General features: G+C 37.4%; 4 protein-coding genes and 1 non-coding gene across 6 annotated transcripts in view; 3 read left to right on the plus strand and 2 right to left on the minus strand.

The window, feature by feature from the left end:
- Positions 1-16,042: 16,042 nt before the first annotated feature.
- On the minus strand, positions 16,043-16,149 carry LOC117276862 (small nucleolar RNA R71). Its single transcript, XR_004507120.1, has one exon. It is a non-coding gene; the product is annotated as a small nucleolar RNA R71 (small nucleolar RNA).
- A 2,320-nt stretch (positions 16,150-18,469) lies between these two features.
- Positions 18,470-22,291, plus strand: LOC138908244 (uncharacterized). The gene is made up of 4 exons (XM_070198897.1): positions 18,470-19,027; positions 19,111-19,190; positions 19,880-20,147; positions 21,986-22,291. The coding sequence occupies exons 1-4, from the start codon at positions 18,470-18,472 to the stop codon at positions 22,289-22,291; spliced, it is 1,212 nt and encodes a 403-aa protein (XP_070054998.1).
- A 28,499-nt stretch (positions 22,292-50,790) lies between these two features.
- Positions 50,791-53,741, plus strand: LOC104090010 (uncharacterized). The gene is made up of 5 exons (XM_070197335.1): positions 50,791-51,040; positions 52,269-52,367; positions 52,497-52,605; positions 52,702-52,782; positions 53,247-53,741. Exons 1-5 carry the CDS (start codon positions 50,865-50,867, stop codon positions 53,361-53,363), a joined length of 582 nt encoding a protein of 193 aa, XP_070053436.1. The 5' UTR covers positions 50,791-50,864; the 3' UTR covers positions 53,364-53,741.
- Positions 53,742-55,522: 1,781 nt separating this feature from the next.
- Positions 55,523-61,803, plus strand: LOC104090012 (uncharacterized). The gene is made up of 2 exons (XM_009595042.4): positions 55,523-56,523; positions 61,504-61,803. Exon 1 carries the CDS (start codon positions 55,691-55,693, stop codon positions 56,504-56,506), a length of 816 nt encoding a protein of 271 aa, XP_009593337.1. The 5' UTR covers positions 55,523-55,690; the 3' UTR covers positions 56,507-56,523; positions 61,504-61,803.
- A 299-nt stretch (positions 61,804-62,102) lies between these two features.
- LOC104090014 (sialyltransferase-like protein 2) overlaps positions 62,103-72,089 on the minus strand; it is a 13,933-nt gene continuing 3,946 nt past the window's right edge. Inside the window, exons 3-12 of one of the 2 annotated variants that reach the window (XM_009595044.4) lie at positions 66,649-66,738; positions 66,294-66,371; positions 66,012-66,112; positions 64,917-65,109; positions 64,747-64,837; positions 64,608-64,672; positions 63,669-63,823; positions 63,471-63,552; positions 62,940-63,049; positions 62,103-62,803 (exon numbers count right to left, since the gene is read on the minus strand). In XM_009595044.4, coding sequence (XP_009593339.1) covers positions 62,590-62,803; positions 62,940-63,049; positions 63,471-63,552; positions 63,669-63,823; positions 64,608-64,672; positions 64,747-64,837; positions 64,917-65,109; positions 66,012-66,112; positions 66,294-66,371; positions 66,649-66,738 — 1,179 coding nt within the window. In that variant the 3' untranslated portion in view covers positions 62,103-62,589. Of the gene's footprint in view, positions 62,804-62,939; positions 63,050-63,470; positions 63,553-63,668; positions 63,824-64,607; positions 64,673-64,746; positions 64,838-64,916; positions 65,110-66,011; positions 66,129-66,293; positions 66,372-66,648; positions 66,739-72,089 lie in introns of both variants that reach the window. The other variant, XM_009595045.4, reaches the window with a different exon arrangement.

The raw sequence follows: 72,089 nt of genomic DNA on the forward strand, positions 1-72,089 counted from the left end.
TGCCAAGAGCATAAGACTGCCACAATCTACGGGCTCTACCCTCTAGCTGAAAAGTAGCGAAATCAACCCCATGGGACTCCAATATACTCATGTTGTACAGTCTATCCTTGCAACGATCAATGAAATCATGTGGATCCTCATGTCGCTCACCCCTGAAGACAGGAGGATGTAGCCTAGTCCATCTGTCCAATAGTTTCTGAGGATCCGCGGTTCCAGCTGGCCTGGGCTCAGGTGTAGCTGTTGCTACTGGCTGGACTCCACCCATGGGTAGTGCACCCTGGGTCTGATATGCAGCAGATGCTTGTCCATGAGCCTGCGCGGTAAGTGTCTGTGCTCCCCCGCCTGCCTGAAATATGGCTGGGTCTGCCAAAAATAAACCGGCCTGAGTCATATTATCCATGAATCGCAGCATACGACCCAAGACATCCTGAAATCCCGGTGCAGATGTGAAGTCCACCGGAGCTGGCTCTGCCACAGGCACCTCACCCTGCTCCTCAATAATGGGATTCTCTGCTGGATCCACTGGCGACATAACCGGAATAGTCCGGGGACGTCCTCGCCCTCTACCACAGCCTGGAGCCCTCCCTCGACCTCTGCCTCGGCCTCTAGCAACTGGGGGAGTAGCTCTTCCCTGGTATGGATTCTCATTAGAGCGTGTTCTCACCATCTGTGAGAGAATAAGAGAAGGATATTTAGTACTACATCAATTGCACGATGAAATATGAAGAAAGGTAGTTTCCTAACACCATATAGCCTCTCGAAGATAAGTACAGATGTCTTCGTACCGATCCGCAAGACTCTATTAGGTCTGCTCATAACTTGTGAGACCTACGTGAACCTAGTGTTCTGATACCATGTTGTCACGACCCAATTTCACCTGTAGGTCGTGATGGCGCCCAACACTATAGCTAGGCAAGCCAACTAATAAATTAAGCATACATTGATAAAATTTAAAACCAAGAAAATATAAACCCAAACTCTACCAATGTGTGTGCCAAGACTTGGTGTCACAAGTGAATGAGCATCTAGTAGATTATACAAAACTCCAAATACTGTCTGAAATAAAATATACAGAATGTAAGTATAAGAAAAGACGCTGATAGTTGCAGAACGGCTCAGGAAGGCAGCTCACCACTATGCCTCGTGATGACGTGGGTATGTGATGATAGGTCCTCCACTAGTACCTGTCTCAGATCCTGAACAAAAAGTGCAGCAAGTGTAGTATGAGTACGTAAACAACGTGTACTCAGTAAGTATCAAGCCTAATCTCGAAGTGGCACAGACGAGATGGCTGACTTTGACACTCACTATGGGTCAATAATAATAACTGAAATATAACTAGGATATTTACATCAACATGATTTACAGAATTTATAATAATTTGTTTAATCAGCAGAGATAATCAAATTCCTTCGAATGTAACAATTCTCAATATATTAATTAAATTCCTTCAATTCAGAAAAAATCCAATTTATCAATTTAAATCGCATTTACAGGGGTAACAATTAATTCCATAAACAAGCAAGAATAATAATTCATTAAATTCCAAGGATTTTTCCAATTTATTAATTAGCTTCTCAATCTGAAATAATTTATTAAAGTATCGTGTAATTATTATTATTAAGCACGATTTCTGCCGAGGACGTACAGCCCGATCCAGAGTATCGTGTACACTGACGAGGGACGTGCGGCGCGATCCATAGATGCATCTATCCTGCCGAGGCGTTCGGCCCGCTCCACAAGAAAGGAGGACATTTTTTTATGTGCCTCCGGAAGGACAGTATGTTTATTATAAGATAAATTTGGGAGGAGAACAATTTCTTTTGACAATTAATTTATTTAAACAGACAATCAAGCCTATGAGATTTTCATCCTTTAATATCTTTATCTAACAATTCACAATATATATATATATATATATATATATATATATATATATATATATATATATATATATATATATATATATATATATAAATCAAAGAATACAATTTACACAAGTAAGGCATGCTTTGAGTCTTAAACTACCCGAACTTTAGCATTAATAGTAGCTACGCACGGACTCTCATCACCACGTGCGTACGTAGCCCACCCCACAATTAGCAACAATTATTTAATTTTAATCACCTATGAGGTAATTTCCCCCTCACAAGATTAGACAAGAAACTTACCTCGTCTTGCTCCAATTTAATCCACTATAAGGTCTTTTCCATGATTATCCAACTCCGTCTGGCTCGAATCTAGCCAAAATAATTCGATACAATCACTAAATATTATAGGAATCAATTCTATAAGAAAATACTACATTTTTAAGAAAAGATCCCGAAATTAATTAAAAATTCGCTCACGCGGCCCACATCTCGGAATCCGGCAAAAGTTACGAAATCCGATAACCCATTCAATTACGAGTCCAACCATACCAGTTTCACTCAAATTCGACTTATATGTATCATGAGGTGTGTTGTGAACATCAGATTCGAATTTTGGCTATTGTTATCGGAGGATGTTATTATGGTCATGTGAATAATGTGGTGCATGGTCTAAATTCAACAAAGGTATGCAATCATGTATGGGTGCATCGTGTAGTGATTGATACTGTGTCCATAGGTTGGAAACAGGCATGGTGGAGAATTCTGGATGTTAGAATTTGGCTCTAAGGCTTATTTGCTTGAATAAAGGGGAGAATCTTCAGATTGGCTCGAATTAATGTGCTCAACTGGGTGTGGTACTTATTTACCTGAATAAAGGGGAGAATCTTCAGATTGGCTCGAATTAATGTGCTCAACTGGGTGTGGTAGGAAGAGTAGGTGCACGAGGTATTAAACAGTGATTTTGGACAACTCCGGAACAGTCCTTAGCACGTTCGAGGACGAACATATAATTAAGTAGGAGAGAATGTAATGACCCAATCGGTCATTTGACTTTTAGAACCCCGTTCCCTAAAATAAAATTTCCCGTATGTGCTTTTAATGATTTATAACTTGCGAGGATGGTTGGTTCGGGATTTGAAAGTGCTTGGGTTGAAATCGGAACACTTGGTTCCTTAAGTTGGCTTTAAAAGGCCAAGTTTGACTTCGGTCAACATTTTGAGAAAACAACCCCGGAATAGAATTTTAACGATTCCAACAGCTCCGTATGGTGATTGTGGACATAAGAGCGTGCTCGGAATTCTTTTTTGGAAGTCCGTAGTTAAATTAGGCTTGAAATGACTAAAATAGGAATTTAAGTTTAGAAGTTTGACCGGGGAGTTGAATTTTTGATATCAGAGTCGGAATCCAGTTCCAAAACTTTTCATAGCTCCATTATGTCATTTATGAATTGTGTGCAAAATTTGAGATCAATCGGACTTGATTTGATAGGTTTGGACATCGAATGTGGAAGTTGGAAATTCTAAGTTTCATTAAGCTTGAATTGGAACATGATTCGTGATTTTAGCGTTGTTTTATGTGATTTGATATTTCAAATAAGTTTGTATGATATTTTAGGGCTTGTTGGAATATTTGGTTGAGGTTCCGAGTGCCTCGGGTGAGTTTCGGATGGTTAACGGATCAAAAGTGGACTTAAAAAGCTACTGCAATTTTTCCTCTTCTGTTGGACATTCTAGGCTGTGATCGAGCCCAGAAATCGATCCCAAGTATCAAACCCAGGGTTGACGAGGCTCAGGCTCGAGCTTGTGTATCGAAGGTCCAGCTCGAGGGCCATGATCGAAGGCAAGGCTCGAGGGCCAGGATCAAGACTCAAGATCGAGGGTCACGATCGAAGGCACATGCTCGATGCCATGATCGAGGCCATAACCGAGTCCCAGGGTCGAGGCCATGATCGAGGCCATGACCGAGTCCCAAGATCGATGTCATGATCGAGGCCAGGACCGAAGCCCAGGCTCGGGGGCCACGATCGAGGCCCAATTCCGAAGGCTGCCTGGGCAGTTTATAAAAGAAGGCATTCGTCCCATTTGCCATTTTTGACGAACTTGAGCTTGAGCAGAGGCGACTTTTGATAGATTTTAAAGGGAAAAATATTGGGGTAAGTGATTCTAACTCGGATTTGGTCTACATATACAAGTATATCATTATTTTCACCATAAATTAGTATTTTGAGATTGAAATTTGGGAAATTTTAGAAATCTCATAGAAACGAATTTTTGAGATTTCAGTATCGATTCGGAGTCGGATTTGAGTGAAACTGGTATGGTTGGACTAGTAATTGAATGAGTTGTCGGATTTTGTAACTTTCGCCGGATTTCGAGACGTGGGTCCCACGGACAAATTTTTAATTAATTTCGGGATTTTATTGAAAATGTAGTATTTTCTTATAGAATTGATTCCTATAAATTCCAGTGATTGTATTAAATTATTTTTGGTTAGATTCGAGCCAAACGAAGTTGGATAATCGATGAAAAGGCTTACTAATGGATTAAATTAGAGCAAGACGAGGTAAGTCTCTTGTCTAATCTCGTGAGGAGGAAATTACCCCATAGGTGATTAAATTAAATAATTGTTGCTAATTGTGGGGGCTACGTACGCACGAGGTGACGAGAGTCCGTGCGTAGCTACTATTAATGCTAAAGTCCGAGTAGTTTAGGACTCAAAAGCATGAATTACTTGTGTAAATAGTAATCTTTACTTAATTAAATTATTTGATATATTTATATATATGTTGTGAATCGTTAGATAAAAATATTAAAGGATGAAAATCTCATATGCTTGAATTTTCTGTTTAAATTAATTAATTGTTAAAAGAAATTATTCATTCTCCCGAATTTAACTTGTAATTAATATACTCTATTTTCGGAGATACATAAGAAAATGTCATCCTTTCTTGTGGAGCTGGCTGAACGCCTTGGCAGGATAAATGCATCTATGGATCGTGTCGCACGTCTCTCGGCAGTGTACACGAAATTATGGATCGGGTCGTACGACCTCGGCAGAAATCGTGCTTAATAATAATAATAATTACACGATACTTGGACAGTTTGTTGCAGCTTGTAAACCTATTTGATAAATTGAAAATTTATTAAGATTGAATTGCAGCTTGTAAAGCTATTTGATAAATTGAAAATTTATTGAGATTGAATTGCAACTTGTAAAGCTATTTGATAAATTGGAATTTTTATTGAAATTGAAGGATTAAATTCATAGATTGGAAATTATTGTATTTTAAGGATTTTTATTTTTTCTGCTAGTTGAATAAAATTATTGTTAACTCTGTGAATCATGTTGAGTTGAATAATTATAATTTATTCCATTTATTATTGTTGACCCTTAGTGGGTGTCAAAGTCGGTCATCTCGTCTCTACCACTTCGAGATTAGGCTTGATACTTATTGGGTACACGTTGTTTATGTACGCATACTACACTTGCTGCATATTTTATTGTGCAGGTATATATATTTCTAGCGGCCTTGTGGGCGCAGAGGTGTGGTTAAAACTTGTGGGGACATAGGTGAGCTGCATTCTGTATTATGATCCACAACCAACAGAGTCTCTTTCAAAGTTATTATATTTTTCCTGTCTAATTTGTATTCCGGACATATGTTGTATTTTATTTTAACTTCCTAGTAAATGCTCATGCACTTGTTACACCGGGTTTTGAGAATGGTTGTGAATTATTTAGAAATTTAGTTGCTAAAAGTATTTATCATTTACTCTATGAATTTTATCTTTATTATTTCATTGGAGAAATTTTGATTTCAAAAATACTAAAATGGGTAATTAAACTAAGTATGTATTGTTGGCTTGCCTAACAACGGTGCCCGGCGCAATCACGACCTTTAATGGATTTTGGGTCGTGACAAAACTAATAGATATATTCATGTGAAACAAGTTTGGAAGATGTACAGGTTTCAAAAACCAGATAGGAATTGATTACTCACACTAATTGACCAAAACAAAGAACAGTTGTATAAAACCTTCGCTAATAATGGTGAATTTGGTGCATTGTTAGATTGTCCAAGCAATAAACAATATAGCTTACCCAAAAGGACAAGTAGTGTAAGTCCCTCGAGCCATTAGCACATTTAAGTGCTATGGTGATGCCTGCTTGGAGGCATTTAGAATTTATATTGGGCAATATAGTAAGCTGCCATGTAAAAGTTTTCTATTATCTCATCTTTAATAGAATTTTTCTAGATCTCAGCGATGATAAAATTAACTGTGTGGCTCTGCAGAATACAGAAGGAGAGCAAAAAGTTGCTTTGGTGTCCAGGATGGTAACAACTGTCAAGAACAGTAGAAGACTGAGTAGTGTCTCTAATGTAAGTTTGATGGTGAAGAAATCGGCAAGCAACAACAATTTGGTATTAGCTCTATACTGGTGGATGATGAATTTGGTGTGATGGTTCATGACATGTCTTTTTAAGATATTAGCATTTTAGCTTTTGAAGTTTTAAATCTAAGAAACAGAGTCATCAATCATGCCAAATAATCTTTTATGTACTTTATATCGCTAAGTGCATTATTTATATTCTGTATTTCTATCCAGTTTTTCATTTGGCACCAAGTTTTGTTCTATTTTTATATTACTACATAGTTTATAGTTGAGATTATGCCTCTGAAATATACATGTAACATCTTAAAGCCCGTTTGGACATAAGAAATTTTTTCCTTTTTTCAAATTTTTTTTTGAAAACAATGTTTGGTTATCAAAATCTTACAATTTTTCCAATTTTACTTGAAAATGCATTTTCAAATTTGAAAATCTGGCGAGAACCAGTTTTTCAATTGAAAATAGGAAGGTTACTAGTGTTTAGTTGCAAAATATGTTGAAAAAAAGACATTCAAATATGTTGCAAAAATTATAACCAAACACAACTACATTTTCAATTCAAATTTTAGTGAAATATCAAATTTGAAAAAATAAATTGGGATTCATGTCCAAACGCCTACTTAGAATGTGAACGAGATAAGAATATTTCACCTTGATAGTCTTTCTTCGCGGGCCACACCAATCTAGTTTATAGAAAAGCTCAAGGTTTCGACCTGTGCGCTTATTGCCATAAATTTCTATTTGAGCTTATTTTTGACTTTTAACAGCATATATGTAACGTGTCCTCCAACGTGGAAATGAAACATAAGTAGTTTTCACTTTCTCTTTCTACACGCTTTTCGACCTTTTATTTCTTTATTTTTGCTTCTCTCTTCTCTCTGTGAGTGTGTCATTCTTCTTCCGCTTCTTTTTTGGTCAAATTTATCTTGTGACGTGAAAGTTCCCGCATTACTAAGCAATAGGGAAATTGGCAAATTACTGAGAAAATGATTTTCTGTTTGTTCTGATAGAATTTGAGATCTATTCACACGAACTCAAATTATTATGCATGCAATCAATGAATTATGAAATTGAGGAAGATCGTAGAGAGAAAGAATAGGAATTCTCATTAATATGTTAACTGATTCTAGGAATACCAGTACTAACTAATATAAGCACTTCCGGTATTAGTTAGTGGAGGAGCAGCGTAAAATTACTAAATTACCCCTCACTTAATACACTAAACTATACGTCTCACTGAATACTCCCCTTAAGCTGGTGGGTGAAAGACATCGAACACACCAAGCTTGCATAAGAGAAGTTGATGTTGAGCAGTGGTTGACGAAATATCTAATCCTCATTTTCCGTGTCTGGTGTGGCCTTAGATTTCACTGTCCCTTTCCGCTTCACGCAATATCACGCTCCGAAGCAAGCGGGCTTCGCCGGTAGTAAACTCTTAAATTAGTCGACTCCTGGTTCACACCTAGATCTGCCCGGATAATAGCAAAAGAAAGATCTTAAGGCTCATGAAATATACCATTCCTGATACTCTTCCTCCGTCACCTCTATCTCCAAATCAACTGTTTGATATGTTGAATTTAATATCATTACCAATGATTACAATTCAATCAATATATACTAAAATAAAAAAATAGAATAAATTTCACGTCGACGAGTAAAAAGGGACTACCTAGGATTGAAGAAAACCAGCATCCAGTAAAGCAGAAGAAAGCAACTCGAGTATGAACATTGTATCGCTATGCCCCTCGCTTAGCCCCGGTCTTTGGTTTAGGATGGATCCGGAATGCATTAGCACTGCTTCCTAAGAGCAGTGTTTCTACCAATTTCACAATAGCGGCCTGTCTTGAACACTACTCTCAGCATGTCGTAACAACGAAAGAAAACTCCACATACCGGAAAAGAAATTGACCCACTTGGTCGTTCAGAATAGTGGAATGGAAGGCAGTAAAAGAATTAAATACTCCTTTCTTTTCCAATCGCTGACCACACTAGGTGCTACCGTGGTAGCAAGAGTGTCCAGGCGGTGACAATTGAGAGGTTGTCATTGAGCATTCCTAGTCACATGGAAAAAGAGGTCAAATGACACTCAAACAGCCGGTACGCTTTCCGGCTCAAACGGGCGAGGGCTTATAATTTGCTTGCAATGCCGGTTGTTCACTTTTAGTTAGAAGTAGAAGTAGAGGGCGCCATTTGCCCCACACTTCAGGAAAAGTAGGTCAAAGACAGAAAGATAATACCAGTGACACCTCTAATTTTGCCGAGAGAGTAACCTCATTTTTCACCTTGAATTGATCAAAATATACAGACTTTCTTACTTTTCGTGGAGGATTAGATCCAATGCTGCTAGTCGGTTTAATCATAGAACGTCCAAAAAGCCTGGTTAAATGCACCTTTCGGAGACTTTGATAAAGAATCTCTTCCTTCGGCGAACGGCTGGACGCTTTCTTTGCTTCTTTTAGGGTATTTGGAAATAGATTTAGAAGTTAAAAAAGTTTCGTAGCTTGTGTCGCCTACATAGGGTAGAAAAGACTGATCCCGTACCGTGCTACTGCCTTGACCTAGGATTCTTTTCCTCACATCGGATCATGAACTGAAAAAGGTTATGTTAAAAGAGATGGCTATGAAACTAGTGCAAACAATATGTTGAAATAGTAGATTGTTTACGGTATAGACGCTTATGACCTCCCCCTCTATGCCTTGCGGTAATGATTCCTATGGCATTACGACCTTTACCACAATGATGCATTTCCTTCAATTGGGTGGTTTTTCGTTTTTTATTGGAACTCTACTAAAACTAAAAAAGAAATCAAGTTTGCTTATCTCTCGTTTGTTTTGGGTACAAAATGTCACATGTTCAAATCCTATCATCCCTATCTATTACTGCTCAAAGGAGCAGTAACAAGGGATCAATTGAGATAGCTTCAAATTGGACATAATCTTTGATTTTTATCATGCTATTCTAGTATATGCATACAAAAGCCTTCAAAGTATCTTTTTGATAGGTGCCTCTATTTGTATGGGGAATTCGCTGCTGATATATCTCGCCCAGTGTCCCTCTCCTTCCCCCGCAACCTTCCGACCTGCAGGACCTCTTTTTTGGGGGAAGGATAGTGGGTAGGGATTATCTCTTCGATTAGCTTCTAGCTCGGTAACAAGAGAGAGATTGACCATGATTTCTAACGCTTTTCAAAAACCATTTGACACTCTAGTATCTTCACCCTTGCACCCCCTATGCTACTCTCCTTTGAAGGTGAAACCCGTTTGAAGGCAAGTCATGGTATCCGGGATCGGACATCGAAAGGAAAAATTACCAAACGTCTAGCATTCCCTCACGCTTGGCGCCAATGAGGTTTTTATTTGAGAGAAAAAATAGATCAGATCCGGACGCGGCTATTGCTCCACGGCGATACGGACTCGGCCTGATCTTAGGCCCTGACTCACCCTCCGTGGACGAACCTTGCCTAGTGGTATTTTTATGGGGATTCTATTTATCGATGTAGGATCTCTATTCAAGATCACTGTAGTTCCTTTTTGGGTGGCCCATTGCTAGAACTTCCAACGCTAAGGTGGTTGGTGTGGTAAGGCAAGCAACTCCTCTTTCCAAAGAAGAGTGCTCCCCCGAGCTACTTTATTAATGATGGGAATAACAAAGCAGAAATTTGAAAATGAGCACGAAATGTCAATATATGAATTGTTTCCTCTCTCTTTCTTAGAATTCAACATTTATGATATGCTATGCATCTTGTTTGCCCACTCTTCATTCAGGGTGATTCGAACCTGACACTTGAAAAAGCAACTTTCAAGGTCTTGTCGCTTCGGTGAATTACTTGAGCCCTGATACATTTTCGGTGCCATGGTATCTCGTACACATTCTGACGATTGGTCGAGCGAATAAGTCAACTTCAAAGTGGATTTGTTGTGCGAAGAGTGCATTATGACTCGTGGCCGCCGTTCTTTTTTTAGACATATAGGCTATTACAAATGCATCAAAAAAGACTTTTCGAAACGCGGAATCCTAGAATGGAATCATTGCAGAAGAAAGGTATAACGCTTGGGAACCGGTACAGAGAATGCAGATGAGTGTTTGCTGTCAGCTTTTTTGGTTCGGTAATGGAATCAATAGTTATTGTATCTGTGGTGCGCCCTATCACCCTAAATCTAAGTGATGGAAGCCTCACTGTCTTTGTATGCTTTCGCCTCTCGTTATCATTAAAACTGTGGTTAGAACTTCCAGATTTGGGAGTGTTAACGCCGAGTGTCGCGCGGGCCTTATGTTAACTGGATCTCCTACCTTCACTGTTAATAAGTGGCGGCAAGACTCGAATCATGGACCTCTGCATGCTCTACTATGGTGAATTGTGTGAACTGTCTCATCTAAAAAACTTAGATATCAGAGAGGGAATACTTTGATTTAGTTAATTATGTATTAACAGCTAGTACATCATTGTTGAGTTAGAATACCCACTGATGAGCACATTGAACTATCCATGTGACTGAGAGTAGATAGAAATAATGCTTGTAAGGAGTCCTATTAAAACCAAGAAATATATGCCTACCTTCCATCCACACCAAAATAAATAGAGTTTTACGAAAAAATCAAGAAAAAACGCTCCCCGAAGTACACAAAATACCAGCTGGTACAAAGCAGGCCAATAAGCTTGACATGACAGAAGTTCGAGTCGAACCAGACTAGCAGATAGTGGGCGAATTTAGGAGATGAAATCCTGATTACATTACTGCAGGCTAAATTTTTATTTGAAAGAGCAATCCAGAGAAAAGAATTGTTTAGATAATACCTTTTATCCAAATCTCATCTACTGAAAAAGGGAGCCCCCTTAATCACCTGAAGAGAATTTTAGGCAGAATTGGCATAATTATTACCGTGAGGATTGAGCTTCCAAAAGATACTTTCATTAGCTCCTAGCACAGCATATCTGAATTCACTATAGGGTTAAGAGTGACTTGCTTACACTGCTGAATAACCTTCACTTTAGCGAGCTTGAATGCCCATTCAATTTCTTATCGATTCCCAACCAACTTTGAGAATAAATGACTCCTCCCGAGATAAAAGAAAAGATTGGAAATTTGTCTTTTCAGAGTTATCGCCCCAATAAAAAAATGCGTTCGACCTTGGCTTGGGGGTTGGATCCTAGGCCCAACTAATAATAAACTACAACACCAGGTAATCCCTTGGTTAATAAGTCTGCAAGCTGTTGAGAGGGGGGAACATGGTGAGGAAGAATAAGCCCAGACTTAATTTTTTCTAGCACAAAATGACAAGCAAGATCAATGTGCTTGATGCGCTCATGGAAAATGGGATTGCTAGCAATTTGGATAGCTGCCTTGTTGTCGCAGAACATGGACACAAGCTGAGAGATAGTGAGTCCTAACTCCTGTAACAGACCAACTACCCAAGTAACTTTAGCTACTTTTGCTGTCATGTTCCTGTATTCAGCCTCTGCAGAGCTTCTACTTACAGTGTGCTGCTTTTTAGACTTCCACGAAATGAGAGCTTCCCCTAGTTTGACAACATATCGTGTGACTGACCTCCTTATGTTAGGGCAGGAGGCCCAGTCTGAGTCACACTATGCAGACAAATTGGTGATAGGACCAGCAGGCAGTAACACCCCTAAACTAGGAGAGCCTTTGAGGTATTTTACTACTCTGAAGGTTGCCTCCAAGTGTGATTGTTTAGGCCTCTGCATGAATTAGCTTAAACTCTGAACTGCAAAGCTAATGTCTGGCCTAGTGATGGTGAGGTACATTAGGCTGTGACATCTTTAAGCTCTAAATCATCAATCTTTCCTACACGAACATCATAATCAACAGTGGTCAATTTTTGATTGAGTTCCAAAGGTGTCTTAGCAGGTTTATATCCACTCAAGCCAACTTGAGAAATAAGCTCCAGAGCATACTTTCTCTAGTTAAGCAATATCCCATTTTTTATCTCAGAACTTCAATTCCAAGAAAATATCTCAACTCACCAAGGTCTTTAACTTTAAATTGATTGTGCATGGTCATTTTGGCATCTTCTATCAGTGTCGGATGACTTCCAGTAATCAGCAAATCATCCACATAGATGAGGATGACAACTAAACCATCTCCTTGTCTTTGGTAAATAAAGAGTGATCAAAGGCACTTTGATTATATCCATTCTCTGTCAAAGCTTTAGTAAGCTTGATATTCTATTGTCTGGAGGATTGTTTGAGCCCATATAAAGACTTTAGAAGCTTACAGACTTTGTTCTCCCCCTGTTTGGTAAAGCTTTAGGGCAATTTCATGTAAATTTCTTCATATAAATCACCATGTAAAAAGGCATTATTGACGTCCATTTGATACAAAAGACAACCTTTGGAAGTGGCTATATTGATAACAAGTCTCACTATGACCATTTTGGCCACAAGTGAGAAAGTATCAAGATAATCAACCCCTTCCTTTTGATTGTATCCTTTGGCAACTAAACGAGCCTTGAATCTTTCTACTTCTCCAATTACTTTGTATTTGACTTTGTAGACCCATTTAGATCCAATGACTTGCTTTCCTATAGGTAAATCAATCAGTTTCCAAGTTCCATTGTCTTCAAGTGTTTGTATCTCCTTATGCGTGGCTTCAACCCTTTTGTTATCTTGAACTGCCTCCTTGAAAGAGCTAGGTTCAATGCAAGCTGAAAAAGTCTTCAAATAGGACTGGTATCTTGTCGTTAGAATTCCATAGTATAACCCTTTGGACAAAAGACATAAGCACTGACCAACAGTACTCTTTGTTATCACATAATCTTTTAACCAAATGCAAGGTTTGGAGATTCTTCCTCCTTTTTTGATATCATGGGCTATCTCCTGAACTTGTAGTCGTTGAGTGGAAGGTTCTGGTGGTTGTGGTGACATCTGTAGTGACATTGTTGTGTCACTCAAATTATCTTGTGGAGTGTCTGCTGCTGGTGTCAATGTTTCTGTTGAAACTGCATCAGTTGATGTAGTATTTTGATTCTCATGAGCTTCTGGAAAAGTTTCAAGATGTGTCATTTGTTGCTGAGTATCATCATCATCATCTAGCTGAGATGTCGATTCACCTTGAATATTAAGCTGAGCTAGTTGTGATGGAATTGGTTACACAAACTCTGACTGTTTGGGAAATAATTCAGTAGAATCCAATTCAACATTACTGAATGGGAACACATCCTCCCTAAAGCTAACGTCCCTGCTAACCAGAAAGATCTTTCTTTCCAGATCATAAAGTCTGTAGTCCTTCTGAGTTGTTGAGTACCCCACCAATACACTCATGTTTGCTCTTGGACTAAACTTATCTCCTTTTGGGAGGTTACTAGCATAACATAGATAACCAAATACCCTAAGGTGATCTATGTCATGTGGTTTATTGTATAGGAGTTCATGAGGTGACTTCCCTTTCAATAAAGAAGTGTGTCATTTGTTAAGTAAATACACAGCAGTCTTAACACATACTCCCCAAAACCTGTTAAGAATTGAACTTTGAAATTTCAATGCTCTAGCTACTTCCAGAATATGTCTACACTTCCTCTCTACTACCCCATTCTATTGAGGTGTGTAGGGATATCTACTCTAGTGAACAATTCCTAATGAAGAAAACAGTTCATTGCAAATAGAATTAAAGAACTCAGTACCATTATCAAACTGATGGTAGGCTATAATTGCGTATTTTGGCAATTAATTATACTCTAATTCGCTGCACTTTACTAGTGTTTGAGCTTTAAATGGTATAATTTTGCACTGAGTGTGTATTTTATGCTTTGTAGGAGCAATTTCGAGTTACGATGAGGTTGTGGAGTTAATTTGAGCTATTATGGAGATTTGAAGTCTGAGTAAAAGCCCATGGATTAAGTATGGATCGTAATCAAGGATTAACGGACAATAATGCACTTAGTGAAGAGAAGAGAAGAATGGAGCAGGAAGCCACCCAGGTGCGCGCCGCGCACTGGGCGCGCAAGTGGAGCAAAACACTGCCTAAAGTGCGCGACCATATGCGCGATCACCTGCCCAGGTGCGCGGCCGCGCACGTCCTGTCCGAAAAATTTCCCAAGCCTATTTTTCTAATTTCGGAGGTGACTCCTCTTGACCGATATGAAGCCCAGCTCGTCTAAAAAGAGGGCAGTTGGGATTTTTAGGCATTTTTGACCTAGAGAAGATTGGAGAGACACCAAGGGAGAAGACTCAAGAATTTATCAAGATTTTAATCTATAATCGGTGCAATACGAGAGTTTGTATCAAATCTTTAGAATTGATATTTTCTTTGTTCTTAAACTTAAATAAGATATCCTACTCCATTATTATGGAGTAATTTCTATATGGGTATTGATAGATATAGTGTTTCAATAGATTAGGGATTTGATTCTTGATACTTGCTAGAATTAATTGATGGAGCTTGATTTGTATTGTGGAGTTATTTAGTATTTTGCTTAATTGAAAGAGAAGTTTGATATTAAATTTCTGCACATCTTATGTTGTAGTTTAAATTCACGATTCAAATAGGTAATCGAAGGATCCTCTCGAATTGTTGATTGAACGAGAAAATAGGAAATATTCGTGAGAAATTACCCTTTAGATCATAAACATCACTTTTATTCTTGCCATTTTTTACCATGTTTCAATTGGGTTAATTACTGAAACTAGTGCTTAATCGAAAGAGGAATATTAGCTTCAAATGTAATCTGATAATCGGTTGAATTCGTAAGAAACGATCGTATTATAGAGTGAATTAACTCAAGAATTGGATCCCGAGTCAGTTATCGTGCACCTATCTAGTCAATTACCCCTATTTTCCTCATAAATATTTCTTCGCGCTCACTTGCTCTTTTTAGTGATTAATTATTATTCGCTTGAACTTCAATAGCTAATCGTAGTAATAGATATCCAACCAAGTGTTAATTTTCCTGGATAGTAATCAACTGGAGATTATTCAAACATTGTTTAATGCCAATCCCTATGGAGACAATAATTAATCTATAATATCTTTGACTAGCGAGCACAATTTAAGTGTGCCGCTCGTCAAATTTTGGCGTCATTGTGGGGGATTAGAAATCGATAGTGTTAAAAATAATTTCTCACTTGCGCGCATGGTACAAATTTTGATTTCTCTGGTGTATGAATCGATCCTCTTCAAGGAAAGTGATACCATACGAACTAGAGTTGGAAAAACACGTGCGACGTCTGAGAGAGGAAAGAGAATTAATAGAAAATATTTTGGGACAAACTTCAACTCCAGTTATCATGGAAAATAAGGACAATGAAGGAGTAGACTTAGCTGCAAGGGAGGCAGCACAATAAGAAGCTACACGGAGGATTGCTGACGAAACAGTCGAACTAAATAGGGGCCGAAGGTTCAATCTTAACTTACCTTTGGTCGAAGACTAGTTTGAGAATGCAGTACCCCGGTCGGGAAGATCATTGGGTGACTATGTTAGGCCTGTATATAATCAAGGAATGCCAAGTGTCAGACCTCCACCCATAGTAGAAAACAACTTCGAATTGAAGTAAGGTTTAATTCAAACTATCCAAAATAATTGCACTTTTAGAAGGAAGACGAACGAAGATCCTAATACTCACTTGATGGACTTCGACGATATCATGAACACCTTCCAATACAATGGAGTATCAAATGATGTTGTCTACTTAATTGCATTTCCTTTTTCACTGAAGGACGACACGAAGCAATGGCTTCGCATCTTACCCGCAGGTTCTATAAGGACATGTGAAGATATGACCAAGAAGTTTCTTGACAAAGACTTTTCGGCTGCAAAAACAGGAAAGATCAGAAGGGAAATTCATAATTTCTGCCAGAAGGAGACAGAAACGGTTTTTGGAGCTTGGGAACGATTCAAGGAGATAGTCAAGAAGTGTCGGCACAATGGAATTGATTTGTGGATGCAACTCGAGGATTTTTGGGATGGATTGACATCGTCCTCGCGACAAACTCTGAATACTGCATGTGGAGGTCTAATAATGAAGAAAACGCCAGAGGAGGTTGTCTTAATCCTTGATGAATTATATGATGATGCTAACCAGTGGCCGGCTGAGACTAATGACAGAATAAAATCAGTTGGGGTTCACCAGGTGGACTCTAACACATCTATGCAAGCCCAGCTAAACACCATGGCTAATATGATAAGAACTTGACATTAGTTAAGGTATAAAGTGAGCCGCAAATAGCATGTGACTTCTGTGGATTGGGACACCCTATACGCAAGTGTCGAACATCAGATGAGGAAGTCAACGTAGTGGGAAACTTTAATAGAGGAAACTACCAAGGTGGAAACCACTATAATGCTATGGGTCAAAGACATCAGGGTTTTTCGTGGAGTTCACCTAGCGGAAGCCTGAATTCATGGCAGCAAGACAATCCTTCACCTCAGGGTCAAGAACCGCCAGGTTTCCAAAATCATCAGAGGCAGCAATACCAGACACAATAGCCAAATCAGTCTAGTATGGAAGATCTCATGAAGGCATTCATCAACAAATCAGAAGAAAATTTTGAGACTCAAGGAACTGCCATCCAGAATTTAGAAAGACAATCGGGACAAATTGGAAATATGTTATCTGGGAGGACTCCTGGAACTTTTCCCTCTGACACTGAAAAGAACCCAAAAGAAACAATCAAAGTTGTATCTCTAAGAAGTGGCAAAATATTGGCTGATCCAACGGTAAAAGCTAGACCCGAGATAATGAGTAAGAAGGCGGAGACATCAGTAGAAAAAGAAAGTGAAGATCAGAAAGGCTAGAGTAGTGGGTTACGAAGGGAGATTGAAGAAAGTAGACATATGCCAGCTCTGCCATTTCCCCAAAAGATGAAGCGGGAAAAACATGACAAATATTTTGGGCGATTCTTGGAAATGCTCAAGCAACTCTATGTGAACATTCCTTTCATGGAGGTACTCACTCAGATGCCTGCTTATGCAAAGTTCTTGAAGGAAATCTTATCTAGCAAGAGAAAACTGAAAGAGACAACCATAGTCAAGTTGAATGCCCACTGCAATGCCATATTACAAAATACAATTCCCCAAAAGTGTGGGGACCCAGGAAGCTTTACCATACCATGCTCGTTGGGAGTGGAAAATTCGATAAGTCCCTCTGCGATTCTGGTGCGTCAATAAATCTAGTGCCTCTATCTGTATTTAGAAAACTAGAAGGTACAGAGGAGCGAAAGCTGGTGGAACTACTGAAGAAGCACAAGAAGGCCATTTGCTGGAGTATATATGATATTCAAGGAATCATTCCAGCAATTTGCATGCACAAAATCTTGTTGGAAGAAAATAGCAAACCAGTCTTCCGCCCCAACGCAAGCTGAACAAAAATTTGGAGAAGGTAGTGCACAAAGAGATCATCAAATTGTTAGATGCGGGAGTGATTTTCCCCATCTCTGACAGCCAGTAGATTAGTCCAGTACAAGTTGTACCTAAGAAGGGCGGCATGACGGTGGTGAGAAATGAAGATAATGAATTGATTCCCATAAGAACAGTCACAGGGTGGAGAATGTGCATTGATTATAGAAGGCTGAATGATGCAACAAGGAAGGACCACTTTCCACTCCCCTTTATTGATCAAATGCTAAAGAAAGTGGCTAGACATGGTTGCTACTGCTTCTTGGATGGGTACTCAGGCTATAATCAGATACCCATTGCCCCAAAAGATGTTGAGAAGACTACATTCACATGCCCGTCAGGTATTTTTGCTTACAGGAGAATGTCATTTGGGTTGTGTAATGCACCTGCCACTTTTCAAAGTTGCATGATGTCTATATTCCCCGACTTAAATGGGAAGTGTCTTGAAGCATTCATGGATGATTTTACCCTTTTTGGTGATGACTTTGAAGACTGCTTGAAGAACTTAGAGCTCGTGCTTGAATGTTGTGAAACCACGCCCTTAGTCCTTAACTGGGAAAAGTGTCACTTCATGGTAAAAAGGGGAATTGTCTTGGGCCACAAAGTAACTGCGCAGGGAATTAAAGTTGATAGAGCCAAGGTGGACGTAATTGTTAGACTCCCTCCACCAACTTCTGTGAAGGGGATAAGGAGTTTTTTGGGACATGCGGGATTCTATAGGAGGTTCATCAAAAACTTCTCCAGCATTACCAAATCGTTAGCTGCATTTCTAACAAAGTATGCCAAGTTTGTTTTCAATGTGGAATGCTTATGAACATTCGAATTGATAAAGGAAAAGCTGGTAAGTGCCCCTATTATGGTGACACCTGATTGGAGCCAGCCATTTAAGATAATGTATGATGCTAGTGATGTAACTGTGGGGGCAATTCTGGGGCAAGGAAAAGATACGATGTTTAGGCCGATTTACTATGCCAGCAGAACGTTGAATGAAGCTCAAGTCAACTATTCCACTACTGAGAAAGAGTTCTTTGTTGTAATCTTTGCTTTTGACAAGTTCCGATCATACATAGTGGGGAGCAAAGTGATCGTTCACATGGATCACTTAGCCTTGAAATATTTGTTGAATAAGAAGGAATCCAAGTCGCGTCTGATGCGGTGGGTGTTGTTGCTCCAAGAGTTAGACTTAGTGATCAAAGACGGGAAAGGCACAGAAAATCAAGCCGCCAATCATCTATCTCGACTTGAGAAACCTCCAGTTGAAACAGTCGACGTAAGGGAAGAGTTCCCTGATGAGCAGATTTTCTCCATTGATGCAGTCTCCGAAAGGCCACCTTGGTATGCTGATATAGCCAATTCTTTAGCCAGCGGATGGTTACCTCGTGACTCTCTCATGATCAAAGAAGGAAGCTTCAAGGTGAGGTAAAAGTTATTTTTGGAATGATCCTCTCTTATTTAAACTGTGTGCAAATGGGGTGATTCGAAGGTGTGTACCTGAAGGAGAAATGGGAAGCATTCTTTCTCATTGCCACGATGGAGCAGCCGGAGGATGCTAGGGTAGAAATTGCACTGCAGCAAAGGTCATTGAAACCGATTTCTACTAGCCTATGTTGTACAAAGACGCTAAGGCGTATGTAGCTGCATGTGACAAATGTCAAAGGATAGGTAACATCAGCAAGAGGGATGAGATGCCACTACACTCCATTCTTGTATGTGAAATTTTTGATGTTTGGGGCACTGACTTCATGGGTCCGTTTCCATTGTCTTTTTCATATGAGTATATTCTAGTAGATGTTGATTACGTCTCTAAATGGGTCGAAGTAATTCCTACTAGGACCAATGGTGCTCGGGTAGTGTGTGAGTTCCTACGAAAAAGCATATTTACCCGATATGGGACACCTCGAGTAATTGTCAGTAACAATGGGTCACACTTTATGAACAGATAATTTTCTGCACTACTTTCCAAGTATGGGGTTACACACAAAATAGGAAGCCCATACCATGCCCAAACTAGTGGGCAATTTGAAGTGGCTAACCATGAAATAAAATAATTTTTTGAAAAGGCGATTAGTGCTTCTCGTAAGGATTGGTCTGTAAAAGTGGAAGAAGCTTTATTGGCATATAGAATCGCATTCAAAATAACCATAGGGACCTCACCATTCAAATTAGTCTATGGAAAATCGTGTCATCTACCTGTTGAAATAGAACATAAAGCTTACTAGGCTATTAAGATGCTTAATCTCGATCTTAGTCTTGCAAACAAACACAGGTTGGCGCAGATGAACGGATTAGAGGAGTTTAGACTGGACGCGTATGAAAATGCGCGTATCTTTAAAGAAAATACCAAGAGATGGCATGATCGTCTGACTAAGCCAAGGGAATTTCAGGAAGGATACAAAGTCTTACTATACAATAGTAGACTTAGATTATTCCCCGAAAAATTCAAATCAAGATGGACAGGTCTGTATGTGGTGAAACATGTCTCACCGTACGACGCCGTTGAAATTCAGGATGAAAAGGGGAATGAAGGCTTTAAGGTGAACGCGCACAGGTTAAAATAGTACGTTGTTGGAGGATTTGACAAGCAATCCTCTAGCATCATGATCAATTGAGCCTAAATGATGTAGTCAAGCTGACAACTATTACTTAGAATTACTTCTAAATCTTCTATTGGTTAGATTTTTCACTTTTATTTATAGTGTAGAATAGTTAGAAATTAGTGTATATTATGATGTGGTAGGTGCAGGAAGGTACATGTCGCGGAAGGTAGGAATTAAGGTGTCTGAAAGTCCTCTTTTAAGTGTATCTCTGTGCGACCGCGCACATGGGGCGCACCTCGCGCATTTGGTCATGCAGCAGGCAACATTATACGAAGCAGGACGTGCGTGGACGCGCATCTGATGGGGTTACCGCACACTTGGTCGCATAATTTCATCAGTGTACTGCCTCAAGTGTGCGGCTATCCACCAACCGCGCACCTACCGCGCATCAGGTAAGTTATTTTTTCCCTTTTCATTTTAATCTCGGACAACCCCTGCTAAAAACCCCCAATCCTAAAAATCCCTCTTTCTCTCCCCTACACAATTCAACCTTAAATCGATCCCCCCTTCTCTCATCCCCTCTTTGCAAGACAACAACAACACACTACCCCCATCCCCTCTTTGCAAGACAACAACAACACACCACCCCCATCCTCTTCTCCCTTCACCCAACCTCACGTGTTTTCTCTCCCAAATCCCTTCAGGTAAGTGATATGCTTTCTCTCTCTCTCTCTTCCCCTAGTTATGGTTTTTTATTTTGCTTGTGTTGTAGCAGATTTTTGTTTTATTTTTTTGTTGTTTTTTTCCTCTCCTTTTATGCTCCTTATCTTGTGGTGTGGAAGGTCGAGTTTCACCATGGAGACTGACCATATAGTGGTTGGGCGTGACATTGGTGTATCCTTAGTCTAATTAGGGATGAATTTGAGTTGTGGGGGTTAGGATGAACTGTGCATGTTATGTGTTTGTGAAATTGCCTTAATGAGATTGTGTGTAATGTTGTGACCAAGTGTAAGGGTGAAGTCTGAGTAGCCTCTCTTGGTTCTCCATGTGATTAATTAGCTAATAGTTTGTGGTATGTTGCATGTACTATGGCGCCACCCAAGAAACAAAAAAACATAAGTGCCTCCACAAGTGGTCATGCAGGCACATCCCGTCATGACCTTCGGCATTAGCTCGCCCGTATGATCAGAATAACTTTGTCTCTTGGGAAGCCCAGGAACGATTCCAACACAAGGCTAGCAAGAAGCCCATACCAGAGAGGGGAATTAATATTGGGTCCCTCCAGAATGACTGTCCCCGCGTATATCATGAATTGGTCAGGCGCGGCTTGGGGATATTCTTTGAAGAACCTGACGAGGCGGACATAATGGTTGTTCGGGAATTTTATGCAAACTGCCCGGAACATGATGCATATGTCTGCACAGTCAGTAAGAAGAGAGTAGACTTCTCCAAAGAGGCTATCTGAAGGGCCTATCATTTGTCAGAATTCATGGAAGATCCGGATACAGTTGACTACTACGCCACGCACAGTAGAGAGCCATACATGTGGTGCTTGTTCTTCGCAACCATTTGTGTACTAGGAAAGGAGGTAGTGTGGATAAAGGAGGGGCAAAAATTTCACTCGGTTTCGCTGACCTTTGAAGGGAAGTGATGGCTCTACATTATCAATAACCGCATGTTGCCTTCAGGAAACACCACTGAGGTGAATGGTCCGCGGGCGACTCTCATTTGGTGCTTTGTCAATGGCCACGATTTTGATGTGGCTCATATCCTTCATGCAGAGATGTTAATTTGCTATCTTGTGTAGAGTTATGGGTTCTTCTTCCCGTCATTAGTCACTTGGTTATGTTGTGGCACGAAAGCCAGAAAATAGGGACTCATATGGAAAAGTGAAGCGTGAACATAAATTTCGGGCTGATAAAGTTATAATAGGGAAGGACCATGTTGAGCCTGCTGAGGCGGTTAGTGAGGACTCTGATGCACCTGACGTGGGCAATGAGGTTCAAGGTGAAGATGCCGCTGCTTCTCCACTGCATGAGCAGGGTGTTGGGCAACTTCAAGTGGCGGATGGGACACAAGAATGGGCGCTAGAGAAGGAGATGGCAGAAATGCGTACCTCAGTCACTGACTTGGGAGCTTGAATAGATGCCCTTTCTACACAGAATGCCAAATTTGAGAAGAAGATCATGGCTTGGCTGCATGCACTTGACCGGTCTTGTCATCTGGACCCCGAAACCGTCTCCGACACGGACTAACTTCATCAGGGGAGTTTTCTTAACCTTTGCATTTTTTGTGTGTCATGGGGACATACCACCATTTAAAGTGTGGGGTGGAGAATATTTGTATGTTGTATATATATGAGCTTTGTTTTTAGTAGTCGTAATTGTTGTTGTTCGTTGTAGTGGTTAGAGATAGAAAATTTTTAATTTTTTTTATTTTTCCCAACGATGGATATCATTCGATGGGTTTCATGAGGGATTAAAGTCGAACGAAAAAAATATTTTCTCTTGTTAGGTAGTGTATTAATCCCTCCTTGATTTGTCTTTGTGTCGCGGTTCTTTTCCAAGAGTTTGTTTTAGGAGTAAGTGCCCTTAACTCTGAATTGAATGAAAGGCAACATATCTGAACTCTATTATTCCTTGAGAATAGTTAGTGCTCTAGTTGTGACGCTTAGGCTCTATTTTTGACTCTCATAGAAGTACCTTAATTTGTATGTTCTTGACTTTGCTTAACTACCTTCCCTATGATGTCTTGATGATTCCGATCCTGAGTGAGTATGTGCCATGTGTGGGTGAGGTTTCGTATTATTCATTGCATTACATGTGATGTCTAGAACTTGCCTTGTGTGTTTGCAAAGAGAAATGGTAGATAAATTCAGTCTTGTGTCCTTGAAATTGTTGTGAACTTTGTAAAAGTTGAAGTGTGGGGTGGTTGGTTTGGCTTTTGAGTGGAACTAATGAAATAAGGAGACAGGTGCGCTAGTTTGAAAAGGTAAAAGGCATTTGAATTGTAAAAAAAAGAAATCTTTGATAGTGGTGACCCTCGATGTAATTGTTCTTAAGGAAATAGGGAGCTAATATAATTTGATGTGAAGGTGGAGTATGGTTTGACATAAGTGTGGAGTTGAATGGTTGAGTATATGTATTGAAAGTGTTTAGGGAGGTGTAGTCACTCTTATATCCACATGTATCCTACCCGTCCCGCAGCCTACATTACAACCAATTAAAGTCTCACTTCATCCTTGACTGAATGAACTCAATTAGTAAAGTAGTACTTTACGTGCAAGCCTATAGTACGTATTTTGTGGCATATGAATGTTATTTTTGATAGTGAGTGAATTCTTTCTATCTTGAGTTCTTAATTGTTCTAAATGTCTTTTATATATGTAATTACTCTCTATGTTTGTGTGAGGGCACTGGATTCACGAAGGAGAGGTAATGCTTGACTTCTATGTTAGAGTAAGTGAGCGGGTTATAGAAAATGCTTGGTGCTTTTGAGTCCAATCTTGAGGTTAATATGTTACAATATTGTGCTTAGTCTGTTTTGAAGAGTCTGGTGTGATGAGACTTGAGAGTTATTGAAAAAGGTCGTGTTTTAAGTGCAGTGTAGTTTGATTGCTCGAGGGAGAGTAATGGTTTAAGTGTGGGATGTTGATGGTAGGCTATAATTGCATATTTTGGCCATTAATTACACTCTAATTCGCTGCACTTTACTAGTGTTTGAGATTTAAATGGTCTTATGTTTCACTGAGTGTGTATTTGATGCTTTGTAGGAGTGATTCCGAGTTATGATGGGCTTGTGGAGCTAATTCGAGCTACTATGGAGCTTTGAAGTATGAGTAAAAGCCCATGGATTAAGTTGGGATCGTAATCAAGGATTAACGGACAATAATGCACTTAGCGAAGAGAAGAGAAGAATGGAGCAGGAAGCCACCCAGGTGCGCGACAGCGCACTGGGCGTGCAAGTGGAGCAGAACATTGCCCAAAGTGCGCGGCCATATGCGCGATCACCTGCCCAGGTGCGCGGCTACGCACGTCCTGTCCGGAAAACATTCCAAGCCTATTTTTGTAATTTCGGAGGCAACTCCTCTTGACCTATATGAAGCCCAGCTCGTCTAAAAAGAGGGCAGCTGGGATTTTTAGGCATTTTTTGACCTAGAGAAGATTGGAGAGCCACCAAGGGAGAAGACTCAAGAATTCATCAAGATTTCAATATACAATTTGTGCAATACAAGAGTTTGTATCAAATCTTTAGAATTGATATTTTCTTTATTCATAAACTTAATTGAGATATCATACTCCATTGTTATGGAGTAATTTCCATTTGGATGTTGATAGATATGGTATTTCAATAGCTTGATTAGGGATTTGATTCTTGATACTTGCTAGAATTAATTGATGGAGCTTGACTGCACATCTTATGCTCTAGTTTAAATTCATGATTCAAATAGGTAATCGAAGGAGCCTCTTGAATTGTTGATTGAACGAGAAAATAGGGAATATTCGTGAGAAATTACCCTTTAGATCATAAACATCATTTTTATTCTTGCAATTATTTACCATGTTTCAATTGGGTTAATTACTAAAACTAGTGTTTAATCGAAAGAGGAATATTAGCTTCAAGTGTAATCTGATAATCGGTTGAATTCGTAAGAATCGGTCATATTATAGAGTGAATTAACTGAAGAATTAGATCCCGAGTCAGTTATAGTGTACCTATCTAGTCAATTACCCTCATTTTCCTCATAAATATTTCTTCGTGCTCACTTGCTCTTTTTAGTGATTAATTGTTATTCCCTTAAACTTCAATACTTAATCGTAGTAATAGATATCCAACCAAGTGTTAATTTTCCTGGATAGTAATCAACTGGAGATTATTCGAATATTGTTTAATTCTAATCCTTATGGAGACGATAATTAATCTATACTATCTTTGACTAGCGAGCACAATTTAAGTGTGTGTTTTGCGCTCGTCACAGACCTCAATGTTTTAACATTCACACCAAATTGATTTTTAACCATTGAAAAGAAATTCTTCAATACAACTATTACTTCACTCTTTGATTGCAACAAGCATACCCCAATTGAACCTACTGTAATCATCCACCACTGTATCAAAGTAGTGTTTCCTGAAATGCGAACAACATTATGACTACTAGATGGAAACTTCAGCCTGCTCTGCTTAGCCAAGGGGAATCCATCATAACTATGTTGTACTCTACTGTCCATTGAGTTTTTCAACCGGTGGATATGCTGCATTGCTTTTATTGAAAGGTGTCCTAGTCTCATGTTCCAAAGAGTTGAGTTATTTGAACTACTGCTGACATTGTTGCACGTGTTGATCTCCTATGTAGAAGGTACAGTCCACGTGATTCCTTATCAATTCCCATCACCTTCCCATTGTAAAGACCCTGCAACACACAGAAGTCAGGGAAGAACATTGCACAGCAGCTCAGTTCCTTGGTCAATTTTGAAACAGACAATAAGTTGAACATAAAGACAGGAACATGTAAAACATCCTTCAAAACTTGATTGTCCAGTATAGAGACACTTCCTGTATGGACTATTTTGCATTTATTCCCTGTTGGTACTTGCACTCCACTATTATTCTGTAAGCTACAATCCTTAATGTCATGCATGATCTCCTTATGAAAAGTAATGTGATGTGAAACACCTGAGTCTAATATCCACTCACAATCAAAGGCATTTGATAACAATGAAGTTATACCTACCATAAGCGAGTGACACTCACATGTGCCTTGTTTTTTTAGAAGACTTAGCAACTGCTTGTATTGATCTTCTGTGAAGAAATTCCCCTGTGTGAGCTGAATGTCTGATGAATTCCCTGACTCAATAGCAACAACATTAGCATAGGATTTGACACCTTGTATCTGCACTTTCTTCTTACTTTTGAAATCCGGGGTACCCTATGATCTTATAACAGTTTTCCTTTAGATGACCTTTGTAGCCTCAAAATTCACAAATCAGCCCTGGTTTCTTTGCCTTGAATTCCTGAGTGAATGTCTAATTTTTTCCAACTAGCATGGTCAAAGGCTCACTATTAGATTCCTTTGTTCCAAGAGTTCATTGGCTTTCTTCTTGTATGACCAAGGCATATGCTTGATTAACTGTCAACACTGGTGTCTTGAGTAACACATGTATCCTCAGATGGCCATAGCTTTCATTTAGGCCAATCACACCCAGGCCCTGCCACTGTAAGAGTCTCAGATTTTTGAACTGTTCAATGAAAGGTTTTGTTTCCTCACAATCACACCCAGGCACTGCCACTAACAAGTCCATTTCATCCCAAAGACCCTTCATCTGGGAGTAGTAAGCAGTGACTAAATCTGTACCTTGATTCAACGATCTTATCATCTTCCACAGTCGATATGTTTGAGTCAAATTTGATTTGTCAAATCGTTCCTTAAAATCATTCCAAACTTTTGCCGCATTTGAGGCATAAATGATGCTAGGTTGCAATTCCACCACCATTGTTTTTCCTTTCTATGACAACAATATAGCATTGCATTTTTCCCATTGATTTGCTAATTCACCGTTGAATGAACCTTTTACACAAGTTCCCTCTATGAATCCTAATTTATTTTTCACCAACAGTGCCGTTCGCATAGCTCGACTCCAAAGACCATAATTTTCTGGACCTGTGACTTTTATGTCGATCAATGCCACACCATGTGTGTCCGATTCTCTCAAGTATAAAGGATGATTGTGGTTAATTTGAGTAATTTCTGCTTCTCCCATGGCCGCCCATTCTCAACAATGGCTTCCTATTGAAATGATAGAATTTTGGTCCTAAATCCCGATCGATCGCTCTGATACCATGACAGAATGTGAGATCTATTCACACAAACTCAGATTATTATGCATGCAATCAATGAATTATGAAATTGAGGAAGATCGTAGAGAGAGAAAGTAGAGAGAAGGAAGAGGAATTCTCATTACTATGTTACCTGATTCTAGGAATACAAAGTACTAACTAATATAAGCACTTTCGGTATTAGTTAGTGGAGGAACAACATAAAATTACTAACTACCCCTCACTTTTAACACTAAACTATATGCCTCACTCAATATGTTCCTTATGCAATTTACTCATGAGTAAAGACGGTTTGATGAGGCTGTAATATGGCCAAATTTTCATGACATTTGCCATGACATAATATCCATTATAACAAATTTGTGGTTCATGACATTTGCCATCAATGGATCATGACATTTGCCATGACATAATATCCATTATTAGGCCAAGGATTTCTTGCTATAAATAGAGGGGTTTCTCCTCATTTGCATACACACCAATTCAAGAGCTTTTCACTCTTGTCTTTCTTTCTCCCCATTTATTTCATTATAGAGTATTTTGTAAGAGAGTGAGTGTTGGAAAACACTTGTGTGAACCCTTTCTTTGGAGTGATCTTGTGAGGTTATTCTCTTGGGGTATTTGGGATTAATTAGAGTATTTACTCTAATTTTGTACTCTTGTTGGTATAGTGAAATTGCTTCTCTCCGCTTGTGGACGTAGGTCACCTTGACCGAACCACGTTAAATTTGTGTCTTCTTTATATTCTTTAATTGCCGTTATTATCAACTTTCATTGTCTTTGTTATTATCATTATACCGTTGTTTGGCTAAATTCCGCACTACCTGGGTTCCCGATCCTAACAAATTAGTATCAGAGCTAGATCTAACCGGGTTAGTTTAAATAGCCAAAATGACTCTAACAAAGTCTTATGTTGAGAAATTTGACCGAAGTGCAAACTTTAGAATGTGGTAATTAAAGATGGAAGCTATCCTAATTCAGGATGGCTTAGATTTGGCAATGCAAGGAAAGGAGAAGATGCCGGATAAAATAACAGATGAGGAGTTTGCCGTCATAGACAAAAATGGAAAAGCAGGTATTATTTTAAATCTTTCAAATGAGGTTTTGCGTGAAGTTGCAGAAGAAAGCTCAGCCAAAGGCATATGGGAAAAACTTAAAACCTTATATATGAAAAGAACAGTAGAAAATAGGCTTTACCTAAAGTAAAAACTCTACACTTTTCGTATGGCTGAAGGTACCTCTATACTTACTCATCTTGATACTTTTGATTCTCTTCTTATGGATTTAAGTAACATAGATGTTAAAATCAAAGATGAGGATCAAGCTGTGTTATTGCTTGTTTCCTTACCCCAGTCGCTTAAACATATAAGAGATACTATGCTTTATGGAAAGGATAATATCTCTTATAAAGATATCAAATCTATTTTGAAATCAAAAGAACAAATAGATAGAGATATTACTAGAAAAACTAGTGGGAACCAAGGGGAAGGCTTATTCATAAGAGGTAGATCTAATAAGAAAGATTCAAGTAGTGAGAAACCTAAATCAAGGTCAAAATCCAGATACAAAAATGTTATGTGCAAATATTGTCATAAGAAAGGTCACATTATTTCTGAATGCTTTAAATTGAAAAACAAATAAAAGCATATAGAAAAGAAAAATGAGCACAAAAATACTGACACTGCCGAAGCAAGTGTAGCTGCTGATGAGACTGAGGGAACTATTTTTTTAGAAACTAATAATAGTTTCAAATCTAACAATGAGTGGATTTTAGATTCGGGTTGTTCTTATCATATGTGTCTCAGTCGAGATTTATTTACCACATATGAATCTATTGGAGGTGGAGTTGTCTTGATGGGCAACAATACTACCTGCAAAGTTATTGGAAAAGTACAGTCCGAATCAAAATGCACGATGGTGTGGTGAGAACTCTCACCGATGTTAGATATGTTCCTGACTTGAAGAAAAATCTCATCTCTTTGGGCACTCTAGAATCTCTTGGGTGTAAGTACACAGGTGAAGGTGGAGTTCTGAAAATTTCTCATGGTGCTCTTGTGATCATGAAAGCACGCAGATCTGGTACGTTTTATACTCTTTTGGGATCTACTATTATAGGTGCTGCTGCAGTTTCAATATCAGATAAATCAGATTCTGACATCACTAAATTGTGGCATATGCGATTGGGGCATATGAGTGAAAAAGGTTTTTCCATCCTCAGCAAAAGAGGTCTCTTATGTGGCCAAAGTACCGGAAATATGGAGTTCTGCGAACATTGTGTGTTCGGGAAACAGAAAAGAGTCAGCTTCAAATCTCCAGCAATTCATAGAACAAAAGGTACTTTGAATTACATTCATTCAGATCTTTGGGGTCCTTCACGTACCCCATCAAAATGTGGTGCCAGGTATATGTTAACTTTCATTAATGATTATTCAAGGAAAGTTTGGGTTTATTTCCTGAAAAATAAAAGTGATGTTTTCTTAAATTTCAAACAATGGAAAATTTTGATTGAGAAGCAAACAGGAAAACAGGTTAAGCGGCTTAGAACAGATAATGGCTTGGAATTTTGTAATGATGAATTCAACGAATTTTGCAAGAATGAAGGAATTGCTCGATATCGTACTGTGAGAATGACACCTCAGCAAAATAGTGTGGCAGAAAGGATGAATAGAACTCTTTTGGAAAGGGCTCGTTGCATGATTTCAAATGCTGGGTTGACAAATGCCTTTTGGGCAGAAGCTATCTCTACAGCTTGTTATATTGTCAACCGAGCTCCTTCTGCACCTTTGAACTTTAAGACTCCAGAGGAAGTGTGGTCAGGTACTCCTGCTAATTATTCTGATTTAAAGATATTTGGTTGTCCTGCATACATGCATGTAAATGATGGAAAATTAGAGCCAAGGGCTAAAAAGTGCATTTTCCTTGGGTATGCATCTGGGGTGAAAGGATACCGACTATGGTATCCTGATCCCATGGCACCAAAATTTATAATTAGCAGAGATGTAACCTTTGATGAATCCTCTATGTTACATTCTAGAAAAGAGTCTTCTAGTTCTTGTGATACAGATAAAGGAAAGTGTACACAGAATCCGATGGAGATTGAGGTTGGCATTCCTTCTGAGCCAAGCTCATCAACTTTGGAGCAAAATACAATTGAAACTCCTGAAGTTGAGACAGAAGCTGAAATTCCTGAAGTTGAGACTCCTGAAGTTGAACCAGAAGAAGAGGAGTATTCTATAGCCAAACATAGACCAAGAAGAGAAGGTAAACAACCATTAAGGTTTGGAGATTATGTTGCATTTGCTTTTTCAGTTGCGCAGAAAACCGAAGAAATTGGAGAACCATCAAAATATTCAGAAGCAGTTTCTGGTGCTGACTCAGCCAAGTGGTTGATTGCAATGAATGAAAAAATTGAGTCTCTCCACAAGAATGGTACTTGGTCTCTTGCGAAGCTGCCATCAGGAAAAAGAATTGTTGGTTGCAAATGGGTCTTCAAGAAAAAGGATGGCAATCCAGGGGTTGAAGATGCGAGGTATAAGGCACGATTAGTTGCAAAGGGCTATAGTCAGGTACAAGGAGTTGATTTTAATGATATTTTCTCACCTGTTGTTAAACATAGCTCTATTCGTGTCTTGCTTGCCTTCGTTGCCATGTATGATTTGGAATTAGAACAACTTGATGTTAAGACAGCTTTCTTACATGGCGAACTTGAGGAACAAATATACATGTATCAACCCGAAGGATTTGAAATTGAAGGAAAAGAAGATCATGTTTGCTTGTTGAAGAAATCCTTGTACGAATTAAAGTAGTCTCCAAGGCAATGGTATAAAAGGTTTGATTCCTTTATGTTGGGTCATGGTTATTCGAGGAGCATGTATGATAGTTCTGTTTACTTCCGGAAGTTAAATGATGGTTCATTTGTGTACCTATTATTATATGTTGATGACATGTTCATTGCTGCTAAGGATTTAACAGAAATTCACAATTTGAAAAGTCAGTTGAAAAGTGAATTTGAGATGAAAGATTTGGGAGCAGCTAAGAAAATCCTTGGCATGGAGATCAAAAGAGATCGAAAAGCCAACAAGCTATTTCTGACCCAGAAGAAGTACTTGGAGAAAGTTTTGGAGAGGTTTGGCATGAAAGATGCTAAACCAGTTAGTACCCTTCTTGCTGGTCATTTTAAGTTATCAGCTGCTCAGTTCCCGCAGTCAGAGGAAGAAGAGAGGTACATGGCACAGGTTCCTTATTCCAGTGCAGTCGGCAGTATTATGTATGTAATAGTTTGTACACGTCCAGACATTTCACAAGCAGTGAGCGTGGTAAGCCGGTATATGGCTTGCCCTGGTAAAGCACATTGGCATGCTGTGAAATGGATTCTCAGATACTTGCGAGGTACTTCAAACACATGTTTGGAGTTTGGGAGAAATACTAACACTTTGGTTGGTTTTGTAGACTCAGATTATGCAGGTGATCTTGACAAAAGAAGATCACTAACAGGCTATGTATTTTGCATCGGTGGTTGCGCTATTAGTTGGAAAGCTACATTACAACATATAGTAGCTTTATCTACTACCGAAGCAGAATATATGACAGTGACCGAGGCGATCAAAGAAGCTTTATGGTTGAAGGGTCTATTTGCGGAACTCAGTTTACACCAAGGTGATATTACCATTTTCTGTGATAGTCAAAGTGCCATTCACTTGACTAAAGATCAAATGTATCATGAGAGGACGAAGCACATTGATATAAAGTATCATTTCATCCGAGAAACCATTGCTGAAAGAAAAGTTTCTGTTCAGAAGATCAACACTAGAGACAACCCTGCTGACATGTTCACAAAACCTCTTCCAGTATCCAAGTTCAAGCTTTGCCTGAACTTGATTGGCATTTATGAAGAATGATTTTTCCCATTGGGGTTTTTGCGGAGAAGGTGGAGCAAATTTACTATAAGCCAAAATTAGGCCAAGGTGGAGATTTGTAATATGGCCAAATTTTCATGACATTTGTCATGACATAATATCCATTATAACAAATTTGTGGATCATGACATTTGCCATGACATAATATCCATTATTAGGCCAAGGATTTCTTACTATAAATAGAGGAGTTTCTCCTCATTTGCATACACACCAAATCAAGAGTTTTTCACTCTTGTCTTTCTTTCTTCCCATTTATTTTATTATAGAGTATTTTGTAAGAGAGTGAGTGTTGGAAAATACTTGTGTGAACCCTTTCTTTGGAGTGATCTTGTGAGGTTATTCTCTTGGGGTATTTGGGATTAATTAGAGTATTTACTCTAATTTTATACTCTCTTTTGTATTCTTGTTGGTATAGTGAAATTGCTTCTCTCCGCTTGTGGACGTAGGTCACCTTGACCGAACCACGTTAAATTTGTGTCTTCTTTATCTTCTTTAATTGCTGTTATTATCAACTTCTATTGTCTTTGTTATTATCATTATACCGTTGTTTGGCTAAATTCCGCACTACCCGGGTTCCCGATCCTAACAGGCCCAGGATTTTCATGGTCCTCTTCGACATCGAGGGTCGCCATGAGAAATTTAAGGGTAAGGGAAAAAAGGTAGGCAAAAGAGAATTTGAGTATCTCTCTTGGACAACCATGCGTTCTCAGAATTTATCGGCAGGATACATTAGAAAGCCCAAAAACATAGCAGAGATAGAATAATTTGCTGATCTAGCTTCGCGATCCAACTTCACTACTTCAAGCAGAAAACCTGCTTTTGCATGTAAGGTTATACTTTCAGTCACACGTGTAATTGTTTTGTAAAATTATCTTTAATATGGAAAAATCTGAAGGGTCAACTATGGGTGGATTCTTCTGTGTATTAAGAAAGAGGATTAAAAGCATTTGATAGCATCAATTAAGATGCTGGCAAACTGACAAAAGAAAATTAATGCAAAATTTTCAATATGTCAAACATGTAAGTCCTTTGTTAGTGATATTCTTGAGGATAGAATGATTTCTCTCCAACCTTATGGACATGGCTTATCCCAGGATATCATTTTCCAGATGGATCTAGGTACTTTGATTTGTCTTTGTGTTGTCTTATTATTCTTCTTCTTTATTAAATTCTCACTCACTTATCCTTTTTTTTGTTGGGTTATAGGTCATTAAGCAACGAATCTATGAGTAGATAATTCGCTCCGCTATTGATCTACTTGCGTGATTGTTTCAAGTAGAAGTTTTAAAGATCTCAAGGGCTCCTTTCACTAATGCGTTAACAAATTGAGCCTTCATAAGTGGTTCGTCACTTTCTATTGTGGGCTTACATGCCAAACTATCTGTGTACTTCTTTCTTCACAATAATGTGAACCTTAATTGAATCATCAAATCCACACAACAAAGAAAAAAGATGTGGAGGAATTGCAGAACTTGTTAAAATTTATAATTAAAGGTCTTATTGTCAAAATCTTTCTCTTGTGTTTCTCTCTATTCGCACGTGTGACTTCTGGTGGTATTCAAGTAGAACAAGAACAGCAATGCACGGCATTGAGTTTCTAAGAGTACACATGATAGAAGACCTTTTGATTTGACGGTTCCCCTTATTTGCAAAGACAGAAATAGGCTAGGGAAAAAAAAAGATAAAGATGAAAGTTCTATTCAATTAGGTGGCTCCTCTGTAATTTTGTTAATGAAAAAAGATGACTAATTGGAGCTTCTCTCTTTCTTTATGAAAGAATTGTGAGGTTGATGAATAAGATGGAGTTTTCTTATGCCCACCGAGTTGGAGAGTTGGATAAGATATTAATGAACTAGAGAAGCAACATTGACATTAATAATTTTTTGATGCATTCAGCTTTGATGGAAGATAGTGGAGATTTCAAAGGGAAGGTACAAGAAATAACCTCAAGATTCAAAAATGGAGCGACTGATATCAAGAAAGCAAGTATTTTATAATCTTTACTCTGTATTTGTGGTGTGGTGTGTTCGATAGAAAGTAGGAAAAATACTTTTACACTTAGGGAGAGCTTAGATCTAGAGTTACTTGGAGGTAAGCTCCTCTGCTGTAGGACAAGCTAACTGTGAACAGTTAAGCGGTAAAAAATTCTAGATTAGTATTGCATGCTGGAAGTCAGGCCAAATGATCGATTAGTAATATGCCTGAGATTGCCAGAAGAACTTCTCCCTCTTGAAAACTGACTAATCAAGCAAAGGGGTAACTTTTTTTTTATGAGGGTAGGGAGTTTGGGTTGGTGTGAAGTGTACCGCACTTTGGGTACAAGATCGGAAATTTCATTCTCTTTTTTACCATCTAAAATCGAAGAAAAGAAAGAAGGTCGAGATAAACAAATAAAGAGCAAACTTTCTTTAAGCTTCCTATTTGATGTATTCCCATGTAACGGCTATTAATGAATAAAAAGTGCTAGTCTGCTTTGTTAAATATTCCTTATGCATACGTAATTAATAATCCCGGAGGGAATTCAGATCTTGAGTGAACCACAAAGCAAGTGTCAGTAGCGGAATGTTCTGTCAATCGGGGAAGGTTTTTTGGTGACAAGACCTGGAGATATCAGAAGTGAGAATACTGACATAAGTAAAGAAAAATCCTATGAAAAACACGATCTCCTGCCAGTGGAAGGTTTTTTGCGTTCAATCAATCTACGCAGAGTGAATCGGTCCCTAAGGAACCCGCGGATGCGCGGTAGCGTTCGTGGTGGTGCTTCAGGATTCCAATGTACTGCATTCAAGATCAGAAACCTTAGACCAATTTTATGTCTCTATTTTAATATATTGAATCAAGATCAGGGTTTTTTTTCCTTTGCATTGTAATAATAATTTGCTTAACTTTGTCTTACTTTGCAGGTTGCATGTATTTCCTTTGATAATGTCAGCGCTCTAGATCAAATATATTGTCTATGCGGAAAGGTTAAAAAAAAAAAACGCTTAAATGCTTGCTCAACTAAAATATAATTTATCTTAGGATTCTCTTTGTTGACAAAACTAATCTAATACTTATAAATTTTTAACTGAAGCTGCATTGACTACATTTCTATACTATGGGCAAAACTCACACTGGACAGTTAAGTATGATGTTTCTAAAAAGAACTTTATCAGTGTCAACAATATGTCAGGTGGTTTGAAATTTTATGTGAATATAAATGTAAGTTCCGCTTACGTATTGTAGAGTTAAAGCTAGAATTGTTTTTCAAATAATACAAAATAAACATAAAATTTAATCAATGAGGAACATACACTTCTCCAAGTTTCAGCAGTTGTCCTAATAATTTAGGGATTGATTCTTGTAATTGGTTGTGTCTCCTCCAAGTGCCTTTTCCATGGCAGGAGGAAACAGATTTGTTAGAGTTTTAATTTAAATTAAAAAATAATACAATAAGATTGGTAGGAAGAAGAAAAACAAATGGCAACTTACAGAGTTCGTAGGTTCTTGTAAGGTCAAATTAGATATTTGACCTGTATAGTCGCTGGTTCCAAGCCACCTTTAAATGAGTAACTTTGAATTAATGTATGTAACGATCCGATTTGTCGTTTTAAGAATTAACGCCCCAATCAATGACTTAAGGTCTCGAGCAATTTCGTAATATGTATTATGACCCACGGGTGTGGTCGAGTTTGATTTTCGGAAGATTCGAAAATAAATTGAAAGAACAATTCTTATTTACAAGTTTAAATGGAAAGAGTTGACCGGAGAGTTGACTTTTGAGCAAACGACCCCGGAATAGAATTTTGATAATATCAATAGCTTCGTATAGTGATTTCGGACTTAGGCGTATGTCCGAATTTGGATTTGGAAGTCCGTAGGATAATTCGACGCATTTTGGCGAAAGTTGGAAAAATAGACGATTTTCGAAAAGTTCGATCGAAGGTTGAATTTTTGATAACGAGGTCGGAATCCGATTCTGGAAATTAAAATAGGTCTGTTATGTCATTTATGACTTGTGTGCAAAATTTGAAGTCAATCGGACTTGATTCGATAGGATTCGGTATCGAATGTAGAAGTTGGAAATTTCATAATAGACTAAAGTTTCAAGTGAGTTCGCACAAGACCTAATTTCAAATGAGCATAACTCTCATGATACGAAGTGTTATATGGTGTATTACCTATCAAATGAAATATCTTTGAGTCTAGTTTCTAATGCTTCAAACCGTTCATCATTTGGACACTCCTACAAGAAGTTATGACCAAATTACCAAAGGCTGGAAAATGCGATTCTACGACCAATTCTGCGATCGCAAAATAGTTATGCGATCGCGAAACTGCTTCTGCGACCGCAAAACTGATCGCAGAATGGACTAGAACAGCCCAGTTCTGGGCACCAATTTTGTGATCAATTGTGCGGCCCGCATACCCATTCTACGGTCCATTATGCGACCGCAGACCTGCTTTCTGAGGGTTAATTTTCTATTTTCATAACCCGACTCCATTTTGATAAATAGGCTTTGGGGCTTATTTTGGAGTATTTTTCTGAGGGTTTTAGAGAGAGGTAAGAGTATTTTAGAGAGAGAAGGAGGGAACCTAACATTCTAATCATCCAATCTTTAAGAATCAAGGAAGCTAATCACAAGATCTTCATCTAAGAGGTAAGATTCAACCCCTTGTCTTCAATTTCGAGTTTGGGGTAAAAGATTGGTGATTGGGAGTATGATTCTTGGATGTGAGAGTATTATGTATATATGCTTGTACCAATAAGGTTTATAGGAAGATTGTTGAGATCAAATAAGTAAAGATTGGGTTGTGGAATGAAGGAAATCTTGTAGAAGAACCTTGTAATCAAATTTGCACAACTAGTGTTTGATAAAATGCTCAAATGAGCTAAAACCATGAAAATCTTCCTAATTATGGTTCACTTTGTTATGTTTCTAAATAGATTGAAGTTGCTAGAATTTTCGGAACCTCGTAGTAATGTAAGGAAGGCTCAAGAAAGATTAGAGCCGTCCGGAGGTCAATTCACGTGAGAAAGCTATTTTGGAATATCGGCCTAACTTCAAAAGGGTAAGTATCTTGCCTAACCTCGAGTGGGGAATTTTTCCTTAGGCATTGAGTCTTATGTGCAATTTGTGTAATTAAAAACCATGTACGCGAGGTGACGAGTACGTACTTGGTTTATATGTGCAAATTTCATTGATTAAAAATCCTTAGACGCCCTTATATATTAAATTGAAAATTATTGGCACTTATTAAATTCTCTATTTGTCATGCCTAGATCCTTGTTTGTTGAAATTATTTTTACATGATGATTTGGTGTGATTGCCACCTTAATTTTTTTTATGTAAAATATTATTTTGTTGAGTTGTTCACTTCCGAATATTTTGTTAAGATTTTGTGCACATTATGGTCGAGCCATGGGCTCCTTATTGTGGAAAATAAGGTATTGTTGATTTTTATGGCAAGTTGTGATATAGCACTTGATATGCAATCTGTGATAATTTGTAATATTTGAGCACTTGATATGCAAATTGTGATAAGTTATAATATTTGAGCACTTGATGTGCAATCTGTGATAAGTTGTAATAATTGAGAATTTGATGTGCAATCTGTGCTATGTTGTAATATTTGAGCACTTGAGGTGCAGTTTATGAGATGTGATATTGGCACGTTATATTGTGTGAGTTATGTTCGGGTGTTAGCACGAGGTTTCTACCATGCTATTATTATTAATAATTTATGCACATGCGGCGTAACAAGGCGGGTTTTATATATATATATATATATATATATATATATATATGTGTGTGTGTGGGGGGGGGGAATCAAAGAGGGGGTTTGCGCATGTGGAGAGACAAGGTAGGAATATTATTATGCGCATGTGGCGAGACAAGGCGAGCATTTACTTTATTATTGCACACGTGGCGAGACAAGATAGGCTATGTCGGGGATTGATTTGTGATGACTTGTGATGGCCTGGGGGCATTATTGTTGCTGATATTTATGATTTGGGACTACGAGGCGGTACCTCGGGAGTGTCCTTTGTTGATATTTTTCTATGGTTGCATTTGCCTTTGGTTATTTTGTTTTTCCGCGATATGTAAATTCTTGTATTCTTCTGTGATGTAATATTTGATTTATTATGTGTTTGTATCCCTTGTTGTGTTGGCTTTGGCTCTTGTATGAGACTCTGAGGATTTGTGGTTTTAGACTTTATTAGTTTTCAAGGTTAAGTTGTTTTGAATAAAAGAAATTGTTGTGTGCTTTAGTTCTTATAAGTTTTACATCTAAATCAGCAACTATCAGGTGCTTCATTTTAATTGAAATGTTATTTTCTTCACCCAAATGATTTCTAAAATAAATTCATTTCTTTGTTAATTTTCTTACTTGATTTAAAAATTTTAAACTTACTTTATCGAAAATAAAATTGATCGTGTGGATCTTATATGCATTGATAATGATATTTGACACGTGAATTGTCCATGCAGTTGTGATATGAAATGAGGCCACGAGGTGCCGGAAAAATATGATGATTTAATTATGGGCACTAGGTGCCATGGAAATATAAAAAATGGGTTGAGACTCGTGTTTACGAAAAATATGAAAATGGGATGAGACCCGTATTTTTATGACTATGAAACGAGATGTCACATGGTGACTTTTTAATCGAAAGAATTATATTCAAAATATTTATTTGGAAGGATTCTTATTTAGAAAGTATTATATGAAAGAATTGTATTTGAAAGATATTTATTTGAGAAAATTATATTTGAAAGAGAGTTATTTGGAAGAATTATATGTGAAAGACATTTATTTGAAGGACTTAATTTAATTGGGTGTAATTGTATTTATTCATGGTGTTCTTGTTGTCTTGCTGTGCATATCACTGGTGGTTTTATGTTGCCCGTATTGTTATCTGTTTCCTATTATTTTATATATTATATTGCACAGGCTATTAGACTAGTGAGTGTCTTGACTGCACCTCGTCTCTACTCCATTGAGCTTAGTCTTGATATTTACTGGGTACCGACCGTGGTGTACTCATACTACACTTCTCCACATTTTTTGTGCAGAGCCAGGTATTGGAGATATCGGACTTGGGCAGAGTTTAAGCAGGATCATAAGAATTCAAGGTAGTGTTGCTTGGTCGTCGCAGTCCCTTGGAGTTTTTTCATTTCATTGTGCTGTTAATTTTTAATCAAACAGTATTGTATATTCGATCCTCGTGTTCATCCCATGTATATAGTTAGAGTTCGTGACTCAGTACTACCAGTCTCGGACAGAGGCGGACCTACATGGTCACTAGAGGGGTCACCGAAACCCGTTAGCTTCGGCAAAAACTATGTATGTATATTTGTATATACATCAAGGACCCCCTAAATAATTTTGATGTGCCCCTCAAACACAGAAGTTGGATTGCTGTGTTGGTTTGACATGCAGCATTTGTTCCTCCCTTTCAAGACGTCCGGGGTTCAAGACCCAGATCCAACAGTAATGCCTGCTCATTTTCATTTTATTTTTTTCCTCTTTGAATTCAGGGTAGTTTAGTATTCTGTATTTAGTGCTCGATTTGGTTTTCTCTTTTTTATCTTTTCTGAGTTCAAAAATATTTTAGCACTAGTATATATATTGAACTTAGTTTAGCTTTTCCCCCTTCAAATCTCTCTCTTAAAAGCCTCAGCTTCTCTCCACGATTAGTTCTTTAGTGCTTCTATATAAAATAGTCGAAAAAAATTTGAGAAATGTCTTTCTAGACGTTGAAAAGGGTAATAGAGAGAGACGTAAAAAGATTAAAGGAAATTGGGAGGGAAATAAAATATTTCATTAGCAAGAAGCCAATTATATTCTTTTTCCTATAACTAAGTTTATAAGCATCATCATTTTCTTGACTTGTATTAAAATAAGTAATTCAACAAAAATTTCCCCCAAAGAGAGTGATAGAAAAACTCCAAAATACTTCTGCCTTCAAAAATCACTTCGGCAAAGTAGCATACCTCCGTCGATTTAGCGATGACGATTGAGACTCTGCTTGAACTGCTTAATGAATATTTAATCTTGATTTTATTTGAGTACAATTTTTTATATTTTAAAAGATCTTTTTATCACCGACTCATAATCATTAAATTTTCAATGAGTTAGCACGATAAATTTTGTCGCTACTAGATATATATGTTAAAGATAGCGTGGTGCCCCCGCTGTGCTCAAATCCTAGGTACGCCTCTAGTCTCGGGAGGTTGTTATATTCATATATGTTCCGCTATTAGTTTTGATTACTTATTTAATTCAAAAAAAAAATGGCTTCGAAATGTAATGGAAATCGGCTTACCTAGTCTTAGAGAGTATGTGTCATCACGACGCATGTGGTGGGATTTTGGGTCGTGACACTGTAATCATTGATAGATAACAAAACCGAGCAATTTAATACGATACAAGATTGCTCGCCTACAGGTAACTGAGTGCAGTTAACTTAGGTATGTTTGGTGGGAACGATTTAATTTAGAAATGGTTGTTTAAATTCCTTCATCTAGAAACATAACCAAGTGCACAACAGTGTATCAGAAAAATGGTTAAATAAATGATATTATTCCTGTATCAAATAGGAAAAATTAACTTACAGGGAGATATTTATATGTTCCGACGTAAGTGCCTATAACTGCACTCCACGACTTGTAACTTCAACGTGAAATCCCAGGAACTCAAGTTAGGAAGTATTTTTGGAAGATGCCAGAGTTTCTAATAGACAAGATTTCAATGAAGGTATGCTTCGATTGAAAGTGATCAAACAACCTTCTGCAAAGTCAGATACTTATTTGGCCTATTTGATATTTTACAGTAACTAAAAATGTACTTTGGGAACTATTAAACCCCTTTCTTTCTTCTACCTTGAAAACTTAATATTCTACTCTTTTTGTTCTTTACTCATTACTTGGGGGCTGTCTTACTACCACCTCCGGTGTCTACTGCTGTTCTTTGCTTCTTTGGCATGATTATACTATTACACTCTTCGATCTCTGTTGATTAAAGTACTCTCTTCGGTAAAGGAGCTCCCTTTGTTAATTGCAACTATATGTGCGAAGATAGACAATATTGGAAAAGGCATGTGATTCACAGATGAAATTTACAATAAAATTTTAAGTGCACTGTTCCATTTTAAATTTTTAGGTTTTCTAATCTAAGACATCTAACATTCTTATCTTATTATGAAATTTGAGCTAAGTTTGCATTTAGTCTATTGATAAGATAATCGATAATTGATCGTTGCTTCATGACTGAACAGGTGCTTTTTATCAAAGATGGCTAAAATGAAGACTACACGCATGAAAGATGCATTACCTTTTGCCAATACGTAAATAGTATAGAGTGTAAATGTTACTCCCATATTGAGTGGATTTTGGTTCGAAACTGTACGTCAATTAGCATGTGATATTGGGTCGGTGCTGGCCCGTCACGAGCTAGTTATAAAGAGAAATGCACGGTTACGTATAGAATTCTATATCTATCTATCTATATTATTATAAAAGTAGGAATGTTTTATACTAATCTATTTATTCTATATTATTATAAAAGCACGAATATTTTATACTAAATATTGAATGATAAAAATATCCTTAAAATGTTGATCGACTTTTATACCTTTATATTTTGTCAAAAAGATAGTTCCATATTGGATAAAATAATAATATCTAATACGAATTTGCCTAATATTTGGTAATCTGACACCAACTAATGATAGAACTTTTTAAAATTATAATTGAATGAAAAGTTATAATACTATACTAATTGTAACTGGACAATTACACGGAACAATAGTAGAATCCCATATTCTTTGAGTTTCAAACCCATAACAATATCCCACGCATGAAACACATATGGCTTCTATATAAATAATTTCATTGTATTCACGCTATTGCAACACAAAACATCTATACGCGGATCTTTTAGAGGTAATTTTCGTCTCTTTCAGTATCATATTTTATAGATTAGATTTTGGCTCTCTAACATAACCAAAAGAAAGCTACTGACAATTACGAAGTTTAATGTTTAATTTTGTGCATGTTGGCTGATAATTCATCCACATCTTTATGGGTTGTTAAGAAAGATTTTTGTTTGTTTGTTGGAAAGGATATTGATGTAAAGATTAAATTAAGCTACACTCGGAATAGTGGGAATACGGTCTCTATATCTCATCCAAAGGAACTATATTATAATAGGAGGACTACACTTAAAGAGGAAGATGAGAATATATTAATTAACAGAGAAGGTGTAATGTGCGGCATCAACCGATGAGAATGGATGAGGAAGTTAGAAGGAATACTGAATGGTATGTTTTTAAACAACAAACTAATCCATTTTTATCGTACTTTAAATAATTTTGTTGTCTTAGATGAGAGTCATATAATTGATATTTCTTCTTTACATAAATATTTAAATGTATGCTTAACTCCACCTTCAGCTACATCTCCTACACAAAAATTCAGGTAAAATAATTATACCAACAATCTATTTGATTATTCTTTTATTAAATAACCAAATATTAAAATTTTGATTTAGACAATATCAATCAAACCATGTTTTATTGATTATTTCATAACGTTCTCAATAGACGACAAGTACAGACATACCTACAAAGAATTCACATAGTATTATGTTTGGAATCCTTAACCGATAATATGAAATAGAAAAAAGATTTGTATTTTGCCGAATCGCTACATATCACATTTTTTCCTACATCATTTGCATGAAAAATAATTCTTTCCTTTTGTAATATTTTTCAAAAATTTAATTTGGAATTCTTTCATAAATTATTGACTTAAGAATCTCGTGCGATGCACGAACGTAGAAACTAGTACTATATTAAAAGCACGAAGGCCCTTAGCAAAATATCGTTCGCCTTTTTTTACCCTTTAAAAATATATTTTACATTGAATAAAATTATAAACTCAAAAAACTGTCCTACTATTTAGGAGTGAAATCAAATAAGTTTTGTCCAAATATAATTTTTGATATCTTTTCCTAATAAGAAAACAAAATATCAAGACAATAAAAAAGAATACAAAAAAGTAGGAGAAAAGTTTCCTTTTCCAACCAGGGAAGTCCACGATTTGTGAATTTTTTTTATTCTTTGTCCTTTAATCGTACAACACCAATTTTGCCTTTTTATTTTCCTTTCTTATGAATTATTTGCTGTTTTTAAATTTTAAATCATATATATTTCTTTAGCATCTTTGTTGTTGAATCCGTTATTTTTTATTCTTATTAAAATACTAAGGCAAGTATTGATATGAACTAATATCTACCATTAGATTTTGAAATAGTAATTATTTTTAGAATAATAATAATCAGTGTTTTAAAAGGCGAGGTCATGAGGCGAGGCATTTTACGTAATACAGGGTGAGGCGAAAGCCTCGAGATATAGGGCGTAAGCCCCACGGATCTTTACTTTTTGAAATTTATGTATTAATAATATAGCACTATAACAGAAAAATATAAAAGATATATTGAAATTTCAAGAAAACTAAAAAAATTTAAAGAAACTCATACAAAATAAAATATCTAGCATGTTTTACAAGTATAAATAATACAATACTGTTAAATTTACTATGAAATATAAATTAACTACAACGTCTTAACTTTCAAGCAATTAAAAATTATAATTTCTTAAAAAATATTATCAAACCGCATATTTTACCTCTTTAAAAACGCAATAAATTTTATCAACACTGTAATTTAAAATATTACTCCTTCATGAGTAAATATAAAGTTATTTTTAAATAGTAAAATAATAAATGTATGATAATTTTAACAGACATAGAACTAAAACATGAAGATCTATCAAGTAAAGATGTAAAATTTGGTTATCTATTTGTAGAAGAAATATTCAAATGATATTCACCCTCTCGATGTTCTCAATTAGTAAATATGCAATATTATGGTTCGTTATTTAAGTTATTCACAATTTTCATATTCCTATAGATAAAAACAACTTTAATAATTTATTTGTTAAAGAATATTGAGAGTCAATAGTGCTAATTAGTGAATTCAACGCATGATTTGCATAAGAACTATTAAGTGAGTCCCGAGCTTTGAGCATTAGGCGTGTTTAGGGTGCACAGTCGGGCGCTTGGGACGTAAGCCTCACAGAACTAGGCCCCACACATGAGTCTCAAGGCGTTTTGATAGTGCCCCGCCCCGGGACGAGCCCCGAGGCGAGCCCCATAAAAGCCTTTTAAAACACTGATAATAATAGTAATATATTTATGATAAAAATTTAATTACCGTAATGGAATTTATAACTTTAACTAAATTACCGTAATGCATAATAGCGTTAAATAGATGGACAAAATTTTGGCAAAAAAGAAACTAATATTATTACTAAGATAGTTTATTACATAATTTGACTAAAACAAATAAGAATTATCTATGAAATTCATCTTATAGCTAATAGGATCTTTTTAATTGTTTGTCTCTAATGGATTAGCGATAAATTTTTATTAGCTACATAATTTGCCTGTTGCTATTTATTTTTAATTTTTATAGTTGACATGTCTGTAAGACTGTAATACATGGTACGTAGACGATCATTTTGATACGATCCAAAGAAGGGGACACATAAAAATTCACTGAGCCTTTAAAATTATCTTGATTGCTTTCATGCTTAGCTAGGTCATCCGCTACTTTATCAATTGAATATGATAAATATTCGTCATTGTCAAGAGTTTATATTTTGTTCAAATTTTATTTTCAAGAGCTTATATTTTCAAAAAGATTATACACATTGTTATAGGTACACGCGCATCGCGCGTATCCTAAAAATGGTATTATATTAAAAGCACGAAGGCCTTTAGTAAAATGTCGTCCGACTTTTTTATCCTTTAAAAATAAATTTCACATTAGACAAAACGATAATTTGATAATTTTTCCTAAAATTTATGAGCTAAAAAGCAACTAATATTTTAAATATTAAATATTTTCTTATTTGAATTAAGCAGTAGTTCTAAAAGTTTGGACCTTAAAATTTGTTAAGATTTCAACTTACCTGTCTCCTTTCCGTATTTGAATCCTTCCACGTTAGTCTTTTTAGTGTTATAACTTTAGAATTAAATTATTTCATTTATTAAATTATCACGACCCAAAATCTCACATATTATGGCGGCGCCTATTTCAACACTAGGCAAGCCAAAAATCTCAATAAACCACCATATCTTTTAAATTTGAAAATATAGTAATTAAATTCAGCAAAAGAAACTCACAATTTTAAATATAACACTCCCAAAACCCAGTGTCACTGAGTACATGAGCATCTAATATGAATACAAAATCTGACTGATAAAATTACTGTCTCAAAATATAGAATATTACAATAATTAAACAGGAAAGGAATCAAGTCTGCGGACGTCAAGAAGCTACCTTGATAGTCCCCAACAGAATGAACTTCGAAATCTAGCAGCAGTCGTATCCGGGAGCACCTGGATCTGCACACGAGGTGCAGAGTGTAGTATGAGTACAACTAACTCAATAAGTAACAAAATTAACCTCTGGGCTGAAAGCAATGACGAACTCCGCAGGTACAGTCCAGTATAAATAATGGTACAATATGTGGGCATGCTTTCAAGTTTAAACGCTAACTCAGTACAAGTGAAATAGATCAATACTGCATGATATGAGGTATATGACATCTCAGTAGAAAGATCTCATGTAAATACTGGTCACAATTTATTCGGTCACTCGGTATTTTTTATGGCCAATCCAGCCCAGGGGTGTTCCAACCCGTATATAAATACACATCGACTGACAGTCAGTCACTTAGTACCGTATAAGGTCAATCTAGCCCTGGGATAAATTATTCCCAAATGTAAATGATACGGACAAGATCCATGTCCAGGTAAATTCAGTACAATATAAATCAGTAAGGCAAGTCCATGCCCTGGGAAATCCATTCCGAATATATATATAATCATCTACGCTCACTGCGGGTGTGTACAGACTCCGGAGGGGCTCCTTCAGCCCAACCGTGATATAAAGCCTTTATGGCCTACTGCAGGCGGGCAATCCCGATCCGTATAATAATAAAGCCTATAAGGCCTGCTGTAGGCGGGCAGCCCCGATCCAAATGATAGTAAAGCCTATAAGGCCTGCTACAAGCGGGCAGCACTGATCCATATAATAATAATATATATAAAGCCAATATGGCATGCTGCGGCGCACAGCTCGATTCCATAAATATCCTCACAATGGATGAATGTGACTGAGTGTGAAATGTACTTTTTTTTTAAAAATAATTATTTCAACAGCAACACGACCCCATGGGTCCAAAAATATCGGCACATAGCCTAAACATGATCTTTAATAAGAGTCTCAGCTCAATTTCCTAACACGAGGAGAATATTCGGATAATAATATGATTCTTTAATTTTATAACTTCACAGGATTTATTCAAGACACAATTTCTGTGGTGCACGTCTACATGTTCGTCACATATCGTGTGTGTTACCTCCAAACAATTTATACCGTACCAAATTCGGGGATTCATATTCTCTGAACCAAGTTTAGAAGTGTTACTTACCTCAAACCGTATAATTCTTTACTCCGTTGTGCCTTTGCCTCGTGAATTGGCCTCCAAATGCCTCGAATCTAGCCACAATTAATTCGATTCAGTCAATAAAAGTTATTGGAATTAATTCCATAAGAAAATACTATTTTTTCATAAAAACCCGAAATTTAGCTCAAAAATTATTTGTGGGGATCACGTCTCGGAATCAGGCGAAAGTTACAAAATATGAACGCCCATTCAACCACGAGTCCAACCATACAAATTTTACTCAAATCCGACATCAACTCGACCCTCAAATCTCCAAATTAAACCACGAGGGTTTTCACAATTTTTCAACTCAATTCACCTATTAAATGTTAAAAACAACCATGGATTCGAGTAATTTAACCAATATTGAGTTAAGAACACTTATCCCGTTGTTTTCTCTGAAAGTCTCTCAAAAATCGTCTCTTTCCGGGCTCCAATCCGTCAAAAATCGAAATTTTCAGAACTTAAACTCATTTGCCCAGTCATTTGCTCTACGCGATTACAAACATACCCACGCGATCGCGAAGAATAGTTTTTCACTACCCAGATTTAACCCTACGCGATCGCGGACTTTCTCATGCGATCGCAATGCACAACATCATAGACCTACACGATCACGGACTTTCTCATGCGATCGCAATGCACAACATCATAGACCTACACGATCACGGACTCGTCCACGCAATCGTGAAGAACAAAATGCGTGACTTCTATCCTCCGCTCCACTTACTCTACATGAACGCGACCTTCTTTACATGTTCGCGAGTCGCAGAATCTCAAAGCTACGCGATCGCATCCCACTTCACGCGATCGCGATGCACAAAAACCATCAACCCTCAATTAACCTTACGCAATCGCGGATATCACTACGTGATCGCAAAGCACAAAACCTCTACTGACCAACTAAGCCTACGCGATCGCAGACTCATTCACACGATCACGTATAAGGAAATCAGATATAGATATCAGAAAATTCCAGCAGTTGTTTAAGTCCAAATTTTGATCCGTTAACCATCCGAAACTCACCCGAGCCCCTCGGGACCTTAATCAAATATACCAATAAGTCCTAAAATATTATACGAACCTAGTCGAACCCTTAAATCACCTCAAACAACACTAAAATCACGAATCATGCCCCAATTCAAGCCTAATGAACTTTGAAACTTTCAATTTCTACAAACGACGCTGAAACCTATCAAATCACGTCCGATTGACCTCAAATTTTGCACACAAGTCATAAATGACATAACAGACCTATTAAAATTTTCAGAATCGAATTTTGACCCCGATATAAAAAAGTCAACCCCCGGTAAAACTTTCCAAAAATTCAACTTTCGGCATTTCAAGCCTAATTCCTCTACGGACTCTCAAATAATTTTTCGGACATGCTCCTAAGTTTAAAATCACCATACGGAGCTATTGGAATCATTAGAATTAAATTCTGAGGTTGTTTACACATAAGTCAATATCCGGTCAATTATTTCAACTTAAACTTCTAACATGAAAATTCATTCTTCCAAGCTAACTCTGAAATACCTTAAAACCAAAACCGACAATTCACACAAGTCATAATACCTCGTAGGAAGTTATTCAAGACTTCAAATAGTTGAAAGGAGCGTACATGCTCAAAACGACCGGCCGAGTCGTTACATAAATCCTTCTTTATTAGATTAGCAGAAAATCAACAAATAGATGAAATTAGTTAGGAATTACATGAAGAAATAAAAAGCACACAAACATACTACGGAGTAAGATAATACGAGAAGAAACATACTAAAATAGTTTATTTTTGAATAAAGCCTATTTTACGGTTCAACACTCTCTTTAATTGTAAATTGAATACTTAGCACAATCATGTAGAAAAAATTATTTTCCCATTCAAAAAAAAGTTTTATTCATTGGTTTTTATATGACATTATTTTAAAACTACATTGAATAACTAGAACAAACCAAAAATATTTTAGAATATAAAAGAGAGAGAAAAAGTAGTTGGCAAGAGTTAATAAAAATAAAGATTCAAAAGAAAAATGTAGATCAAAATTTTTATTCGTTGAAAATGGAATACTTAGTAGATAAAATTATAATTACAGTTAAAATTGTAAAAAATTGTGATCAACTAATATTAAGAATTTGAATAACAAAAAATAAGTTATTACCTCTAATGTTGAGAAAAAATAACAAGATGTTGAGAATAAATAATTAAATCTTTAAATTAACTGATTATAAAAAAAAACAAATTTAATTCTTTTACAAATTCATCACATAAATAAAATTATTTTTTAATTAACTAAACTCTTAGCATCTGAGGACTTTTGTGGTACAAGATTTTTTTCTTTATTGAGCTCAAATATATTATTTAATATTCTATTCACTCCAAAAAGGATTACACTATTTCTTTTTTAGTTCGTTTAAATAATTAATAGTAATACTTTTTAAAATTTGAAAATAATTCAAAGTGAATATTTTATTTTACCTTTAATGATAAACTTTTATAGCCACTCAAATGTTATGGTATGTGAGATCACAAGTTTCAAAAGTTTTCTTTTCCTACTTTCTTAAATTTCTTATCCAGTTAAACTAAATTAAAGCAGATGAATAATATTAATCTAATTCTTTGAAGCTATGTATTCATTGATATAGATACACGCGCAAAACGCGTACCTTAAGATTAGTAAAATAAAATAGCAAAAGGAAAGGAGTAAAATATTATGTGGAATTTAAGATTTTGTGTAGATTTAAAAATGGCCAAAGCCAGCCCCCCCCCCCCCCAACCCACCCAACCAAAAACCAAAGAGAGAGAGAGAGAGTTGCAGTATTAAATTTCTTATTTAATGGGATTCCTTAATTGTGGTCTGTGGAGGCAGTTTATCTTTTATCCTTCACATAATCTTTCAAATATGCTAACTTTGTTAAAAAAATCTGTTATTTATAGAATAAATAAAAACTGATAGTATTAGTAAAAATAATTAATTAAAGGATCATCAGTATAAAAAAAACTCATACTTTTCTTGAACTCTTAAAACTGTGTCTATTTTTTCGCTCATTCTAAAAAGAAGTTCAAATTCTTTCAAAAATCAACTTTATTTCCATGTTTTGAATTCACTTTTTTAAATATATTTACTTCAACTCCTACTTTGATTGTTTTTTTTTTTCAAATGGGATATAGCATATATTAGGACATGGGAAGTGTATGACCAGTGGCGAAGCCAAGAAATTCAATAAGAGTATTCAAAATTTGAACACCCTTTGCCAGTGGGCTATGCAAGGGTGTTCAAAGTTTATTTTTAATCAATAACAAATAATATTTTACCTTATACATAGTATAATTTTTCAACGAATGGTGATCAGTTGATCATCCTTGGGCGAACATAACGTTGCCCCTGAGTGTATCACTAAAGTAGGAGAGTATTTTGGAAATCTACAAGGTGTGGAGTAATGAGAATCTCCACAAAATGGATAGAGATTATATAGTTTGAATCTCAAATATCAAAAACTCCAAAGACGAAACCTGAATTCGATGGGATATTATGTTACCTTGCGGAGAGTGTTTTGATATAAATCTTAGTCTGTGATTTCATTGCCTGACACCTTTTTCCTCTTCAGAGGAACAAAGACACACATTTTCTGGACAATTTTGGAATATTTTACTAAAGCGGTATGTTCATATTCTTATATGTCTCTGTATTTTGAGCATCGAAGCAAGTCAGAATTGAGAAACATTCCCAATTGTTAGCAACTTCAAATTCCATGGGAAAACCAATAAATAAGCGAAATTCCAATTGCTGACCATTAGCTTAATTCTTTTTTCACGAAGTGGAATAACGTTTTGAACTTGGAAAGCTACATGTTTTCATGAGCGAGAAATTTTATTTTGTATCTTACATGCCATGATGTCTCAATTACTTTCTCATAGTTTGGCATGGACTCTCTGAAACTAAAACAAAAAGCAACAAAAATAAATTATTTTGGTGTGACTACAAAATATCAAAAATAACATTTAGGCAAATACTGGAGTGGGAATCAAATCAAGTGAGCACACGAAAGATCAATATGTGCAAGGGAAAATTTCTGATCGGAAATTACTTTCCCGGACTTTTTCTTTTTATCAAAATCAAAATTTAAACGACAGCACCAAATAATCCTTTTTGTGTTACTCTCCCGTCAAAAAGTCAATAGTGGCATAGAAATATGCTATTTGTGCAAATTGACTGTTTATATTATTTGGGCTCAAATTATATAGTGGGCTTTTTTGGATTATAAACAATATTAAAAGACTAATTAAGGTAGGGACAGCCTACTACAGCCTATTTATGACGTTAACCTCATTTACCGTGCCCTAAATATATTTTCCTCCACGTTTATATCATTTTCTATCTCCACCTTCTTTGAAAACATTTCCTAATGGCGACAGCAGCAATGACAATCTTGGCCGTCCTAGCTCTGTTTGCAGTTTCCTCTTTAACGGCGGCGTCGGAAACTCCATTTGTAGTGGCACACAAGAAGGCATCTGTCGTTAAGCTCAAGTCCGGTTCCGAACGTGTCTCCGTTTCCATTGACGTCTATAACCATGGATCTCTGTTAGTACTCCTTGCTCTTTTATTTTTTACCGCTTTATGTAACCTTATACTCAAATCCAAAAGCGCAAAATGTATGTTTCTGTATTTGTATACATGTGTGTTGAACAATCTGATTCCTTTCTTTCTGAAATTTTGTTTATATTAGAATGGATTGTACACATGTAAGATAAGTCTGAATTGAATGAGGGAATTTGGGATCAATTCAATTTTTCTTTTTAATTTAAAGTCAGTAACAGTCTAATTACTCAGCTCGACCCTTTAGTGCCAAAAAAAACCCCGGCAATTTGGTCGTCTATTTTTCTCATAGAAAAATAGTTAAAATTGGACATGGTTTGATTTGAAATATTTTAATAGGAAATGTATTTTGTGGAAATATTTTATCTTTAGAAATCATGTCTAGATGGTTCTTAATGTTTGGAGGGTATAAAAATAGGTGGCATATACAGGGTAGATGGAGGATATGTTACGAGACTTGTGGTGCAATTTACATATAAGCGATGGGTGAAGAAAGTGACATGAAGTAAGAACTGGAAACTTCAAAGAAAATCACGTCATGTTTACTATTGTTTATATATACTTTCCCAGTAAATAGTACTCCTGTATTTTCTACTAACCCATCATTTGCGGCTTAAAGACTGTCACTGTCATATGGATGGCTCTGGTAATTTGCGTCCTTAATAGTGAAATTACTATGATGGAGTTACTTGATTAATTTTTTTTTACTATGATGGAGTTCATAGTGGCTTCTGCATCTTCTTGTCTTCAATCTTTCTTTCTAGTCTTGCTTGGGAATTTGAGTTGTGACCCTTCTGACAATTCATAAAATATTAGGAATATTCTCCAATCCCCACTTGTGGATTCCACTAGGTTGTTGTTGTATTAGGAATATTCTCCAATGGGAAAAGATTTATATCATTTTATGCTAAATTCTTTGATCTATCTTAATTTGCATAAGTTAATCGCCATAATTCATATTCTTCTCCTATTTGAATCCGAAACATTTATGCCATGTTAATATACAAATCTGGTTTGCACCTGCGTTGGCTGCTGGATCAACGTACCACAAGTCGTTTTTTTATTTGTGATATAGTAAAGGGTACATACTGCACACCTGTTTACTTGAGTGGGAGCGCACATCACTACGAGGTCCTGCTTTCACCCTTCATGTGGAAGGATGATAAGTTCAATCTATCTGAAAAGACTGTTTATCTTTTGTGAACTTGTGCAGTGCTATATATGATGTCAGTCTTACTGATGATAGCTGGTCTCCGAAAATATTTGATTTTGTGGCTGGAAACACCTCTCAGTCATGGGAAAGACTTGATGCGTAAGTTAAATCTTTTGCACATTCAAACTTGTATTCACTTCCTATTACTTGAGGCCTATGCCTCTCCAAATTTTCCTCTAGTTTGTTTGTTTCATTTAGTACTATTCTTTTGCTACATGTGATTGGCAGTGGCTCTCATGTTTCACACTCTTTTGAGTTGGAGTCCAAAGTGAAAACAACTTACTATAGCGCGCCTGCTGCCATAACATTCCGTATCCCTACGAAATCAAAACTACAGGTTTGATTAATGAAAATCTGTTAGGAGAGACGTATTGGTTGCCATCAGCTTTTATTTCTCAACTTTTACTTTTGCCATCTTATGGGCTATCTTCAGGAAGCATATTCTACGCCCATTCCGCCACTAGAAACCTTTGCAGAAAAAGCTGTTGGCTACAAATTTGACGCGGTAACCTTTGTCCTCCTTGCACAAGCATGAAATATGGTTTCCTTCTAATTGTTCTGTAAATATTTCTTGCTGTTCTGACTCATTATCTCTTATTTTACCAATCTGGCTGGTTTGGACTGGCTGCATACTCTCAGGCAAAGGTAACTTGAGACCTCTTCTTTATTATCTTCCATTTCTCCACTGCTCAAATTCTCTAAATTTCACTTGCCACAAAATGGAAAAAGCAAGTGGCGTTTTCGGAGATGCCTTTCTGTTAGTTTGTATGGGGAAGTTGTTTCAGGAATAGGGGAGACCAATTTAGGAGCTATTTCCTATTTGGAATAGTTCTAATGCATACAGTGTCATGGTGAAGTATAATTGCTCCTAGTATTATATATACTCTCATTACCTGTAGTGATAGAGCTAAGTTAATGTCTTCTTTTCCAAGGTGATACGAAAATCTGTTTATAATACTTGTTGTCTTTGTGCAGAAGCTGCTCGCAAAGTATGGATCCCATGTTTCTGTAGTTCTCGTCGTCCTATTGTTCGTGAGAGTTATTTCTACTCCATCATCAAAGTCAAGTGCTGGGAACTCAAAGAAAAAGCACTGATATTCTGTTACAAAGGCATAGCCCCATATAGAAATTGGTTTTTAAGCCAGTCAAAGGAAATATCTCAGCTAGGATACACATCTCAAACCGTAAAGAGCGCAAATCCGTTTAACTGCATTTTGATGAGCTGAATAATATATCGTATGAGTACTACTAGGTCTGCCTGTAAAACTTTTATGACTAACAACTAGTGGCGGGGGCAAGATTTCGCTAAGGGGTTCAAGAAAAGAATATGTTAAAAAATTAAAAGAGATTGTGGCCTGAAAATTGAATAACGACCTTATAAAGGCTTTTACTTGACTACTGAACTATGTTTTTGGGTTGTGTTAAGATGATTCAAAATATAAAATATAGAGGTATAAATCGGATTTTGCCTTATATGTAGAGTGTAATTTTGGGTTCGAGTGAACCCCTTCCGCCCCCTAATTCTGCCTTTGTAACAACTAGTAAAGTCCGGCTTCTCTTTGCAATTTTGGAGATGCTCGCCTTGTCCAATTCATAATAACCCATTTCCGCCAATTTCAACTAACTGAGATGCTAATCAGGTAGGCGTAAAAATGAGTAGACGGTCATAACTCAAACTCGGAAATGGATACTTATTTAGACAAGAAAATTTGTATATCAATTAAATCCAAAAATGTTGATTTAAGAGCTCTTTGTGTTAACAATCCTAAAATTGCTGGATCATCATCCCCTAATTGATGTGCCCTTACTTACTCAGTTTCACTGGTGTGAATAAGGAAGAGGCATCCACTTCAGTAGTATACAATGCATGTAAGCATAGTATTGTTATTTGTCTTTTATAAGATCCAAAAAGATTAAAAAAGGATAGCTTGAGCACTTTGAAATTAGCATAGAATTGTTGGCAGTAATGTTCTTAACAAGTACGAGTTTTGGTGATTATGTAGTGGGGTTTCTATTCACAATATAAGGAGTCTAAAATTAGTATTTCATTATGTCATACAAACATTTTGATAACATGAGTCCACCAAATAATAAATTAAACTCCATAGTCTAAGCAGCATTTTTTTCTCAAAAGTGTGTTAAAATTTTATAATTATGATTATTGAGCCACCAAAAGAAAAAAAAAATACTCCACCTGAAATGAGAAGACAGCAACCGCCGGCCGCCGCATAAGTGGTGGAGCCAGCCGGTATATGGAACCTAGGGGTGTCAATGGTTCGGTTCGACCGGTTATTTTATAAAATTTGTACCATACCAATTTTTCGGTTATTCTATTATGTATAACCAAAATTAAACTTTTCGAAACCGTCCCAATCATGTCGGTTTCTCTTCGGTATCGGTACGGTTCGGTTAATTTTCGGTATTTTTTAAATATCATGTAAAATTTACCAGTAGAAGTAGAATGCAATAACATATGTTCTTTTATAGGACTTAGCAAAACTCTCTAGACATTTTTACTGTTTAAATGATGATGAATTAAAAAAATGAAAGATGGTTAGAGTATAGATCCATCAACTATTCTACAACAACGTAAAAGAAACCAAGCAAAGGTAAAAAAAATATAAATCACACGAGTGGAAAGATATTAACCAAACTGGGACTCAAGAATAAAGTCTATAAAAGATTAAATATTCAAAAAGATAAATTTAAATTATATGAAAGGAAACATATTCAATACATTGTAGTTTGTTACTCATAATCACTAGAATACTTTGTGTCTTGCTGATGAAGATACTTGAAATAAGTTAGTTTAAGTAGAAGTAGCATAATAGGTTTTAGGAATTAGTATTTTGAGTTTAATTACTTGTTGGCTTGTAACAATTTTCATAATTCCAAGGCCCAAAAAAAATTTAATGCATTATTATTTTTAAACTTATTATATAAATATATTTTTTACATGTAAAATTTATTCGGTACGTTTCGGTATTTTTTCGGTTTATTTTTATAAAATAAAAAATTTACCCTAATTATCGGTGCGGTTATAAATATATATCAAAACTTTCGATTTCTTTAATAAAAACCTAAAAATTGATTCGGTGCGGTAAGATTCGATCGGTTTAGTAGGTTTTCGAATATAGGACTAATGGAGCCTACCGTAGCGTTCAATCTTGCAATCTCAGCACGTGTGACGTGGCATGCATCTGGAACTAAATATATGTAAATGATCTTTTACTCATTGGAATGTTCCTCAAAATCTTCCCCCTCACTTCTTTCATCTAAAAAAGAAGCTGAAAAATTCCCCTTCCATTTTTCTTCTTCACTTCCCTTTTAATTTCCCAATTATCCATACATCTATACTACTCTCCTCAATGTACGCCTTTTTCTTCACATTCTTTTCCCCGAAACCCTAACTGGAGTTGTCAATGTCGGAGTTTCCGCCACCGGAGGATGACGGAGCAATGGTTGCACACGACAACGTCGGCTCCAAACGCCACCGTCGTCCCAGCGTCCGGCTAGGCGACATCGGCGGTTATGATTCTTCTTTCGACCAACACCAACGAAAGCCCAAATCTCTCATGAAGTCTCCGTCCAACAAGGTTTCCAAAAATCATCATCTCGCCAACTTATCAAGTAATCAAACCCTAACCCTAGTTGATACTAACCCTAATGGCAATAGCAATTTTAAGAAAAAATTGAATGATAGGAGTAATGTTGAGGGGGAGGGTAACGGGGATGCAAATTTGGATACTGTTGCCATTGGTAGTTGGAAAATTAGGAATTTGAAATCCAAGAAAGGTCCAATAACCAAGAAAATGAGGTCTTGTTGGGCTACCAAAGATGACAAAACACTTAGTACTGATGTGGAAGATTTGGAGAATAATGAAAACTCAGAACATAGCCCAGTTCATTCCCCTGACAATAATATAGATATTGACATTTATAGAGGAATGGGTAATGTGAATGGTAGGAAGACGGCGACTAGGGTTTCAGAGGAGGGCCCAACTACTGATACAGAGGCCCGAGATTGGAACTGGGGTTCACAGAGGAATGGGGTTAAGGTATGGCTGAACCAGCTAGGACTTGGTCGGTATGCCTCTCTGTTTGAGATTCATGAGGTTGACGATGAGGTTTTACCAATGCTAACGTTGGAGGATCTTAGGGATATGGGAATCAGTGCAGTCGGATCGCGAAGAAAAATGTATTGCTCAATTCAGAATCTAAATAAAGGGTTCTCTTGAGTGGAGGAGCATGACCTGTAAGGCTTTTGTAGTTGCTTAGGCTTACTGTTGAAATTTTGCCGATCATTAGCATTACTTGCAGCTTAACCTCATAATTTTGCTGATATTTTAGTAGTTTAGACTTTAGAATGCACTTCTAATATACTAGTGTGGTTTTGTAGTGTATAGTGCTCTAACTGTTGGTAACATCTTAATTTTGTCCTAAATAGATCAAAACTTTGAGACCTGCAACATAGAGATGCGTCATTCAAAAATGAATGGTAGTTGCCCTTTTAGTTTTCCTAATAAATTTGATGTCCAAACTTCATTTCAATCTTATTTAAGCGCCACGGGTCTTATTTGGTTGCTGAATGCGCATTGCTGCTACTTTCCAAATGACCCTGGGATTGTGCTATTGGCATTCCTTTCCTTTCTTAGAGTACCTGCAGCATTCAGTGAATTTTATCTTCAATCTATTGTAGCATGAGGAGCTCTAGAGAACATTTTCTTTGTGATAAGGTAAAATTGTTTTATTGATGATGGGCAGGATCTCTAGACAACATTCTCTTCAGCCATTATCTAATGTGTGGTTAATTTGGATTCAGTAGCCAATTTTGTACTTGGTGCTGCAGAATGTTGGTTATTGACGTGTTTGCTATATTGTTGGGTCTATATCATCTGTGTGAAACTAATATTCTGTGAATAATCTTATAGTGGTTTGCAGTTCCTATGTGTTCGTTCTTATACTTTTGTATGTCCCTGTCAAGATCATATTTGTATGAACTGTGTGGTACTGACTTTTAACTTTTTGCTTGGTTTTGGGAGTTGGCAATCATAATGTGAACTCTGAGCTTCACAGTTAATGTCTCAAAGATTTCTTGCTTAAGTGAAACTGTTGCGAGACTGTCATGACCTAAGCCCGTGGTACGAATTGTCCGCTTTGGGCCTAGGCTCGCATAGATTTGCCATTTTGGGCTACGCCGCCTCGAGCCCGAAAAGCGCACGTCCGTGCGGGCCTATACCCAAAGCGAACAATTCGTGCCACTTTAGGTCATGACAAATATGTTATCATAGCATGTGATGCCCATGACGGAGGGTGAGCCGATGAGGGCGGGTCAAGTAGGACCGACAGGTTTCTAGGCTGGCAAGCTTCTGAAGAAGGGGTGCACATGTAACCTTAGATGAATCCCACATCGGAATGGGAGAGCAAAGTGAAGAGTTATATAAGGAATGACACAAGTTCACATGGTACGCGTGCTTTTGGGGCTCGAAGCAGCGTAGCCCAAAAAGTCAAATCTGTGCGGGCCTAGGCCCAAAGCGGACAATTCGTGCCACGGGCTTAGGTCATGACAAATATGGTATTAGAGCGAGTGTGGATATTATGCATCAACTTCCCTCCATCAGGGAAAACACATATCATTCAACATAAGAAATTGGTAGTGACAGAACATGCTCAATTATCCAGCTGTCAAATTTGTACCAATGTGTTATCCGACCGAAAATTCATGAACCAAAATTTTTGTTCTCATCCTTTTGGTGTCAATTGTATCATAAAGTATATCGCCGTGAAGCTTGAGAACAATATAGGAAATATTCTGCGTCCCTGCCCTGATTGCGACTAGCAAGCTTGCTAAAAGCCACGCCGTTTTCATCGGTCAACTCCTCGCATTTTAACTTAGAGTGCCACGGAATCATGCAGCGAAAGCAAAAACTTTTCTTACAACTGGGACATATTGAGCGCTTAGCTTTTCCCCCACAAGTGTCCAGAATCAATGCCCCACATTTCTAATTTGGATAGCAACAATGCGGAAACACAGAAACAGAGGACCGACATAGCACATCTCCCCATTTCACAAATGGCTCCGGACCCACAAGATCCCGAGAGGATATGGGGTCCAAAAGCTGGTCACAATCTGGGCAAAGACACGAAATATGTCCTATATTGTTCTCAAGCTTCACGGTGATGTACTTTATGATACAATTGACACAGAAAGGATGAGAAAAAAATTTGGTTCACTAATTTTCAGTCAGGTAACAACACATTGGTACAAATTTGACAGTTGAATGATTGAGCATGTTCCGTCACTACCAATTCTTGTGTTGAATGATGTGTGTTTTCATGATGGAGGGAGGTGGATGCATAGTATCCATACTAGAAGCAGGAGCTGCTTCAATACGCTGGCGCTCTGATACCATATTTGTCATGACCTAAGCCCGTGGCACGAATTGTCCACTTTGGGCCTAGGCCCACACGGATTTTCCTTTTTCGGCTACGCCCTGTAGGACCGACAGGTTTTTAGACTGGCAAGCTTCTGAAGAGAAGGTGCGCATGTCACCTTTAGACGAGGAAAGTGAAAAGCTATATAAGGAATAGTACAAGTTCATATGGTACGCGCGCTTTTGGGGCTCGAAGCGGCGTAGCCCAAAAAGACAAATCTGTGCGGGCCTAGGCCCAAAGCGGACAATTCGTGCCACGGACTTAGGTCATGACAAATATGGTATCAGAGCACCAGCATATTGAAGCAGTTCCTGCTCCTAGTGTGGATACTATGCATCCACCCCCTTCCATCAGGGAAAACACACATCATTCAGCACATAGTGACAGAACATGCTCAATCATTCAGCTGTCAAATTTGTACCAATGTGCTGTTACCCGACCGAAAATTCATGAACCAAAATTTTTGTTCTCATCCTTTCTGTGTCAATTGTATCATAAAGTACATCACCGTGAAGTTTGAGAACAATATAGGACATATTCTGTGTCCCTACCCGGATTGCGACTAGCAAGCTTGCTAAAAGCTACGTCGTTTTCGTCGGTCAACTCCTCGCATTTTAACTCAGAGTGCCACGGAATCATGCAACGAAAGCAAAAACTTTTCTTACAACTAGGACATATTGAGCGCTTATGGTTTCCCCCACAAGTGTCCAGAATCAATGCCCCACATTTCTGATTTGGACAGTGACAATGCGGAAACACTAAAATAGAGGACCGACATAGCACATCTCCCCATTTCACAAATAGCTCTGGAGCCACAAGATCCCGAGAGGATATGGGGTCCAAAAGCTGGTCACAATCCAGGAAGGGACACGAAATATGTCCTATATTGTTCTCAAGCTTCACGGTGATGTACTTTACGATACAATTGACACAGAAAGGATGAGAACAAAAAATTTGGTTCATGAATTTTCGGTCGGGTAACAGCACATTGGTACAAATTTGACAGTTGAATGATTGAGCATGTTCTGTCACTATCAATTCTTGTGCTGAATGATGTTTGTTTTCCCTGATGGAGGGAGGTAGACGCATAGTATCCACATTAGGAGCAGGAGCTGCTTCAATATGCTGGCGCTATGATACCATATTTGTCATGACCTAAGCCCGTGGCACGAATAGCCCGCTTTGGGCCTAGGCCCGCACGGATTTGCCTTTTTGGGCTACGCTGCCTCGAGCCCCAAAATACGCGTACCATGTGAACTTGTATCATTCCTTATATAGCTCTTCACTTTCCTCTCCTATTCCGATGTGGGATTGTCTAAGGTAACATGTGCACTCCCTCTTCAGAAGCTTGCCAGCCTAGAAACCTACCAGTTCTACTTGACCCGCCCTCATCGACCCGGGAGAGGAAAGTGAAGAGCTATATAAGGACGCGCGCTTTTGGGACTCGTGGCGGCGTAGCCCAAAAAAACTAACCGTGCGGGCCTAGGCCCAAATCGGATAATTCGTGCCACGGGCTTAGGTCATGACAAGGGCCCAACCACATTGAGTAGAAACATTGCTGCGGAACTTTTAGGTAAGAATGACAAACCTCATAGAAGACATACTTGAGTTACAGTGACCCTGCTGAGCACTTTGTGTTGCATATATTGATGTTAAGGAAGTCATCTTCATCAAAAATGAGATTAGGTGTGCCTCCTGATCAAGATGGTCATTTGTTAACCATCAGAACAGTTGGCTTGTCATCACAAGTAGAGGACAAGAAGATGTGAAGTGAATATCTTGGTCCTCTTTGCCCTTGGAAGGTAACCATAAGCAAAAACTCACGCGCAAGCACAGACAAGCCTATCCTCTCCAAAAGTGGGATGTTACCCCCCCCCCCCCCCCTCTCTAGACGGATCTAGGATTTTAGGTTAGTGGATGTGGGTGCCTTTGTGCCATTGTAGTTGGTGCGAACTTAGTATATACATATTTTCTTAAAAATTATTTGACCACAGTTACTGCCCATTTAGAGGCTGAACTTCAATGCACCCATTACAACCTTCTTACATCGTCCCCTGCTTGCTCCCAAACTTTCCTGCATCAGGTTCAGCTTTTGGCGGAAGTCGTGGTCGGAAATGCTTCCTTTCTCTTTGGTTGGTTTTTGACAGGCTTTAGGAGAAAGGAATCTGCTGGTCAGTGATAAATATCAGCGCAAGCGAGCTTCTCTTACTTTGTCCCAAATTAGTTGTCTTGTTTTGTGAGACAAACTATGTGAACTTTGACCAATGTTTTAAAACGTATTTTTTCATCATTTTGATATGAGAAAAATTGCACGTGTAGTACTTTTTGAATAGTTTGTGAGTATCCAAATTTAAATTTTAAAATATTGAGTTTATCTAATCTAATTTAGTCTAAAAAATTAGTCAAATTGACTCTCTAGAAGTAATACATGACAACTAATTTGGGACAGGGGAGTACAATTTATTGATTATTCTGAATCGACAGCCTAGGAGATTCTGCAATTAATCTTTGGGTACTCATCCAGAATCTTTTCTTCAAGAACTTCTGAGAGTTCTGCTTTTCACGTAGGTGGATTTTCAGAATGTTTTGGGACTAGTATTGAAACGAACGAACTGATAGTTTAGATGCCATTTTGTTTTGTTACTCCATTAGCTTCCCCTCACCTTTAATTTGCTTCTTGGAGTTCTTGGCCAGCAAGACCACCAGATTCGAGTAGAACCCTATATATCTTCTAGAGCCAGCAAACTGCAGTTTCTATTCTAGCAAGTAATTCTAATTTTGAGTCCTTTTGTATGGCCAGATGGTTTCTCGACTTTGACGGAAGAAGTCGGGTGGTATGAAACATGATCCTGGACAGATAATGGTTCTTGTGTATCATAAATAGTTCAATGTAGGTGGACACCAGTTCTCCTGATTGATTGGACGAATTATGCGTATTAGTTTTCTGTTAAGTTCCCTTATGAAAACAATAGAGGGCCTGTAGAATGGGGGAGCAAGCATACATGATCAGTTATATAACATTCGTTCTGTTAATTTCTTTTTTTTGGCAAAGAGATGTAAGAATCAATTTGCGAGGATGTAAAGGCATTATATTGTGGTAGTTGAGAATGGCTTTTTATCACCGTGGTTATTTCTGGCTTCTCATTCTGAAACATATCGGGATTGTTTTCCAGACTGCTCAATTGCCAGGTTATAGCAATGTGGAGGTTATGAAAAATAAAAATGGCAACCTTGTTCATTTCTGGCTTCTCATTCAGAAGAGGATATCGGATATCTTCCAACTATATACGTCAGATAAGTGGTATGAGCCATTGCCCTCGCTGCTCATTGAAAATAGAATTCAAGGACTCCAATGATGTATGTTTTGAAACAGGAAAGGGGAAAGAAAAAAACCGAAAAAGAACAAAAATATGAATTTTATATCTCAAAATGAAGTTTTGTTGCCGAAAGACACCATCAATTAAATGGACAAGGATCCTAAATTTTCTAATCCATAAAATAATGCCAATTACTGCTTGACTTCTTCATTTCATGCTAAAAACAAACAACTACTCGTAGAAGAGAGATGATACCTGATATACATTTGAGAGAGTTAAACTTGAAAAAGAAAATAATCTGTCCATAGAAGCCACCAAAAGAGTACATAAAAATAAATGGAAAACTCATGTCGTGTAATTTGGTAAGAGTCACCATAACCTTCCACGTGCCTGTCAATAAGGCTTAAACCAACCTTGTGTTCAACATTCAGGTCTCAAGCGCTGCGAACTCTCAAGACGGTTGAGCGGTCAAGAAATGCACATAAAAGAATATTAGCAGGCCATCTTCCCAAGGCACGCAAGGCACTTTTCACAGAATAACGCTGAAATCTGGTCTAATGATCTTAGTGTTAGTTCAGTTTTCTGATTATCAATTTGTTGGTAACTGTGCAGAGTTGGCCATGTCCTGGATTGTGCTCCAAAGGATACATTGTTGTGCCTTTGACATATTTGTGATGTTCACCGGCTGCTCTTCTAAGGGTTGACATGTCCACATTCTTTCCTTTCTGTTTCTTAATGATGGAACATGTAGCCAAAAGATTGGTCGATCCAGCTCCGACCCTCCTATAGAGACAAGCAGACCGAGCTTAAATGAAATTGTCAAACAATTTGAATAAAGAAATTTGAGAGTACATTGGGATGTGGATTTCTTGACGTTGAAGTAAATGTTATTGCGGCAGCAGGAAATATGATCATTTACCTCAGCAATTTCTCTGATGCAATTCGGGCAGCAGTGATTGAGCTGCGGCTGGGTAACCACTTCACAACACGATTTGGATCCGCTCGCATAGGGGAATGGATTTTAATAAGCTTTAAAATTTTGATAAAAGTTAGATGTGCAATTTATCAATGAAGGAAATTCATAATACCGTGAAAGAAAAAAAAAATAACAGCTGGAAATGCTTGTTATTAATTCTCTCATGACTGTTTCTCAAGTTAGAAGTATGATTTTAGTGTTTCTCCGGGATGTATCTACAAGGCCGATGTATGTGAAAATGTGTTACAGAAAAATCTGAGATCTCCATGCTCGGTCTCTTCTGTGATAAGTGTGCTTGCTTACTTCTTTGATAATTAACGTTAAGCAGTTAACTATACTTTTCATCATAATATGGCCAACTTCCCACCCTTAGATTTATCGTAATAACTTAAGTGATGATGACATCAACAGGAAAGCCACTATTTGGTGAAAAGGAAACAGATTAGCATCTTTATAAAAGCAGTTATTACTAACCCCTAGGCATTCCATCATTTGATAGTATGCCCTTCCCTGCAGAGGTGTATGACCTTGCCGAGACTCTGAAAAATATCTAGTCCTGAGATGATACAAACACTGTCTGATCAGGTATGCTGGACATGAAGATCTGGTCACTATGTTCTAGAATATTTAGAAAAAAGGAATCTGATATAAGCTGTTTTAGCTTCATCTTACCATTCTTTATAGCCTGGATCAACTGTAAAACCATACATATCGACAGTATCACAGATGGAAAGGGCAAATTCTAGAGCCTTTAGTCCAGTTCCTTTTGCTGCAGAACCAAAGGATGCACCCAACATGAGATATACTGGGTTGAGAATTGGAACTTCCTACAGAAAGACATACCACACAGGAAGGTGTAAATAAATAATTTCCAGTCTGCCTGAGAAACAGCTATATTGTATCATATGGCGAAAGATATATCTAGTTTAAGGCAAGACGCTTTGGAGTGGATATACTAGCTATAGAATAACAAGCAGTACAAAATTCTGATTTTTGTTTTGTTTCAAAAGGAAAACGTCTTCCCAAACAAGATAAAAGAAATAACTCACTATAGATTTGACTTAGAAGATAGAGCTTCCCAAATAGCAGCACACAAGTCAGCTTGGATGTACAGTCAGTGTTATGATTATACTTGTGCTTGCATTCGACATTGCAGAATTTCGATGTAGTTACACCACATGACTGACACTCTCAGTTCTTTGGGATGCAAAACTAAACACTCCATTTGTTTTATATCTTCTTTTCTGTAACCATATAACATATCTATTTCCTACCAAACCGTCCAGACAAATAAGTTTGTTCTTCTCTGTTTTGCTACGAGAAAAATACACATTCAGTCTTCTAACAAGCAACCCCTTACCACAAGATAAGCTTGGGGATAATAGTTAACCATTATCATATCAACATGGATAATCACGCAGGTTAACATTGGGCATGGGTTTGTTAGGTGCACCAGGATCCAGACCAAATACTGAACTTTCATGGAACATATTTTCTTACTTCCTCCATCGGTAGACGGTTCTTTAATATAGTCTAAGTCAATGCACATCATGCAAAACAAAAAGATATTTTACAAGTCCATGCATATCAAATGCAGAAGAAAGTACTCACCCGAATCATCTTGTTCATGATGTCATGTATAGTTGTTTTGACTATCAGCACCTCCTTTCCTTTGTCTGTAGAATTTAAGATTTTTAGCATGATTGTAATAAAAGATCAAACCCTACAACAAGTCGAATGGTGCCAATACCATACAACTCTGCTACTTTGTCAAGAGCTTTAGCAGAACCCCTATTAAGAAGGCGAAATGTACTTTTGGAGCCCACAAACTCTGTGTAGTTCTGTGAAAACAATAAAGAAGGGAGGTGTTAAGGGTACACAAAATCAAGTGAAAAGGAAAAGTTGATAAGATCGCAAAACCTGTATCGGTGCTCCATTTTCCCTGAAAACAGCTTCATAGCCATCAATCTCATCGCCAAATTTTGTTCTCAGAAGATCTCCTGAATTGCCAATAACAGCACATCGACCATACTGCCTTGGAACTAATGGTGGTCTTTCTGGAAGTACAAGAGAGAGCTTTTCCATGCAAAGAGTTCTATTTTCACATCGGTTCCTGCACCAGAAAAGTGACGCGTCCGCTAAAATCAGCACACACCCAGATTCTTTAGTTACAGGAAGGTGACGTTCACGTAATCTTCAAGTTCTTCATCAAAGATTGAAGAACTTTTGCCTTACATTAAGACTTTTGCCTTACATTAAGATTCAACAATCCTATGATATACAATTACACATTGCACACTGCTATAAGATCACATAGAAGATTTCAGTTATATTAGATCAAGAAGTTAACAACATAAAGAGAGTGAAAGTGTTGATCACTTATTTCTACACTGTTCCCACCTATTTTGGCAGCTATTTTTTGGTACGTTGGGGCTACAGTTGTAATGCCAAAGACTACTTATGAGCTACTATATTGCTGGTTCAGAAAAAGCAAGGACAAACAAATTTTGAAGAAGTGGAACATAATTCCTGCATGTATTTGGCGGGCTTTACGAGAAGAGAGGAACCAGAGGTGCTTCGAGGGTCATTATAATCTAGTCTAGAGACAAAATTAATTGTCTTTTTTTCCCATGCAAAATGGAGTTTAAAGATGTGGCTGAATCTATGCTAGAAGTTATAGCATCATTACATGGACAGGTGATGTTTATGGCTTAGAGCTAGTCTGGCCCTTTTGCCTTTTACCGCCTGCTGAATGATTCTGATGTAAATATTCCAGCACTTTCTTTGCGTTGTTTTTGCTATTAATGAAATATCCTTTACTGATCAAAAAAGTTAGCAACATAATGTATTACATTAGAAGGACAAGTGTCCGCAGTGTGTTTGCCTGGTTGAAGAAAAATTCAATCATTCCGTTCATGTTTATGCAACTAGTTATGCCATATATATTTAAGAAATTCTATGTGATAGTACCAACAATATCTAGAACCATATGATCAAAAGCGAGATCACGCTTACAGGAGTACTCCCTTATTAATCCTCTGCCATGCATAGTCCTCCCATCCATTTGGTAGAGCATCAATGTACTCTTTAGTGAGTACTGTGGTACTGTTCCTCACCTGAGCAATCATCCCACTGTATTTAAATCAATTGTAGTATGTAAAACAATACGCAAATTGTAAAGTTTAGGTAAGCCAGCTTCAAGCAAACACTCTAGCTGGAGAAGCAGAACACCTTAATTTCAATAATAACACAAATAGTACAAATTAAATCCTGTAGTCAAGTGAAAAACTTAGTGACCTGTTCCCAAGTAGCCACAGCTTCACATAAATTCAGCTCATATGACAAGCCCTCAAGTTCTCCCGTTTTTGGATCTTTCTATTAGATGTGGAACAAAAAAAGGTGGTTAGTTATTAGCTGAGGATATTCAGCAACTATTTGCAAGTTGCACTTTATGAAATAAGTATCGAGTGAGAGAGGGACAATCTAAGTTCTTGTGCAAGAAAGAGGATTAGACTTTTGATGTGTCAGAATTTTAATAATGAAGAAGATTATTATACTAGCATGGTAGCTAGGACAGAGAAACATGGAATTTTTTTTTTTTTGGGGGGTGGGGGGCGAGAGGATGGTTGCAGTGCGCGAAAAATAAACTTACCCACTTTGGAACTGTTTCACTGGGAAACCTCATTATAACCTCACAATTGTCCCTGCCACTCACAGCTTGTAAACCTAATCCATTTGCACTCTGCATCACTTTAAAGTTAGCAAATACAACAAACATTTCTGAACAAATATGTTGTCAACTGATCATAAAGATCTAAAAGCTGATGTACATTATGTTGGGTTTTATCAATTAAAATAAAAGAGGTGTGAATGAAAAATGGTGGGAAAAGAAATGGAGGGAAATAAAATTTTGAATTAGTCCCTTTTACAAAGTAATTTGTCCCTCATTGGATAAGAAGAGGAAAATTTTTTGATGAAGTTAATTAGTTTCATTAAAGGGCATCAAGAAGATGCAAAGAGTACAAAAGAGATAGGGTAATTAGCTCCATTTACAAAAGCCTATGCCACTATCAGGGAGCTAATGAAATCCACAAAAGTATCAGCACTATTATCAGGGGTGAGATAGTTCCAGCTAAATAAGTTAACTAAACACGCAGCCTTGAGGGAGTAGAGTGGAGTTGATATGCCATCAAAACATCTTCGGTTCCTTTCTTTCCAAATACACCAAAAAATTGCAGCCGGCACCATTTTCCAGATTTTTCTAATGGATTTGCCAACTCTCCAAAAATACCAACTTTCAAAAGCTTGCTTTGTTGATTGTGGCATAACCCATTTCAGACCAAAGATAGTGTAGAAGAAGTTCCAAATTTCTTTTGCAACTGAGCAGTGAAGGAATAGGTGGTTTACACTTTCTGACTGTTGTTGGCACATGTAGCATCTATTAACTAGTGTGATGTTCCTCTTGATTAAGTTGCCTTGAGTGACACAGGCCCCATTTAGAGACAACCATGTGAAGCAAGTCACCTTGGTAGACACTTTAGTTCTCCAGATATGTTTCCATGGCCAGTTATCTATTATTGGATTCTGGTCACAGAGGTGAATGTATCCTTCTTTGACTGTGTACTTGCCTCTCTTAGAATTTCCCCAAATAAGTTTGTCAGGCTGTTGATCTTCGATGTTGTGACCTAGGGAGCTTAACATTGTGAGTAGGCTGTTGACCTCCCAATCTTGCAAATTTCTTCTGAAAAGTGGGCACCAGGTGCCATTGTCTCTATTTTGAGCAACATCGGAGTCTTTGTTCAAGGCAATGTGATACATACCGGGAAACATGTCTTTCAAAGGTGTATTTCCGAACCATCTATCCTTCCAAAACTTAATACTAGTTCCATTCCCAACTTTGAAAGTTGCATTTTGGAAGAATTCATACCCGTGGTTGCTGATGTTCTTCCATAGATCAACTCCATGAGGAGTGTTGGTTTTCTTGGAACACCAGTGGTTGTGTGCTCCATATTTAGCAACTATGATGTCCTTCCATAGCCTAGATTCCTCCTGTCCATATCTCCAAAGCCATTTTAAGAGCATAGCTTTGTTGTGTACTTGTAGATCCCTGATGCCCAAGCCTCCTTTGAATTTTGGTTGTGTTGCCTTGAGCCATTTCACTAGTGGAAATTTGTGTGTTTTGCTGCACCCTTCCCATAAGAACTTCCTTCTAAGTTTGTCCATTTGCTTTAGGACTGAGGTTGGAATTGGGAACAAAGACACAGTATGTGGGAAGACTGTCCAGTACACTATTGATTAAAGTTAACCGGCCACCCATGGAGAGGTATTGCATTTGCCAAGTTGCAAGCCTCTTTTCAAACTTCTCTAGGACTCCATTCCAAACTTCTCTAGGAATAGGAAAATTCTTGTGCTTATATATAGAAGCACTCCTTCTACCTCTTAAAGAGTTGAGAAGAGAGCAAGCCTCGCGTCGTCGTCGTCGCTCGCTCGGCTTCGGCTATTCGGATTTGGGTTCGGTCAATTGATAAAATTGATTGATAATTTTTTGGACCAAATTTATTTTCCTTTTCTGTCATTTAATATTTCCTTTCCTCATATTTTTGCGCGAAAAATGTTATTTTGGAAATTTTTAATAATTATTTTGATAATTTTTCCTTTCCTAATATTTTTAACAGTAATTCAAAGTTTTATGTCAGAATAGATACCTCTTCAAACGAAGAGGCACCTTTGCACCTGTTGGGACTCAACTTTGTTGGCTATAAATATAGAGGCTCAGCCTCATACTTCCACCACCGAATCTGAAAATCTCTCCTCTCTATCTTCTGCATTCTGCACTGTTTTTCAAAGCAAAAACTTAAGCATTTTGTGTGATTTGCTCCGCCATTTGAGTTCGCCAAAGTTCTGTGATTTGAAGTGCCGCTATCACATAATAGTTATTCCATTCTATCCTGGGATGAATTAATCCGAAACCTTGGGCAACTGTGAGGGGATTAAATTCCTTAAGGACACACAAGAAACTTGTGGGCTCAGAATTTTCTATCTTTGTTTTCTTAAACTAACGTCTTCTGATTTTCTGGTTTTGAATACACATTACTAACAAGCTTAAGGAATTTAATATTTATTTCTGTGTTAATCTTACTTTCTGGTTTGGGAAACTAAAATCCAAGTGATTTTCTACTCCCGTTTTGGAGATTAAAATCTTCGGATTTTCTACTCCAGTTTGAGATTAAAGTCTTTGTGACTTTCTACTCAATCCGAGATTAAAATCCTTGTGATTTTCTACTCGGTTGTTTGTATTCGGTTTGAAGATATAAAAACTTCACCGAGATACTAATTCTGTTTGTGTCAATTTCTTTTACAGAAAAATGACAACAAGTACGGAATAACAAAATGGTTCTGTTGGGACGACTACTGTTGCAATGGCTACTGCATCTTCAAGTCGCAGAACGCCTGCGCCGGCGATGGCACCGGCAGAAAAGCCCGAAAACTTTTCCGGCGTGGACTTCAAGCGCTGGCAGTAGAAAATGTTCTTCTACCTGACCACACTTAGTTTGCAGCGCTTTATAAGCGAGGACGTTCCAATCTTCGGAGAAGAAACTCCGGCTAATGAGCGGTTTGTGGTCACGGAGGCATAGAAGCATTCTGACTTCTTGTGCAAAAATTATATATTGAGTTGTTTGGAAGATGGCTTGTACAGCGTTTACAGTGTCATGGAAACTTCGAAAGAGTTGTGGAACGCTCTTGAAAAGAAGTACAAGACGGAAGATGCTGGACTTAAAGTTTGTTGCCGCAAAATTCTTGGACTTTAAAATGGTTGACAGTAAGTCTGTCATAACTCAAGTTCAAGAACTGCAAGTCATCGTTCATGACCTCCTTGCCGAAGGTATAAATCGAATCAATATTTTTATTAAAGATATTGATTATATTATTAATTCTAAATTTATGATTGTAGGTGTGGTCATAAATGAAGTGTTTCAAGTTGCGGCATTTATTGAAAAGTTGCCTCAAATGTGGAAGGACCGTAAAAACTACTTGAAACATAAGCGCAAGGAGATGACGTTGGAAGACCTTATTATTTGCTAATGATTGAAGAGGACAACAAGACTGTAGAAAAGAAGTCTCGTGAAAATTCAACAATAATGAGTGCAAATATTGTTGAGGAAGCTTCAACGAGCAAAAAGAGAATTACCCAAGCAAAAAGAAGTTTAAAGGTAATTGCCACAATTGTGGAAAGGTTAGACACAAGGCTGTTGACTGTCGTGCACCAAAGAAGGACAAGAAGAAAAGCCAAGCAAACATGATTGAGAAGAATGACGAAATAAACGACTTGTGTGTCATGCTTTCTGAATGCAACCTGGTCGGAAATCCTAGAGAATGGTGGATTGATTCTGGGGCTACTCGTCATGTTTGTGCTAACAAGGAGTTGTTTGCTCCTTATGCTCCCGCTGGTCCCGACGAGACAGTTTTTATGGCAAATTCCGCTACTACAAAAATTGAAGGAACGGGCAAGATAGCTTTGAAGATGATTTCCGGCAAGATTGTGACTCTAAACGATGTCCTTCATGTTCCTGAAATGCGGAAGAATTTAGTCTCGACATCACTTCTAGTCAAGAACGGCTTTAAGTGTGTTTTTGTTTCTGACAAGGTTGTAATTAGTAAGAATGAAATGTATGTAGGAAAAGGTTACCTTACTGAGGACCTTTTCAAAACTCAATGTAATTGCCATTGAATATGAATAAAATTTCAGTTTCTTCTTACTTGCTTGAGTCAAATAATTTATAGCATGAACGTTTAGGACACGTCAACTTCAAAACTTTGCGAAAAATGATTAATTTGGAAGTATTGCCTAAGTTTGAATGCAATAACTCGAAATGTCAAATATGTGTGGAATCAAAGTATGTTAAACACCCTTATAAGTCAGTTGAAAGGAATTCAAATCCTTTAGACTTAATTCACACAGATATTTGCGACATGAAGTCAATACCACCTCGCGGTGGGAAAAAGTATTTCATAACTTCTATTGACGACAATACTAGATATTGCTATATTTACTTATTTAATAGTAAAGATGAAGCGATTGATGCATTCAAGCAATACAAAAATAAAGTTGAAACGCAACTAAACAAAAAGATCAAAATGATAAAAAGTGATATGGGTAGCGAATAAATATGTTTGGAACATGGCATTATTCACCAAACAACTGCCCATTACTCACTGCCATCTAATGAAATTGCGGAAAGAAAAAATAGAACGCTAAAGGAGATGATGAATGCCTTGTTAATACGTTCTGGTTTACCTCAGAACTTGGGGGGAAAGCTATTCTTACAGCTAACTGAATACTCAATCGAGTTCCCCATAGAAAAACACAATCCATTCCATAAGAAAAATGAAAAGTAAGAAAATCCAACTTAAAATATTTTAAAGTGTGGGGGTGTTTGGCTAAAGTGCAAGTCCCTAAACCCAAAAGGGTAAAGATTGGACCAAAAACCGTTGATTGCGTCTTCATAGGATATGCAACAAATAGTAAGGCATATCGTTTTCTGGTTCATAAATCAGAAAATCCCGACAATCATATTAATACGGTAATTGAATCAGATAATGTTGAATTCTTTGAGAATATTTATCCGTATAAAAGGGAATGTGAGTCGTCTAGTGAAAAATCTAAGCGACCTCGGGAAGAAGCAAAGGAAAGTACTTTTAATGAGGAAAATCTAAGACGTAGTAAACGTCAAAGGACAACTACTTCCTTTGGACCAGATTTTCTGGCATTCTTGTTGAAAAATGAGCCTCAAACGTTCAAAGAAGCAATGCCTTCCTCGGAAGCACAATATTGGAAAGAAGCAGTCAATAGTGAAATAGAATCCATATTAAGTAATCATACTTGGAAATTGGTTGATCTTCCTCCAGGAAACAAACCTTTGGGTTCTTAGTGGATTTTTAAAAGGAAAATGAAAGTTGATGGTACTATTGACAAATATAAGGCAAGATTAGTTGTTAAAGGGTTTAGAATGATAATGAGTAACGACATTGCTAACATAAATGCTACTAAGCGCAGTGTTGTGAAAAGCGGGCGCTTCCTCGCTTAAAGCGAGA

Source organism: Nicotiana tomentosiformis, chromosome 3, assembly GCF_000390325.3.
Source record: "Nicotiana tomentosiformis chromosome 3, ASM39032v3, whole genome shotgun sequence".
Classification (NCBI taxonomy): Eukaryota; Viridiplantae; Streptophyta; class Magnoliopsida; order Solanales; family Solanaceae; genus Nicotiana; species Nicotiana tomentosiformis.

Coding starts and splice junctions, on each gene's coding strand:
- LOC104090010 (XM_070197335.1), top strand. CDS start 50,865: ATGGCGACAGCAGCAATGACAATCTTGGCCGTCCTAGCTCTGTTTGCA. Junction 52,606..52,701: donor CTACGAAATCAAAACTACAG/GTTTGATTAATG, acceptor GGCTATCTTCAG/GAAGCATATTCTACGCCCAT. Junction 52,783..53,246: donor AATTTGACGCGGTAACCTTT/GTCCTCCTTGCA, acceptor TTTGTGCAGAAG/CTGCTCGCAAAGTATGGATC.
- LOC138908244 (XM_070198897.1), top strand. CDS start 18,470: ATGGTGACACCTGATTGGAGCCAGCCATTTAAGATAATGTATGATGCT. Junction 19,028..19,110: donor TCAAAGAAGGAAGCTTCAAG/GTGAGGTAAAAG, acceptor GTGTACCTGAAG/GAGAAATGGGAAGCATTCTT. Junction 20,148..21,985: donor AGGGGAATGAAGGCTTTAAG/GTGAACGCGCAC, acceptor TCCCGTCATTAG/TCACTTGGTTATGTTGTGGC.
- LOC104090012 (XM_009595042.4), top strand. CDS start 55,691: ATGTCGGAGTTTCCGCCACCGGAGGATGACGGAGCAATGGTTGCACAC.